Raw genomic sequence first — 72,089 nt, 5'->3', positions numbered from 1 at the left:
AGAGAACTTGCTCAGAGGCCTAACAACAAAGGAGTCTATTCACAGGAATGGTGTACGTTCACATGTGTGTGTGTGTGAGAGAGAGAGAGAGAGAGAGTTCATGTGTGTGCACATGTATATGAGGTATGTGTGTGCATGCATGTGGAGGCCAGAAGTCTCTGCTAGGTGTCTTCCTTGATCACTACCCACCTTACTTTTTTGAGACAGGGTCTCTTACTGAACCTGGACCTCACAAACAAGCTCCAGGAATCTACCTGTCTCTGCCTCTCCTGAGCTAGGATTGCAGGCCCACAACACCACACACAGCTTTTACCTGGGTGCTAAACTTACTTCTTTATGCTTACAAGGCAAGCACCTTGCCTACTAGGCAATAACAAGGCAAGCACTTTTGCTCACATCTCCTCACTCCAGAAGCTACTAAAGAATATGAGTTGACCTGCTTGAATGGCCAAGCTTGTTGCAAAGGACAACCCAAGCTCCGAGCATGAGGGAGAAGTAGTGTTTGCAAGAAGCCCAAATCGCTACCCTCATAGCTACCCACACTTAGCAGCACCAGTAAGAGCCTGAAAGCTGCCTCTTCTTCCACTCCTGAGTCCTCATATCGACAAGAGCAGACAGGGGAGCAGAGGGGAAGCAAAAAATCAGAGTAGAGGCTAAAAGATAAGGAAGTAGAGCGGAACTGTACAGAAATTTGCTTTCACAGGTGAGGGGTAAATGACCCTGAAGGATCTGTTCCCAGTAAGCAGAGATGAGTCCATTGTTAGGCTGTCAGTGACTAGGGGCGTCTGTAAACTTACGAAATGCAGATCATTTTGAGTTTGTTTTTCTGTTTCAATAACAAAGAAAAATATACTTGGGCTTCTCTCTCTCTCTCTCTCTCTCTCTCTCTCTCTCTCTCTCTCTCTCTCTCTCTCTTTCTCGATGTAGCATTAGCTGGCTTCCTCCACAATAAGCCCCCAAATGGAATGAATGCGTTGAGAGGAGGGAGCAGGGAGGACAGCCCAACACCAAAATTAGAACCAAGTCCTGGGAAGCAGCAGAATCCTGGATTCTTCACAAAATCTGTTCTCCAAATCTGGCTCCCAAAGCACTGCTCTTTTGTTAAACTGGCAGCAGTTGCCATTAGGAACCTCAACTGTGGCTCACACTTGTCAATCTAGGACCCCAGCAAATGAATCCATCTTTAAAAGGTATCAGTTGCTCCTTCTATCCAGCAGTGGACATTCTCCTCAGACCTCTCTAGTTTCTCCTTTGCTTCTCCTTTCCCTGTTTGTCACATTTTTACTAGGTTACAATCTAACCAAGGGGGAAACAAGGCCAGGCAAATGTTGCCTTTATTTCACAACTAACAGAAATAGATTAGCTGAGGTCAGCTAGTCTCTTCATTTGGTTTGCTATGATGGGACTCTTGGTGTTCTAAAGGATCTCTAAGTATCAAATCATCTGTCTTGTTCTTCTCTTGATGGGGTACTTGTCAGCACCAGTATCCTTTAGGGAGGTGCTCTCAGGTGAGATAAACTGTTTGCCCTGATCCTGCCCTTTCCATGAATCTTCAATCCAGGGGCATTAGCTGTGAATGAACTTGTTTAGCTCAGCAGATTCAGTACACTCAGCCGACAAGGATGCCGCCAGGAAAGTAATACAGACAAGTATAAAGAAGGAATGAGCAAAAATGCTGGGTAGGCACTTTGTTCATTGACATGAATTGAATTAAGGGACCCAGAGTCAACTATTGATACGTAACTGTTTCTGTCCTGTGACCAGGTAATCCGTTCAATTGAAAAGAATCGCTGAACACCAATGTTTGACTTCCTGCCAAACTAGACAAACATGTTTTAGAGCATGTCAGATCCAATGTATGTCAGGTACCATGATAAGTAGATAATATTTTACTTAATTCATATTTAATCCAAGATAAACTGTCTATTGTCACCCCTTATCAGGAGATTGAAGATTCAGAGAAGTTTAGGAACACAGAGACCTAGAAGTCAAACCTGAATGTTTGCACTGTAGACTCCTGAGTTCTCTCTGTGCCTCCAAATCTCCTCAGACAGAAGCACATACTAAAAGGGCACAAGCTTTACTCCACTGTGTTAAGCAAACCAATGACTGTACTTCTTGTTTTAAGCAAGTCATATTGCTTAGTGAATTTAAGAGAATATTACATTGATTACCAATTCTTAGAGATTTTTGTAGTTCCAGCGTATTTTATGGTGGAAAGTAACTTAAAATAAAAATTGCTGTGTTAAAAAAAAAACTTTTAAGACAAAGATGATTTTGAAGTTACCTGGTAATTTAGATTTTTAAAGACTTAAGCAGAATGATACTGTTGCTAACTGGTGCCCTAGAATTTGCGTATTTGAGGATAAATTAAAGGTGTTCTAATGAAAAAACATGGCCTGAGAATGTAGAAATTGACAAGAAGAAATGTGCTGAGCACATGCAAGCTGAACTTTAAAACTCATTACCATACCGAGCTCTCCAGAGTTGAAATATCATTTAGAGGCAAACAAGCAGCTGAGGGATTCTGGCAGAGGGAAGGGGACAACAGAGATTAAAGAGCATCAGAATGATGCTTTGGGGTCTGTCAGGTGCTAACATATCATCAGGAAAGTTTTTTTTATCAGAAATAAAATACTGTGAATATATCTGGACAGTAAGGCACAAACATTAGATTGACTTGAGAAACAGAACACAGTAAATATTTCTGATATTTTTAGTAGACATCTTTATCAAATGGTATATAATACATATATGCATTACATGATAAATGTATCCTTAATGTATGCTGTATGTACATATAGCCATGTGTGTATACAGACAGTCGTAAACTAGGACTGTATGAAATGCTTCAGCAATTAATGGATCATTTTGTCTCAACAACAAATTTAAGAATTTTAATAAACCATCCTTATTCAAAAGCTAGTTTCCCCATCCATAGGCAATAATCTTGAACAATATCAAAAATAAATATCTATAAAAGCCGTCATTATAATTTATAAAAGGGAAAATACGTAAAATTGACAAAATGTGTTATTTTTTTTATTTTTGAGACAGGATTTCTCTGTGGCTTTCAAGCCTGTCCTGGAACTTGCTCTGTAGACCAGACTGGCCTCGAGCAGAGATCCACCTGTCTCTGCCTCCCAAGTGCTGGGATTAAAGGCGTGCGCCACCACCGCCCAGAAAAAAAAAAAATGTGTTGCTTTTTTGCTAGCTGCTCAGTTTTTAGGAGAAGTAATAATCATTGCATCTTAATTGATCCATACTTCACTTAGTAATTTAGTTATGGGACTGGGAAGACTGCTCAGAGGTTGAAACACTCACCACGCAAGCAGCAAGTGCATAGACCAAAGTTCGGATCCCCTGAATGCCCATAAATGCTGGACGGCTGTGGAGACCCACCTGTAATTCCAGTGTTCTCAGGGCAGAGACAGGGTACCCTCAGAACAAGATGGCTAGCTAGACTAGCTAGCTGTATTGGTGACCTATAGGTTTGAGGGAAAGCCCCTGCTTCAATGTGTAAGGTGGAAAGCAACCCAAGGAGACTCCCAACATCCACAGCAAACTTCCATTTGCATATACTCCTAAATACATAGGCACCTATACACACATATGCAAACATGCACACACACAGACATGTCATACACACACATATATGTGAAAATGATAGTAGTGATTTTCTTATTTCACCTATAGTATTAATTTACCTTTTGAAATTAATTATTCAGATACTCTATATCATTTTAATATACTATGCTTAACACTTTGTAGCTAGATAATAGACAAATAAATTGGCTCCCATCTAACTAGCCAAAATTATTTCTGATGCCCTTTCTTCAAAACAGAACTCTCCAATAGCCTGTTTCTGGAAGGGGAGGCAGCATTCAAGAAAACATATTAGATAAACATAGTGATTTTCAGAAGTTGACCATATTTATTGTGGATGTTGCTATTCTTAGCAATCATTATCTTAATCCTTTCTAACTGTCCGGATCTGTGCTTGTAAGAGACGGCAGTACTTCATCAGAATTTTAAAATCTCATGTGCATCTTTAAAACGGCTTTCAGAACTTTGATGATGGTGAGCTTTAAAACCTTTGTTAGCAATCAGGATGACTGTAGTATTAATTAGAGTTCCATTTCTGAGGTTTAATGCCATTCTAGAGACAGAGAAAAGAAATGACCTAAGTTAGACCCCAGGAATAAAAGAATTCACTCGCCACTTGGTAATATTATTTCGTTAGCCAAATAAGTAAGAGCTGGACAAAAGAACATTTTTGTCTCTTGCCAGAAAGCAGACTCTTTGGCCCACCCACACCCTAATCTAAATCCTGTTAACTGTCTGAGAGTCTTCATTAAGGGTTGGGCAATATACATGCACTAGTTAATGTCACAGCTAAGAGCAAAGCACCCCCATTACAGATTTCTGCACTATCAGTCTCCCAGAGGGTGAATGAGGTGAAGCAGCCCCCAGGAGTTGCAAAGTCATGCAACACCCGCCCTCATATTTCTCCTATTTCTTCTGTTTCCTAAGAAAGAGCGGTAGATATTTTCGTATCTAGTGTCACAGGCCCACAAACCTCTGAATCTTGCATTTGCAATGGGCCATACCTAAGGGACAGTATTGCAAATCAATTAGCTACATTTCATATTTCAAATTAAGTTACCTGATTTTCCAACCTATCTTCTGCCCTCTAAGAATGATACATTCATCTTCTTTGTTACTTGACAGAAATTGGGCTGACTGGGGCTGAAGTCTGTTCTCCAGTTCTAAATAATTAATGCTTAGCAGAAGGGACCTTGCCTGTCTCTGCCCTATATTACACAGGATTTTTGTAGATTTCGTTGTGTTTAACAAACATGACAAGCGCTGTAGGTCTATCTAAATTAGTAATACCTCCTCGGGCTTCTGTGGTGCTTTAGGAAGGGAACAGGGGAATGAAGCTGTGGGGAGAATGACTAGAAAGACACTCTGATCTGTCTTTATGATGCCTTCCTGTTGAAATGCATGCTTCAGCCACCAACAGTTCTGTCTAGGTGTGAAAGGAGCTTAATTCTGCACATCACAGGCTGTCTCAGAAATATCACAGATCTGGGATATAATACAGAGAATTAATATGTAGAAATGGAAAAAATGATACAAATGGTTGCAGAACATCACCAAGACTCTATTATCAAAAACTGTATTCAGTTTTACCAGTGAGGCAGCTGCCTTGGTTAATAAAGGAGGTGAGTAATTCATTAAATGTACAGTCAGTATCTATGGGGAAATTCCCACTATGCAGAAAACTCACTGAGGAAGACAATCATGAAAGACACGGCCCTGTCCGCATAACCTAAGTGGGGAGATTATAAATGCAAGCAATCTCAGTTTCCTTAGTGTATTTTTTGAACGTCATTGAACCAAGAGATCAACCATTCATCAAGTGAATAGTAGAAAACCAGGAAGCTGAATGAACTTGGCCATGCGAAGAGTTTCCTGTTACCATGTTTATCATCTTAGCCAAACAACCTCAGAGGACTCCATTTATAACAGACAGTATGTGACATACAGTAAATACTTCTCTTCTGCTTCCTTAGATTACTGAGAATTCCATAACGAGAGCAAAAAAGGAGCACCACAATATCCTAGCTGTCCTTGGTATTTCCTTTGGCTCAAGCACATATCATTATCAAAAGTAAGCTGTTAGCTTATTAGTGTCTCAGTATCCGGGCTTGATAATGTTACTGAACTATTTGAAAAACACCGAAGTTCTCAGATGCACTTAAGACACTCTCAGTTTACATATTTTTAATGCAAGCATCTGGAATATGCTTTTTAGTTGGCACCTTTGACTCCATCCTTCAGACCAAGGTAGTCCTAGAACCCTTCTAGTAATTGAGTTTCAGCCCATTTACTTAGAAATTAACTTTCCAATGGAATGTCAGGAGTACTTATAGATCATATTATCCTCCCAAACCGCGCCACCGGTGTTATGATGTCATAAAGAAGCACTTACACCCATTAATAACTGCATTATTTCAGCACATTCAGATCATATAGCTCTTACACATTGACATTTAAAGATCGAATTTCTCTTAGGTTTGCCAATTTTGTTCTACTAGGGTCAAGGAGGCGAAGTTCCTAAACTTAGTTCTGAACCTGAGTCCTGCCAGAGGTCAACCAGGGCGACCTCTCCTCAACATGAGAGCATAATAAGGAAACCAGACACATCCACAGTGTGGGAACATCCACACATGTCCACAATGGGATTAGGGTAGCAGTAGAAGTCATGGTAGCTTGGCACTCCACAACAACATGAAATAGTTTAGGGGGGAAAGAGATTTAGACAGCAATTGTTGACTCGGGTAGCAAACAGAAGCTTGTAGGGGTTGTTAGGAAAATATTCTGGTTGTTTGTCTGGTTGTGTGTGTATGTGTGTGTGTGAAGTCATATATGAGTACTGTATTTACATCATTTCCACCCTAAATTTTTCCCTTCCAACTCTTCCCATTATCCTCTAATTCCCTAACTCTCAATTCATGACCTCTTCTTTGTTACATATATGTACACACACACACACACACACGCACACACACCCTACTAGGTTCATTTAGTGTTGCTCATTCGTATATGTGTTTCAGGCTGACAACCTGGATTGGATAATCTATCAAGGAGTGTGTGTCTAGAGAAAGACTGATTCTTCCTCTCTTAGAAGTCATTCATTTTGTGTGGGCCCTAGCACTGGGACCAAGATCTGTCCCTGGCACATGAGCTAAATTTTTGGAACCCATTCCCTATGGTGGGGTGTCTTGCTCATCCTTGATACAGCAGGAAGAAGAGTGGTCTCACCTCAACTTCATATGCCAAGCATTGTCGACTCCCCATAGGGAGGTCTTACCTTTTCTGAGGAGTGGATGGGAGTTGGGTAGAAAGGAGGTTGGTGGAGGAATGGGAGGAGAAGAGGAAAAGGGAGACTGTGGTTGGCAAGTAAAGTAAAAAAAAAAATTAAATTAAAACAAGGGTCATTAATTAATTGCCTGTGGCTGCTCTTCCAGATGTGAATTTTATGAGATTTCCCCCACTCACGTTTTGATGTCACTTGTTTGTTGTCATGGTTTCAGTCTTGTTTAGGTGACTACATTTAAGATTTGTCTTCTCTAATGGAGTCTCACTGAGTATATTTACCACACTCCAGAGTAGATCTCATGCTCAGGAGTAATTGGTCAACACAAAACAAACTCAGTATTTGTATTTGTAGACTTTTTTCTCATAAAACTTATTTTCTTTTTGAAAGAGAGAAAGGAAGGGCATGGAGTTGGTAGGGAGGAGGGGAGAGTGTGGAAAGAGTTGGGAGAGGAAAAAGTCATGGTCAGAAAACATCGTATGAAAAATTGCTTTCATTTAAAAAATATTTTAAGTGTGAAATTTCCTATCATAAAAAGAAGATACTATCTCACCTCACAGACCCTTTTACACCACAACCCTTAAGCAATGTTCCCTGAGATTTAGAGGTTGTATTGCAGGTTTGCCAACTGGGGATGGGAACCCCACAGTTAGATGTTCTCTGTATTTGACATTTATGGACTTTTTTTTTGTAATGGTCTCTACCTGCTGTAAACAGAAGCTTCATGGATGAGGTGGTAAGCTACACTTATTTGTGGATATAAGGATAGACATTTAAAATGCAGTTGAAAATTACTCTGGTTTAAGAAAGTAGCCATAGTAGATTCTCTTCTAGAGCCAATAATCTCAGTAGCTATAGGTAGTTGACTAAATTTATGGTACTGTTCAAGAGTTTCTCCCCTCGTGAGCAGACTTTAAGTCAAATCAGGTGACTGTTGGTCACTCCCAAGATACACATGCCACTTTTGTACTCTTGTGTATGTTTTGACATGCTGTTCATTGCTGTGGTTTTAAGTGTCACAACTAGGCAAGACTATTAGTTACTTTTTTCCCCCTTTGCAATTTTTACAGCACCTTATGATACTAAGAGAGCTTGTCCTCAGGGACAGAGGCTTCTGGATCAGTTTCCTCTTGGTGCCTCCAAGTCCTGTGTCCAAAGCTTATGTGCCTTCAGCAATAGAATCTTACCTTATCAAGGTCTAGGGGGCAACAAGAGCAATGCCAATAGCCTGTATTCTTTTGGGAATCTCATGCTCCCCTATGACAAACAACTTAGTGCAGATTTCCCATGCCTGGCACTAGGGTTTTGTTAGATAATATATGGCTCTTGTGGGGGCATCATCGATACAAGTAGCATAACACTTACATATTACATGTTTTCTAAGTAAATATTAAGTGTTTCCCTATGACTTTTTCAATCAATCTTAGTGTACCTTATCCCTCCTCCTTCCCTCTTCCCAGATAAATCCTGCTCCCTGTTTTTCCCATGTCTCTCTTCAAAGCACTATTGTCCTCCTCTCTAGAGCTCCCCCCTGCTCCCTACCCTATGGTCCCTTTTTACTTTCCTGGTTTCTGCAATTATTCCAGGTTATAAATTCATATTTAAAGACTCCTAGCTCAGATTCACAAATAAGAGAAATCATGAAGCATTTGTCCTTATAATCGGGGTTACCTCACTCTATGTGCTTTCTAATTGCATCAATTTACCTGCCAATTTTATGGTTTTATTTTTCTTTCTATAATGTATATGCTACGTCCCACATTTTCATTACCCATTCATCAGCGGAAGGACATTGAAGTTGCTTCTATTTCCTACCTATTGTGGAGTGAGCAGCAATGATCAGGGCCGACCAAGTATCTGAGGAGTGGGATGACAGGCCCTTTGGGCCGATGTCAAGAAGTGGCATGGCTAGGTTATATGGGAGATCTACTTTTAGCTTCTTGAGAATTCTCCACAGTGATTCCCATGGCGGCTGTACCAGATTGCAATCCCTGCAACCATGCGTGAAGATTCCCCTTTCCTTATGTCCTCACAAGCATTTGTTATCAGTTATTTTCTTTATCTTAACCATCTCATGCTAGTTTTAATTTGCATTTACATGATTGTTAAGGATGTTGGGAAATTTTTAAGATAATTCCTAGCTGTTTTTATTTCTTCTTTTGAGAATTCTCTGTTACGATCCCCAGCCTGTTTGGGGGAGGAGGGGCTTCTTTTCTTGACTTTGCTTTTTTGAGTTCTTTGTATATTTTAGGTATTAATCATCTATCAAATAGATGTGTATGGGAAATATTCTCACATTACTCAATGGGCTTCCTCTTTACTTGGTTAGCTGCTTTGCCATACACAACATTTTTATTTTGTGAAGATCCATTTGTTCATTGTTGGCAGTAATTCCTGTGCGAATGAAGTCCTATTTAGTGAATTTAGTCCTTTCCGATAGTTACAACTTGTAAGGTATGCCTATGTTTTCTAATAGCAGTTTCAGAATCCCAGGTCTTACACTGAGTCCCGGGATTCATCTGGAGTTAATTTTTGTGCAGAATTGTAGAGATGGATCTAATTTCATCCTTCTACATGTGGACATCTAGTTTCTCCAGCCCCCATTTTTGATGATGCTGTTCTTTCACCCAGTGCACATTTTAATTTGCATCTTTGTCAAATACGAGATGGCTGTAATTATGTGTGCTCAGTGTTCGGGTCTTCTGATTTGCTTTCATTGCTCTACATGTCTGTAGAAAGAGATGACCCAAATTAACAGAATCAGAGATGAAAAGGGAAACATTAGAACAGACACTAAAGAACTCAAAATATGATAAGACAGTACTTTAAAAACTTATACTCTGTTAAGTAAAGAAATCTTAAAAAAAATGGACAAGTTCCTATTTCCATCTAAACCAAAAAAGTCTGAATCAAGAGGAGATCAACAATTTAAACAGACCCACAGTAAATAAACAGATTGAAATGGTAGTAAAAGTCAAGTGCAAAAAGCCCAGGGCCAGATGGATGCAGAGCAGAATCCTACCAGAATCTTAAAGATCTTCAGCCAATAAGTCTTCAATTACTTTATAAAATAGAAACTCCTGTTACAAAGCCAGTGTTGTTCTATTGCCAAAACCAAGAAAGAAAGACACAACAGAATAAGAGAAATACAGATCCATATCTGTGATGAACATAGATGTAAAAGTTCTCAGTAAAATACTAACAAACCAAATATAAGTGTATAACAAAATGATAATTCACCAATATCAGGTTGTCTTTATTCCAGGAATTCAGGGAGAGCTCAATATACATGATACAATAAATGTAATAAATTATATAAGTGGACCTAAAGACAAACATCACAGGATCATCCCAATAGACACCAAAAAAGCCTTTGGCAAAATCCAATGTATCTTCATGATAAAAGTCCTAGAGAGCAGAAATGGAGGGTACATCTTCAACATTATAAATATTATATACATGAAGAACCCAAGCCAACACCATCCCCATCAAAATCAGGAATGAGACAGGGCTACCCACTATCTCCATTTCTTCTCAACATAGTACTTGAAGTGCTAGCTAGAGCAATCAGACAAGAGTAAGAAACTAAAGGGATACAAATGGGAAAATAAGTTAAATTATCACTATTTGCAGGTGGTATATTATACATAAGAGACCCTAAAATAAAGCCCACCAGAAAACTAGAAATTATCAATATTTTCAGCAAAGTGACAAGATACAAAATCAAGTCACAAAAGAAATCAGTTGGTTTATGTATAGCAACAACAAACACTCTGGGGAAAAGATCATGGAAACATTCTTATTCACAATAACCTCAAAAAGAATAAAATATTTAGTAATAGACCTAACCAAAGATGTGAAAACTTTCTAACAGTAAAACCTTCAAATCCTTGAAGACAAAGGATTGGGGACGATGCTGGAGGAAGGAAAGACCCCCACCCCACCCCATGCTTATGAATTCGTAGAACTGATATTAAAACAACCATCCTCCCAAATGCAATACACAGAGTCAACGAAATCCCAGGGAAATTCCAAGGGCATTCTTCACAGACATAAAAAAAAAAAAAAACCCTAAGGAAACACAAAAGACCCCAGAGAGTCACAGAATCCTGAAAAAAAAAAAAAAGAGTGATTCTGGAGGAATCAGCAGGTCAGATTTCAAGCTATATTTCAAGACAGAGTATTAAAGTCAGCTAGGTACTCTAGTTCCAAGAGGAGGGAAGAAAACATAAGATTTAAAAACTCATTCAAGAGACAGGCAGACAACATGCTAGACATTCAGAAACCTTAGCCTCGTGTTAGCTTACCACAACTAACGTTTTGTTGTGTTTGTCATATACATTTTGTTTTGTTTTGCAGTACTGAGAATTAATCAAAGTTCTCATAAATTTTAGGCAAGCGCTCTACCATTGAATTATATCCCAGACCGTTATTCAAAGTCTTCTTAAATTTCAAGATAGCATCTCATTAAGTTGCCCAGGCTGGTTTTGAATTTGTGATCTTCTTGCCCACCTTCCCAGAGTGCTGAAATTACAAGAGTTTGATGCCACATCTTGTAGGGATTCCTGATACACTTCATGTACTGCTTGCTGCCCACTGGAAAAATTCCTTGCAGCATTGAACTTGTTAAGTATGGACCATGGTGGTGAAGAAGAAAGAACTACCATGTTTGTTCCAGCATGGGGAGCCTGAAGCGCCTCCAGGAAAAAAATCATCCTATACCTAGAGCCTCTCATGGCACCTAGATACAAGAGGATTCGACTGTGAACCTCAAAGGAGAGTGTGTCCAGGAAAGCATATTTCTACATTAGTGTTACTGATAAATCAGTAAAGGCCAAAGCTTTCAAGAGCAAAAACTTCGTTCAATATGAACCAGTAAGTGACCATAGATGTGGCCAGGGAAATCAGGTGGGCATAGTGGGCAGGCTGAGGGTGAGTCCAGACAGAGCAGCTGAGCCAGAACCTGTGGGCACAGGACAAAGTGGATCATATGTTGTTCTTCTCAGATCATCATCCAGCCAGCCACTTACAGCAATGCAGAAGGAAAGAAGGGAGGCATGCCTAGTTGAGGAGGGGCATCACTTAAGGAACAAGTGAATTTTAAAAGGAAGAAATTTGTGGTGTAAAGCAAGTAACTTATCCAGAAATTAGCAACATTTGGTAATACCCTGACCCAGCCACTCAATTCCAGACCTTAGATATGATTTACTTAATATCTTGAGACCATAGTCACTCTGCCTGTAAACTGAATATGTAGGATAAACTTAAAGACCAAACAGTTCACTTTAGCAAATGTTTTTGAGTGCCTACTACCTGCCAACCACCAACTTTGAAGACATTGATAGTAGTTCTAACTAGGGAATGCATGAATGCTGATTAGACAGGCATGCCTTTGCTTTCTGGTTAATTTGATAACCCTTAAGTATGGGTACTCATACACTATTTGTTAGTTAAAACCAAGAGAAACCTACCCACATTTTGAGAGCCAGCAAAGACAATGGGTCTGCACTACATGCCACCTTTTGCTGCCAGAAATGAGAAAGTCCTAATGTCTGTGACGTTTCCATTACGTCTACATTGTACAGAAAACATGAACAAATGAAGCTGCAGAGCATCTATTGAATGCAAGGTAAGCAATCCACATGCTTTTCACATGTATAATCTCATTTAGCCTTCATAGCATGTGGCTTACATTTTTTTCTTCATCTTATGGGTGAGGAATTGAAGCTGAAAGAGGTAAAAGTAATTTCTCAAAGTTACTTTAATTTCAGGCAGTTTGAATCCAAAAGTCGAACTCTATCTGCCACACTAGAACAGCTTGTTGAAAAGAACATTCTAGTCATTGGTCTGGTTCAAAGCCTCTGGTTTCTGCTACACTATCAGTTATGGATCCTCACTGGGACTCCTCTTGGTTATCCTGTTGTTGCCCTGTGTCATGGAGATCCTGAAGCTTTGGATCTGCGGGACCAACCCCTTCACGTTCTCCAGCAGATCATAGATGGGGTAGATGTTGGGGTGGGCCAGTTCATAACCCTGGTTCTGGGCTTGGGTAGTTGCAGGGCTGGTCAGCCCACCACCACTCCCTTGTCCTCACCACCAGGGTGAGCTTTCCTGCATTACCCTGGCTAGTTCACCCCTTGCAGTGGTGAGCAAGGGGTGGGGCCTGTTCTCCTGCTTGCTTGGCAAGGGGGAGGGAGCATATCTTCCCTACCGGTACCACTACATGGCAGAAAAGGGACAGGTCCAGCTATCCCACACTCACATTCTCAGGGTGGTTCACCTCACCCAGCCAGTAGTGTCAGGTCTACTGTGCTGCCCAGAAGACCTGCAGGGCCCACTTTCCAGAGTGTTTCAGCTGTTAAGAGGGAGGGTCAGCTCGCTCACTCACCACAGGTGGTAGGGGCAAGCAGAAGGGCATCTTTTCCTCACCCTCACCACCATAGGCAGCCAAGTGATGTGTGGCCAGCCATTCCACTCACCCTCAGGCCAGCTCACCTTTTCCTCTGCCAATAGGGTCAGCTCTACTTTGCTGCCCACTTTCCTAATTGCTACAGTTGGTGTGTGTGTGTGGGGGGGGGGGGATCAGCTGTTGCAGATGGTGAAGAGCAAGGGATAATGGGGCCAACAATGAACGAATAGTGGGGACAGCTCTCTCAAGCTAACAACTGTGAGGCTGCTTCACCCACACCTCTCCCAACAGGGTCAGCTTAAGGTACAGGGCCTGCTCTCCCGAGTGCTGATGCTGGTGAGGGGCAGGGGCAGTTCTCCTGCCAGCACTGATAGCCTAGCAGAAACCAGAGACCTTAAACCAGACCACTGACTCTTTGCAATGAACACTTACTTGCAAGTAAAGATATGTGGGTAAAAGGATTTATTGCATGACTCATACTACAGCTTCCATGACAAGATTGATTTTCCCTTGTTTTTTTTTTCTTAAATTTTATTTTATTTGGGGGTAGGGGTATATTGCAAGGGCAGAAGGCACATATGAAGGTATGAAGAAATGAATGGGATGGAGATGCATGATGTGAAAGACACAAAGAACAAATTTGGAAGTTAAAAAATAGCATAATAGATAAATAAGATCAAAGAATGAACTTTTCTTAAAGTTAATCCGAAACAAAAAACCATTTGACAGAAAATCTATTCACATGCATGTTGAGGCTGGCATCCTTCAGGTGAATTTACAAATTCAATATTATAGAGGTGGAAGATCAAGATAATTTATCTTTCATACAGCTTAAAGGTAGGCGTGTGTCAGTTAATTCATTTATAGTTCATTTAAATAACTATGTAAGCAATATATCTCACTGTAAACTGTTTCTTCAATTCTAGCTCTGCCTGCCAAGCTTCGTGATTCAATCATGAGGCATCCTAGAACTTCAGGGGGCTACTAAGGATACAGAAGGAACTTGAGAATGATGAGATGTGGTACAGGGAGGATAAATTCAGCTTTGAACAGGTTCCCAAGGAGAGTGCCAACTTCTCAAGACAGAAATTCTCAAAAGGATGGATGAAATTTGAGTGTTACCTGGGAAGACATCCTTTCAAGCCATTGGATGATGGGAGACCACAGGGATGGGCATAGCAAAGGCAATAGAACTAGGTGGATGGAAGAAGCTATATAGTTCCAGGGGGCCCATCTAGAATAGTAAAGATTTCTTACAGGGAAGGGAGGGTTTAGCTCCTGGGAAGCCTACTAAGTGCTAAAAGCAAAAACAGTGTCTCAAGCAAGGCAGGTAGACTTCAAAATAAGGCTTTAATCTCCATATAAAAACTGGAGTAATAGCAAGCCAAATTCAGCTCTAGAGTAATGCAAGCCATGGTAAGAGTTCAGAACCTCCTGAAGTGTCATAGATAGTGGGGACACCACCGCAGACTCTCTGGGTTTAGTACAACGAGAAAGAGCCAAGATCCACAACCAGGGATGGCAGGAAGGAGGAGATTTTCCAACAGCTTCCTACAACTTTGCTTAGAATGAGCTTTAGAACTGACATGTCCCTAATCTGTAAATTAATATGTTCAGCGCATAGAGCTGCATCTGAGTCTGGTGGAGAAGAACACAGTGTTAAGTGCGTCCACTTTATAACCAAACAAATAACATTAATTGCATTGTATCTCAGGTATTATGAAGTACCCCCAAAGGACTATATTCATGCTTTTGCATTATAACAGTTCATATTCATTAGTTATAGACTTTTATACACTTGTATTAATGCTATTATTGGTGAAAATTAAATTAAATTATTATACTACTATACAGACATCTTCGTGAATTGCTTTGTCAACACCATTGTAAAATCAATGAAAAGGTAATAGCATTGTAAGATTAAATCTGTAGTTTAATAAAAATAGGATTCAGCTTTCACCAGACTAGCAATACAAAGAAAAAATACTCAATCAAATTTACCCTTGACTTTATAATGTTTCAACAGGTCTCAGAAGCGTTTGTAAAAGCTTTTCAATTTCATGTTAACTTATGTTCAATAGTTCACATGAATGTCAACACAATCACATGACTAAAATAATTCCTTTTGGCTCTTGAAACAAAGAGCTAAATTGCAGTGCATCCAGGGCATTACAACAAAGTACTTCACAGGAGACACATGAGGAAACAAATTACAGGAATTCTCTAGAAATGTTTAAGACATCCTTTGTCGAATCCACTTGGAGACAAACCATGGTGACAGCATTATAGTACTGTTTGTAATGTTCCCCTTGCCAGAAAAATGTATGTTCACTGGTGCTCTGGAAGCCACTCCATTGTTTCTTCTCAGTGTTGAGTGTTGAGAAGACTCGCATCTGCAAATGAATAATTGCTACATCCCAGGAGCCCTCACGCCTATCTCATCATTAACTGCCTCTCGTCTATGATTAGAGGTATTACTGTGCTTGCTTTTTCCATAAATTAGCCAGAATCTGAAAAGGCCGTGCAGGTGTTCCTGTGCCTGCTTGTTTTCTCTCACGTGCAGAGGGCCGTGAAGAAAACAGTGGGCTTGCTTAAAGTGCTTGGTTTAACACCGTGGTTCTAACTCTCAGGTTGGCATATTTGCTGACAGGATTTTCGTCTTCCTTGACAGAAATGTTTCTCTAAAAATCACTCTGCTGGGTGAGAACATAGATTACTGGGCCACTCTGGGGAACACTCAAGAGCCATCTCAGCCTCAGTCAGGACCCAGATCTGCATCTATTTCTGTAATAACTTCCTCCGTGCGTGCAGAGTCCTTTGGAAAACAGTCATACAAATTCAGGAGGATCCGTTATAATCTTCACACTGAAGTTAAATCCACTGTCTCCCTCACCGTGGTCTGTCATGTTTGAACTGGTGTTTCATAATCATTTTTCTGCTGCTACTTCAACAGCATAGCAATATAACATGGGGAGTAGAAATATAAAGAAGAATAACACAGACAGCTAGGGCTTGAGGGTGTGAACTTCTCAGTGTGAATCCTGTTTCTGCATTTCCTAGCCGTGTTTTGTCATTATAATACTTGGTATTATTATACAAGGGCCTCTCTCACCCTGTGCTCAGTTTCTCTGCCTGAGAATGCAATGGTAGAGTAGGAATACAGCCCGGCTTGAAGTACAATTGCTAGCTACCAACACCTACTTAGCGCCTGTTCAATGGAACCTTCCTGAGTATTCTTTGAAGGATAATAATGGCTGACAGGGAGTTGAGCAATCTCAAAAAAAAAGGAACTTCTAAGCAGGGATTAGAAGGTTTGATGCATGGGTAGAATAAAGGCAGGAGTGTCCAGCCAGCTAAAGCAAGAGCAAAGGCTCAAGTGTGTGAGTGATGGATGACCTGTCCAGGCCAGCACATGACACAGAGAAGCTGAGAGAATAGGTCAAGAGCAGGTTTCACCATCATGGCAATGGCAAGAACAACTTGATCAAATCTGGGTTTACAAAAATAACTCAGCTACATCCTGGAGAATGAAATACACAAAAGAAACCAAAAATGGGAAGTCTTTTATGAACCCATTAATGCGGCCTGCACCGGACAGTGGCGGTGAAAAGGAAGACGTGAGGGCGGAGTTGACAGGGACTTGGAGGGAGAAGGAGAGGCACTTGCTGACAAACTGGACAGAGAAGCATCTGAAGGAAGTGGGGATGACTCGGTATTTCAGAACTGAGTAAGAAAAACAGGAAAAGAAGCAAGTTGGGGAAGAAAGATAATGAGTCAGGTACTATAAATATTAAGTTTGGGTTTGTCTGTACAGGAAGAAACTCAAGTCCGAAGTACGTTTTTGGTGTTCAGGACAGACCCATTCAGGGTGCTGGGGCCATGGAAAAGTAAGAAAAATGGGCGAGAAAGGTAGAATTTTAAAAAAAAAAAAAAAGGAAAAGAAAACAGAGAATCCTTGCATATATGCACAGTCCAGCTATTTCCAAAAAACTGGGCAGGTACCATTCCAAGTCTTCTACAGTAACAAAACCAGCTCACCACAGTCCCAGCACACCTTATGTGTTCATGGACTCATCCCTAATCTTTCCTTTCCTCTATTAAGCATATATTAGGCATTCACTATGTGCCAAGCACTGGTGAAGATTTAAAAAATACAATGAAAACTCCAAATGCTGCCTTTGGGGTTTCTGTCTTTGTGCACAAGGCAGAAGTCAATAAGCAAACAACCAAATAAACACATTGGACTTGTCAACAGCCTGTCATGGGATAGGAACTGAAGGTCTTGCCATTTCCTAAGGACTTAGCAAGAGATAAGCGTGGCTAGAGGTGAGAGTTCATGAGGTACCACCTCTCCCAGATAATGTTCACTGGGAAACATTGTCTTCAGTGGTGAAACCACTGAGAGATAATCCATAATCTTGTCCATAATCCCCAATAAAATATCACACACACACATACACACACACACACACACACACGAAGGGGGGTCAGAGGTTCATGAAACTAGTAAGGGGACTAGTTGGAAGAGGATCAGTGGGTGGGGGGAGAAGAGAGGGTAATGTAAGTGGATACGATTTTAAAAATATGTTGTGTGCTATATAAAATTAATAATGAAGTATGTTGTATATAACTAATACATGTGAATAAAAACACAAAATATAATTTCAATAAAATTAATGCAAAGGGGGGAAAGCAGATAACAGACTGCAGATGGGAAAGAGAGGTGGGGGATTTATTGAAACTCAGGTAGTAGTAAGAAGGGAAGGCATTTTATGTACTTTTTGCGTGAAGATCTAATGTGATAGAGCAGGCCATGTGAAAACCTAGAGAAAGAGCACTGGAGGCATAGGGAAGAGCCAGGAAGACTCAGAGAGAGAAACTAGCTTGTGTTATGATGAAGAATCAGCATGGCCCTGCCTGGCTTCAGCAGGATGATTGGCTACAGTTTACATTCTGCTATTTCTATACTAGATTTTGCATGCTAACTAAACGCGTTGAAAATTTCCCACAGATTTATAGCCTTTCTTCCGAATTTTAGGCAAGCTGAATTCTCACTAAGGGCAAGATTTCTGTCTAAAGGTCATAAGGCACAATACCTAGTATCTGCCGAAGTGTTCTTTCTCCATTCTTTTATCCATAAACATGGATTAGAAGATTTCCTAATCCTGTGACATTCTCAAATACTTCAAAGCTACTCCCAGATGTTGCTCCCCATCTGGCGGGCAAATGGGGTTTTATTTCTAGTCCCGCTGTGGTCAGTCGGAAGCCAAGGCTATGCGGAGAGCAAACTAGAAAGGCCAAATGCCAAGATTCACTTACGACGTGCAAACCTGATGGCTTTACTTAGATTTGAATACTAAAGACTGAAATACTAACCAATTCTGAACAGGCTCTGAGAAGCTGTTTGCTTTGCCACAGTTCTACACTTAAACATTATAATAATATTACTATTATCCCACAGGGGTGTCATGAGGATTAATGAGACATTATCAAATCACTTTGAGCTACTCCCCTGGGGGTACTTAATAAATGGTATGTGTTCCCCCTGAAGTGCCACTTTTGTCATTGATTTGTTGCAATGGGTTCTGCTGTCCAGCAGGGCTGGAACGCACCCACCAACTCATTTCCCATAGGCGGCCGAGTAGCCGTCCAAAGGCAGTGGTTTTCAGTTAAAATAAATATGACTTGAAAGCGACAGTCAGCAATCAGAAGCAAATAGGCTGCTCTTAGAAATCCAGTATTTATTAAGTGCTCACAGTGAACAGCATGAGGGTTTCCCAGTGTGGTACAATACTGCAAACACTGGATTTGGAAATAATCCAAGATTTGAGGACCAGCTCTGTCACCAACCAGCTCTGCAAGCAGAACAAATTGCTAAATTTCTCAGGGTCTCAAATACAAAATTAGGGCTGTCTGAACAAGTCCATCATCAGAGTCCTCCAGACAAGGCAAACCTATGCGAGAAGTGGAAAAAGTCATTTCTGAAAGCAAGACGCTTCGTAGCCCAGAGAAACTTGTGACCATCCATCAAAGGTCCATCCTCTGCTCTAGTCTCCTTTGCCATTGATTAATATTAATTTCAGCATTAATTCCTGCAAAGGGAAGAATAAATCATCTCCTAAGTCAGACATAGGAGTGCATGAAACATTCGGTCTTTAAAAATAGGGTCTTTGCCTTTCGGTGAGCTATCCTTGCAGCCTGCAATCTTCCTCGTAATTAGGTTTACATAGATGAATATCCGCTCAACTGCCCCCTTAATCACCAGCTAACATGATATACATAAAATGATGCAGTGACCATCACACAACATATTTCTCTGAAGTTGCGTCTTTAAGAGGGATTTATCGGGTTGCTCAGCTTTTTCATCTGATAATACACTTAACTCTGCAGTGCCCAGCAATGGGCAGGTTGTAAAGTTGAAGATGAAGAAATGATAAAGAATCTGGTGTTATACGACCCCGCTCCCACCCCCATCCCCAGTGCTGGCTGTAGAAACCTGCAGGGTGACTGTACTGCCAGCTCTGCCTCCCCTCACTCCTCATCCCAGGAATCACAGTAAGTCCTGGACTCAAACGAAGAAATGCCTGCGTGGAGCAGACAGAAACACAGAGCATCGATTGTTGTGGAATTCAACTCAACAACAAATGTTGAGTTCCCATGATTCCCAAGGTGCTTTGAGGGTTGCTAAGAACAGAAGTTAGGCAAGCCCATGCTATTACAGAGTCTGATGGCTGGGAGAGGGGGTAGAAAAGAATGACCACAAGTCACTTACATCAAATTGAATTGTCCGCTCACTTCAGGGAATGAGAGACGTCTAGACAACAGTTCCTCTTTTGCAAATGGCTGTGATGATTCAACACAGAATTTTGTAACTCTAGCACTTATACTTGGGGAAACTAAAATGTCCGGGACCAGAAATTAGGCTTAAAGCAAGCACAACAATTTGGAGACACCGTTTAAGGAGGATAAATGTTTTCTCTATGCCCAAAACAAGCAAGAGGGGCACAAGCTGCGAAAAGGAAAGCGTTCCCGCATTAGCAGCTAAAACAAGGCACGTGCCCCACCACAAGGGCAGGTGCATTGTGTTAAATAAAATCTAGGTTATCCGGCCTGCTCATGTCTGTCCTGCAGCAGACAAATCATTGAGTTATCTAACCACACAGATGAGGTGTAGCGAATTTTCTTTACCATCCCCCCCCCCTTCTTTTCCCACCGAAAGTAAACTTTAAAAATCAGGCTGCCCTCACTAATCCCAGGCAGAAACTTAGCCCTAATTCTGTCCAGGGTGAACTAGCTATTAAGAAAGTGAGGTCTCTGAATGTCTTTAAGGACCCCTTTTTAAGACTCCCAGAAAGACTTCAGACCCTACATGCCCATTAACTGTTGGGTTTCCTGTCCAAACACAATCGTTTACAGCACCTACACACCAGGTTTTCACAAGCTTCTACCGTCCAAATTCGGGATGCTGGCCCCTGACTCACCTCTTGCCCACGCTAACCACCCTGCCTTCACTCCCTCCTCCCACAACATTCAGGGTCAGGAGGCCTGGCACCTGGTGGCCTTCCTTCTCCTTTGACTGGGACTTCTGCAACCTACACTCCTGGAACTTGCCCTTCCTCCTGCCCAGGCAAAGTGTAAAAGGCCAGGAGGTCTGCATCCGAGGACCAAGGTGTGGTCCTTGAACAGATCTAACAGCCCTGAAACTGGGACTCGGCCACGCGCGGGAATGGAATACACGCTATCCAGAAGCAAGTGGAACCCAGGAATGAGGCCAGGCGGCGGGGATTCTCCAGGGCCAGACTGGCTGGGTAGCGGTTCAGAGGTTTTGGAGGGTCTGGGGAAGGGGATGCAAATTGGAGGAGATCCAGTGACAAAGAACCTCAAGGCTCACGGCCAGGAAGCGGGAAGTGCGCGCGCGCGGTGGGCGGGAAACCCGGGGGCGGTGGCGAGGCGGGCGCGCGCCCCGCGGGGAGGGGTGCGGAGGAGGGTGGAGGCGTCTGGACCGTACAGCCCCGCGCGCCGCGCCTGCCCCAGACAGAGCCTCGCCGCAGCCGCAGCAACAGGCGGCGGGCCGGGCTCGCGGGGCGGAGGCGGCGGTGGGGCGGGGAGCTCCAGGAAGAGCGACTCGGGGCCGGCCGCCGCCTGCAAGGAAGAAGAGCACCGCCGCCTCCCGCGCTCGGCCGCCGCAGCCCTCCACCCGCCACCGCCGCGCCCACCCTGCGCAGGACCCCGCGAGCGGCGGCGCGCGCACCCTGCAGAGCCCCGGCGGCGCCGAGCTGCCGCCAGACATGACCGTGGTGCCCGGGGACCACCTGCTGGAGCCAGAGGCGGCGGGCGGCGGCGGTGGGGACCCGCCTCAGGGAGGCTGTGGCAGCGGCGGCGGCGGTGGCTGCGACCGCTACGAGCCACTGCCGCCCGCGCTGCCCGCCGCGGGCGAGCAGGACTGCTGCGGGGAGCGCGTGGTCATCAACATCTCGGGGCTGCGCTTCGAGACGCAGCTCAAGACCCTCTGCCAGTTCCCCGAGACGCTGCTGGGCGACCCCAAGCGGCGCATGCGGTACTTCGACCCGCTCCGCAATGAGTACTTCTTCGACCGCAACCGACCCAGCTTCGACGCCATCCTCTACTACTACCAGTCGGGGGGCCGCATCCGCCGACCGGTCAATGTGCCCATTGACATCTTCTCCGAGGAGATCCGCTTCTACCAGCTGGGCGAGGAGGCCATGGAGAAGTTCCGTGAGGACGAGGGCTTCCTGCGGGAGGAGGAGCGGCCCCTGCCCCGCAGAGACTTCCAGCGTCAGGTGTGGTTGCTCTTCGAATACCCCGAGAGCTCGGGGCCGGCCCGGGGCATTGCCATCGTGTCGGTGTTGGTCATCCTCATCTCCATTGTCATCTTTTGCTTAGAGACCCTGCCCGAGTTCCGCGATGAGAAAGACTACCCCGCCTCCCCGTCGCAGGACGTGTTCGAGGCCACCAACAACAGCACGTCGGGGACCGCCTCTGGAGCCTCCAGCTTTTCGGACCCCTTCTTCGTGGTGGAAACCCTGTGCATCATCTGGTTCTCCTTTGAGCTGCTGGTGCGGTTCTTCGCTTGCCCCAGTAAAGCCACCTTCTCCAGAAATATCATGAACCTGATAGACATTGTGGCCATCATCCCTTATTTCATCACTCTGGGCACTGAGCTGGCTGAGCGACAGGGTAATGGGCAGCAAGCCATGTCTCTGGCCATCCTGAGGGTCATCCGCCTAGTAAGGGTCTTCCGCATCTTCAAGCTCTCCCGCCACTCTAAGGGGCTGCAGATCCTGGGGCAGACGCTGAAGGCTTCCATGCGAGAGCTGGGGCTGCTCATCTTCTTCCTCTTTATAGGGGTCATTCTCTTCTCCAGTGCCGTCTACTTTGCTGAGGCAGACGACCCTTCTTCGGGTTTTAACAGTATCCCGGATGCCTTCTGGTGGGCAGTGGTAACCATGACAACTGTCGGTTATGGTGATATGCACCCAGTGACCATAGGAGGCAAGATTGTGGGCTCCCTTTGTGCCATCGCAGGTGTCTTGACCATTGCATTGCCAGTTCCTGTGATTGTTTCCAACTTCAATTACTTCTACCACCGGGAGACAGAAGGGGAAGAGCAAGCCCAGTACATGCATGTGGGAAGTTGCCAGCACCTCTCCTCTTCAGCCGAGGAGCTCCGAAAAGCCCGGAGTAACTCCACCCTGAGTAAGTCGGAGTATATGGTGATCGAAGAGGGGGGCATGAACCACAGCGCTTTCCCCCAGACCCCTTTCAAAACGGGCAACTCCACCGCCACTTGCACCACGAACAATAATCCCAACTCATGTGTCAACATTAAAAAGATATTCACCGATGTCTAATATATGATGCAGTTGACAGACTGTGCCCAGTATTGTGTGGACCGTGCCCCCTTGGTCTGTGTATGCCCTTGATTTATACATTTTCAGACCATTCATCAAGGAAAGGCCATGAAAAAGTGGAAAAGCACACTGCATTCTCCCTCTCCCTGTCGCTTCATACTGACACAGGTGCCTGTTCTGCAAGTGGGCTGCATTCTCTCAGCTCTTCTTTCTTAACCTCTCTCCTCGTCTTTTAATTTTGTGACCAACAAACTTACATTAAAGCTTGATTTCTAGTCACCCCCTATGAAAAACCACATCCTGGGAGGAAACGAAACTTAGAGTCGGAGTGTTTAACCTCAAAATCAAAAGATAGGTGTCTCTTTACTGAGCAAAGGAGGCGGAACTTAAATGATGCTCCTTGTTTGGTGAACCGTTCGTTAGTGTTTGTGAACTGTTTGGTTTAATTGCCCAGCCTCTGGATATGTGGACAGAAAGTCTAAGCCGAGCGATGACTTACAAACCCACCATGCCCTTACTTTGTTTCTGACCGGTCTTTCCATTTGAATCTCTCCTCTAAGAATTTAAGGTTCGCAGTAACTTTGAACCAAAAGGGAAATGGCCCAAATGTCCTGATCTGACTATTAACTCTTTAGAGTTTGCAAAGCGTTTTCAGAGTATTAGACACGGATTCCGGTGAAGTTGTGAGTACGTGCCCCAGCCAACATCTACAAACGTCTAGAAACTCGTTTTCAGTGCTGTCAAGAGAAACAACAAAAAATCCTAATGCATGTGAGAGAGAAGCTTCTGCGGTGTCGCAAGAAGATTAAAGTGACAGACACCCCTTCCAGCGGAAGTTACTAATTCGGACCTGACTGATGCAGTTCCCATAGCAACCCATGTTTCCTGGGAAACCCGAAAAAGGTTGTCATGGCATCTTTTGCTCTTTAGCCCCACCCCCCTCAGGCCTTGCCGTTTCCACAGTAACCTTTCCAGATGGTTCCTACTAACATGATTTCATAAGAAAAAAAAAATACTATTTGAACAAATCGCACAAATTAAGTGTAAGATGGTAAAGAGGTGAAATTAATCATAAGATGCTTTTTTAAATTTTATATAAATCATTACTGTTATCCCATATTGGCTGAATCAAAAAGGAAAAGATCATCTTTGAAATGTTACACAATGTAAGCCACAATAAGTCAGAATCTGAATTAGATTTCAGTTTTTTGGTAACAATTTTTAAAGATGCTTCTGCACAGTTCTTTCACCGAGAAATGACAAGCCAAGAAACGAAGTGAAAACAACAATGTAAACATGCCCTGTGCATAAGCAAGTGAAAGTCGGTGTACCCAAAGTCTTACTACAAGATACCTTCAGATTTCCTGTTACAAAAGAAAAAGAAGTCCATCCGGACCCCACAACAGAAGTGTCACCATCACAGCACTTGAAAAGCAAAATTAACCTCCGATATATGAGGGATGCAGGTTTTAAGGAGCGGATTATAGTCAGTGAAAAGGAGGATCGATCAGGAAGTAATCAGACCTTGGAAGAAGACCTACAGATTTCAGGCACATGCTGAGGGGGTGCCAGCAGAAAGGCAGAATCAGGTGAGCACTGTGGCTGTGTGTCTTAAAGTGGTCCCTTTTTGCAGGGAACCAGGCAAACGTCATTCATAGCTAGGATTATATTTGCAAAATAGACAGTTTTCTAATACATGCCAATTGCCTTTTGAGAAGATCATTAATGATATTTTCCCTATGTGTCTGGTTATCCTTTGGTTCCCATTGTTCATTGCAAAAGGATACAGCAATTTTTCTACTGAACAGCTTTCAGCCAAGCTGAACTGGAAATAATTCCATTACTTTGACCAACCCACTTGACTTCTGAACAACTTGTTTCCCCTTTAAAATGAATTAAAAGCAGACCCTACAACTGCTACATTAGAGGTCCAGTTACATAATTACTTAGTATCAGTAATTCTTAAAGTAAATGCTTAAAATTGAGATAGGATTGGTATTGTACTTCAATGTAGTTGTTTTGCTTTATGTGAGTTGTATGAATTATACACTGCTTTTGGGGTTTGGTGGCACGGAAGTAATCTGTCCCTCTAGTGTACATGATAGTACCCTCATTTTTAAAGCTCATGAAATCATTTCAGGTAATCTCTCATAAGCCTACCTAACATATTTGTGCATTTGAGAGACTGGGAAATATTAATGGAGATTCTAAGAGGAAAGATAGAGGAAATATGAAAAAAAGGTAGAGGCACTAATTCCCTGTCTACCTGGTTGCTGTTTGTTCTTTGTGTCTAAACAGAATTTTACCTACTTTCCTTTGCTTGTATGACCTTCTTTGGACAATTCACATTTTGATCTATGAGTTGGTATGACTTGCTAGAGAGGCATTCCTTTTATGGCCCCTTTTGATAATATTAGGCACATTAGAGCAGTCACCTAAAAGACTAACATAAAGGTAACAATTTTTCTCCTATTTAGAAATGTAAACACCTTGCTTATTTTCATAAACATATTATGGTAGCCCATATTTTTTATGCTTCTTAAATAAGAGGAGTTTGAAGGACACCTTTTGTTTTCTTAACCAGAGAAATAGCACAGGTTTTGAGTCATAGCTTTCAGGTGATGTAATTGTTTCCAGTCGCCATATTGGAAACTCCTTAAAGGTTATAGGTTCTGTGTTCTGGTTTGGGGATGCTTGACGTTTCGGGTACTGTGCCTAGCACACAAAGTAGGGCCTTGTGTTTGTCAGGTTAATGCTCTCACCTTACATTAGTATTTTCTGGCTTTTAGTGAAGTGGCTGAAAGAAACTGTTTGCAGTCTTAGAGCAGGGTTTGGCTCCTGCTCCTGCTGAATGACCTTGAGAACATTACATAACTTCTCTATTCCTTACTTCCTTTTTTGTAATATAAAAGTCATAAATAGGACTTCATACATTTTTATATTAAATAATTTAATGACGTGCATCAAATTAAGAGGCTACATGGTCTTATGATCACTACTTATGAACGTTGTATAATTAATACAAAGCTTCGTGAGTAAGAAGCCAGTAATTTCCTTTTCGTCATAACGCAGTTAACATTTAAGCATCGACAATGCCCTGAACATTGTCAGTTCCGTGGTGGCATCAACCTCCTTTGAATGAGGGTGAACACTAGATGACAGATGCTAAAGTGCTTCCCTGTGACTTCAAGCTAGAAAGACACCCAGCCACAGTTAAAAGCCAGGTCATGATGACTCTAAAGCCATGCTAGTTTTGTGGTGTGTCCTGAAAGATAAAATAAATCCCTTAGACCTTTAAGTTTGACTTCAGTCCATGTTACTAATTAGTGTGTAGAAACCTCTTCAGCCACTGAAAATTAGCTTTTTCTTAGTAATGAGACGTGTATAAACAGGAGAATCAAACCTAAGACATTTAAGTCAGATTGAGATTGACTTTCCTTATAACATAATTGAGGTATCTGGATTCAACCTTAGAAACCATTATCAGTAATGTTAGGGATGCCCACAAGGACAATGGTATTTCTCGGGTTCTTATATTAATTTCCTGCTTGCATTATTTTAACTGGCAATATGATAAATAACATTATATCAGTTCTTACACTTTTCATTTCCTGTACTTTGCTTAGGTTTCTGAGGACCCATATCAGAAATTAGTGTAAACATTTGTCTCTTGCAAGAAAGTAAGGGTTGCTTACAACAGGACAGAAAATAGGAGGTTCTCGGGCCACCGAAATTTTTGGCATTAATGGCTCACCTAGCCACTCCACGAGTCATTAGGAGACTGCTTGGAAAATAGTAAGCCCTAACTTTGTCATATATACTGGGTGTAGCCCCTTCTCCAAGGCTCTGAATCTTTTATAACATGAAAATAGATAGTGATTTGAGCTTTAGAGTAGCGTGCTAATGAGTGTACATTTGCCTGTGCCAATTAGCTTTGCCAGCTACAGGCTTCACTGTTGAACTTAGCTGAACATCTTGAGTGTTGAAAGGAGATTTATGTGAGTTATGTGGTTGGATCGGTCCAACTCAATAGCACCTCGGGAGGATGTCTGTGCCCCACAGCCAGTGATCCCGAGCAAACCATAGAGGCTAACAGTTAGTATTTATTTTCCTTGTGTGGTGTTTTAAACTCACATTGTCCCAAAATCAAACATCGACTAACTATGGTGACAAACCAAGGTGTGAAAGAAAGTGTTATTTCTAAACATCTAAACAGAATTTTAGGATTAATCAACTTTTATATACATAGTAGATGATATTTAAAGTTATGGCTTCCATGAAACTTGCTTACAAGTTTGTCATATAACACACCCAGGCAACAGCTTCGTACACAGCATCTAACTACAGCACATAATGACATACACCAGTAGTTCACTCCTTTGAGAACCGTAATTACATTTTCTGCACATTGAAATTTTCAATCCTGCCTACAGCAGTTTCAAGTCCTTTCCACCTCTCAGCTGTGAATAAAAGTAATAACCCCTACCACTAAGAAATGCAAAAAAGCATATGGCCCCCCAATCCGGAGACATGCAGAAACACTGTGAAGCCGAGGTGAGAAGTTCTAGACCTGGGAGAAGCTATTTAGGTAGGGATTACGTCTTAGGATTTTTTTTTTCTTTCTGTTTTGTAATGGGCCTTTTCAACTAAGGAAAATAGAATTACCAGTTTGTAGGATTTCCTATGTTGTGCTGAGGTGTGTGTGTGTGTGTGTGTGTGTGTGTGTGTTATACACCTTCTGTGAAGGTATTTATCTTTGAGGAAAGATAAATTAGGGTAAATTAAAAAAAATGGAAAACTATAAAACGCCAAACCTTACTTACAAATAATTTTAACTTCCTGCCAGAAAATGGTCAGTGTTGTGTGGCGTCTGATACTGGTATTCACTGTGTACTCATTCTCAGCCTGCAAATACAGCCTAATGATTCCAGTTCGTTGGAGATTTACAGCTGTTTGTCTTGGGTTTTAGTGGTGCTGCGCTCCAATTTTCTCTTCCAAACTGCAAAGATAACTTATCCCCAAAAGGCATCTTTGTGACCTCCCTCCCTCTTTTTCCTTCCTTCCTCCCTTTGCCCTCCACCAGATGCGTTTTCCTTGCCCTTCAAAATGTGCACCATCATGTACTTTAGAAAGGAGTCCTGGAAAAGAGGCTCCGTCATCTTCTTGGGAGCCATATTGTTATCATAGCCTAGGTGAAGACTAGGAACAATTCCCTGGAAAATTTCTAGGGCTTGGTCATTAGTAATAGAGCCACTGAATAAACCCCAAATAGTGTTTCTTCATATCTGAAGAGTGAGATGAACAGCTGCTTATTTAGGGTTCGGGTGTTGCATATGATGAGGTCCCACGTTCGTTTGTGGAAGAGGGAAGCACTTTCTCTTCCTGTGAGTTTCCAAGTTGGGACTTTCACAGTACCCAGTCTCTGGGGAATTTATGAGGAGATCCCCATGAGCTTTTCACTAAGAAGGCTATCCTCAAACCGTCATTGTCTCTCACCCAGATTTTTATTGACCCTACTAGTTGATGCCCCAGCTTCTATCCTTTCCCTTAATTGACTCTGTTCTTAGCATGAAACCCTCAGTAATCCTTTCTTCTTTTCGTTGATTTTTTTTTATCGGGTTGCTTTCTTGTTCTTTTTCTCTTTTCTTGTTTGGTTGGTTGGTTGCTCGGGGGCAAGGCTAGCCTGGAACTCATTCCGTAGACCAGGTGCATCTTAAACCCATAGGAGTCTTCCTGTACAGACCTTACAGGGGCCTGCATGGCCCTACCTAATTCTCTAACTCTTCTGGCCTTATTTGCCTTCCTGGCACTTGATCCACAGCGCTCCGCATGCTCTTTTTAAAATGTAGAAGTCATCTCCACCTTGCAGGGTTTGTGCTGGCTGCTCCTTCTGCGTAGTATGCTCGAGCCTTCAAGCAACATCCGTATGACTCAGTCCATCGCCCCCTTGCTGTGTCAGCGTCTCATCACAGCCTTCCCAGCCAGTCTACTTGCCACTGCAGTCCCATTTGTCCCTTTCTCTCTTTAATCTTTCTTCTAGCACAGTATATATTTTGTCTGTTAGATTTATTAATTATTTTCTCTTTCCTTCCTGAGGCCATGACCTGGACTGCTACCTGAAACACATTTGTGTTCAGTGTGTATTTATTGGAGGAACATGTGGGTTTTCGTGCATGGTTTCCATTGATGCGGGGCTCAGACTCCTTATCATGCCCTCCTGGATAAAATATCTGCAGTTTTGTCCATTGGAAAGACTTTGATGTATATAACGTACTTCAGATTTCTGCAAGAAGCTCTACCCGTTTATAAGGATGGAATCTCTTAATCTAAATATGGATATCATCAAGGGTGCTTAGCACTTAGGATGTTTCCCAGAGATCGTGGATCCTACATAGTAGCTAGTAGAGTACTTCTGATAGCTAGTAGTCCTCTTCATACATGTGGAAGAAGACTTATTGACCCGAGTGGTACAGAAAATCCCAACAAACAGATGACTCCCCATGGGAATTAACCTTTCTGGTAAACAAAGATACTGTCATGGTTTTAGATAGCGTTGTGGCAGATGTATTCTCTTTGGCAGGATGTGTGATTCTGCTGATTTAGAGAGAAATGTATTTCTCTATACTTCCTTTGAATTGTCTCCATTCCCAGGCAAATCAGACCAGTGGATGAGCTGGATGTTTCTTCTGCACATCCAGGCAGAATAGTTTTCTTACTAAATGTGTCAACAAATTAAAATCAACATATGTATTTGAGTTTACATATGTAAACCAACAGAAGTTAGAAACTCCATTCAGCAGCTTATCTAATAAGCCTATATGGAACCAAATACTCTATCTGAGAATATCTTGCTAGGTCTTCTTAAAGAAATGACATAAAACAAAAAGTAAAAATAAATACTTTAATGCCTTGTTTTTCATGCTTTTAATTTTTTAAATTGTGTATATATTTGTGCGTGGGTGGGTGTGCCCACAATACAGTTGTGAAGGTCAGAAGACAACTACCTTTCAGGAGTTGTTCTCTCTTTCCACTGTGTGGGTTGCAAGAATCAAACCTGGGTCATCAGGCTTGGTGGCAAGTGCCTTCACCCACTGAATCATCTTGCTGGGTCCCATATGTCAGATTTCAAAGACACTTATTCTCTCTAAATACAAACTGTGGTTTCATTGCTTTATTTCTAGAGTCTGTGAACTTTTTAGCTGCATCCCTTTTACTGATTTGAGAAGAGCAGTTTATTATGCTATGTAAGATTTAGATATTTTACTTACATGTTTCGATCTGTGAATTTTAGATATTCATTAGTAGTAGACTTAAATATTCCTCATGTTACTCAAAGTAGTGTTGATTTAGTTTCGCAAGCTCATGTCCCAATGAATTTCCTGTTTCTTGACAATGCTCATATCTTTCAGATTGCTAAGTTGTGTTTAAACCTTTTGTTGCTTGCCAAGAGTTCATAACTTCCAAAACTTCAACCAGAAAACTGCACTTAATAGAGAAGACACTTCCTAGTCTTCAGGCTTATTTGTTACTGTTTAGCTGCTGGAACTGTAGAAATTACTGGTAATGTGGCCAACACTAAGTGTTTTGTTTTGGGGGTTTTTGTTTGTTTGTTTCTCGTTTTATGGTTTGTTTGTTTTGTTTTTGTTTTTCTGAGACTCTCTGAAACAGTCCTGGCTGTCCTGGAACTCGCTTTGAAAACCAGGCTGGCCTCGAACTCATAGAGATCCACCTGCCTCTTCCTCCCAAGTGCTGGGATTAAAAGCATGTGCCACCACCGCCTGGCCTATTAACTTTTTAATAGATGTCAAAATACAGGCACATCATGAGAACAAAGTTCCCATAAATCTACCTTTTTAGAATGAATCCAACCCTCTCATCAAATACACATTGTTCATTGGACTGAATCTATACTTCTTTCTTTTTGGACTTGATAGAATTATAAGTTGCTTCTTTGCAAATGAATAGCTTTAAACTTTGCCCATTCTTGTCCCCCTTTTGAGCAGGTTTCTTTAATTATAGGTCATCATTTTTTACAATACCTCGTATCTCTTTTATAGAATTTGTTTTGATACTTAATGGCTATTCATTTCTTTTCAACCCACTTCTAATCCACTAACATAAGCATTCTTACACTATCCAGATAGCACCTTTATTTTTATTTCTATAGAATTACAACTTTATCTACATTTATAATCTATTAAGATACTGTATGATTCGTGTGTGTGTGTGTGTGTGTGTGTGTGTGTGGTGTGTGTGTACACATGCATGCATGTATGCGGATGGCTATGTATGTGAGTGCAGGTTTATGTGGGCATGTGGGCACATGTATACAGAGAGCGGAGGTCAATAGTGGGTGTCATTCCTCAGGAGCGGTCCACCTTGTATTTTAAATGGGATCTCTCTCATTTGCCTGGGGCTTACCAAGCAGGCTAGACTGGTTGGCCAATCAGCGCAAGGGTCTCCACCTGCCTCCACCTCCCCCAGGATGAGTTTACAAGCACACACCACCAAGCCCTGCCTTTCTGCATGGGTCCTGATGATCAAACGCTTGTTGTCATCCTTGTGCAGCAAGTTCTTTAGCAACTGAGCCGTCCACCCAGCCTTACACTATTCTTACCAGACATCTCAAAGCCTTCGCAGGAAGTAGTGCACATGAGATTTAAAACAGGAAGCCCAGTCACTTTTACTGAGTTGAAATGGTAGCAAAACAAGTGAAGCTTAACAGAACCATCTCAAGACAAATAGACCAAAGGCTCAGCAAGCAAAGAATAAGGACTTCCATTCTAAATGGACGCCATATCATTCATGTCATTAGTGTTTTCTTCCTAGTGGCAATTAATAATTAAACCTTTGGAGTTTCCATATTTTCATAATAAAAAGTAGGCATATTTTGGATATACTCTTACTTTTTTACTCAAGAAAAATAGTGTAAAGAAAGTGTTGACCATATGACCAAGTGCAATCCATACCACCAAGAAATATGTTTTTGCAGATAATTGCTCAGCCCACAGGGGGCCTACAGTGTGTAGCTTAATGAGTGAGCAAGTCTCCCATTACAAGTGCAGTGAAATCCCAGATCCTCACCTCTGGGTATTTACCCAAGGTTCAGGGACATCTGCTGAAGCCAGGAGTGTATGTGAGGAAGAGTCTTCTCCATGAGCCTGATAGATAATGTTCACACGTTTAACAGCCTCTGTGTATGTCTTTGTGGGTTTCCTTTGTATTATAGAATAAGCAAATGTTTTGATGGCATAGCCCTAATTTAATGTATCCCTTTTGTATCCACTTAGAATACCTGTAATGAGGACCCCAAATGTGTCAAGACACTGCAAGGCGGTTGGGACTTGCCTTTGTAATATAGCAAATGTCTACTGTGTGCCGCAGTCCGTTCTGGATTCTGGATAAAACTGAAAACCATGCTGTCATTATCCTCTTATATTTTTACAAATTACTGTTTGTATTTCTAAGAGTTTTTCTCGTGGGAGAAAAGGGAGGTCACCAAACTATAGCCTTTATTTTCTTTGTTCTTCACAGCCCCTGACAGAGTAGTTTTTGTCTTAATTTTTTAAAATGATAGATAACTGCACATAGTCATGTTTTAAGGATCATTAGATTTGTAATAAAAAGGTGCTAGGCTCTGGCACTCACACGGTGTTCTTCCCTCCCCCTCCCCGCCCTCCTCTCTCCTTTCCTCCCCTCCCTGCCATCCCCTCCCTTCCCTTCCCATCCCTTCCCTTTCCTTGTCTCCTCCTCCCTCTCCTTGTTCCTCACTCCATCCCTCTCCATGTAGTCTATTCACTCCAGAGAGTTCTCATTTTAGCTTACCATAGGAGGAGATACAACCAGAAATCTTTGGAAATCATTGAGAAGATAACACACTTTTCTAAAAGTCACCGTAAACCTGCCTGATGGCCTTGAGGATAAGGATAAATTCTCTTTTCCAAAAGCACACCATCCTTTTAGTTTGGACTCATGGATCATTATTAATTGAAAAATTATAACTAACATAATCTGAAACTTTCTGATTTGCAAATTGGAGCCGTTCAAAATATAGTCTACATTATTCAAAACCTGAAATTTTTTGAACTTTACAGCTAAAAGTAAGAAAACATAAAGTTAAAAGATTCATAAATGGAACTTTTCTTGTAACATCAATTCTGTCATTTCAAATGCTAAATATACTGTGAATTATTGCATCTTCTCTATCCAACAGGTCCCTCAAGAGAGCCCCACATCAGGAACTGCAGAGTGACCCTGACCAGAGGCATGCTCAGTTTTAACTGTGTGGACAAGAGTGGGGTGACAGTAGCATGTTTTCATTTCAGTTACTATTCAGAGATATATCTCTAACAAATGCTTCACATGAAGGAAAGAACTCAGCTAGAGGGTACTCTTCATGTTATGAGTGGTACAAATGGTATCAAACAGGAGAGAAAGAGGAACATTAAAAATAAAAAATATTTAAAAATAAAATGTTAAGGTATCATCTCAACCTGTTGACATTCTGGTGGAGTCAAGACATCCCAAAACTACAATCAGTGTCACAGATAAAAGATAACCTTGTGTGTGTTTCTAACAAGCCAACTATTGTTGGTTTTTTTTTTTTTAAGTATTGAACTGTATTTAATTGTGGAACATGTTCCTAATCGCCTATGTTCTGGGTTAGGTTTAACTTTATCTGTGAGTGTGTGACTATACCAAAGGCTTCCATTGGTAGACCATCCCATTCACACAAATAAGTGAGGTCAACACTGTGCCCAGAGGAGTGGTATTAAAGAAACGTGCCTTGCTTGATGAGACATTCTTTTATTTTTTAATTCAAAATGATAGATTAACAAATTAGATTTTAGGTAGGTTTTCGTTCACCTTAATTTTACAAAAATGTAGTAGTTCTTATTCTGTTTAAGTTGTCTGTGTTAACTAAAATTACAATACTTAGTTATACTTAGGCAGTTATATATCAAGTTCTATTTTATTTTCATGGGATGTTTGGTACGGTGAGACAAAGTACATTCTTTAAGATATATATAATATCTCATCTGATGTTATAACTTTTACTTCAAAGTTATATGTGTAAAATATTCTTTGACTCATTTTCTATTTTTATATTCTTTTAGAAATGGAACTCTTTTTCAATTAAAAAGGGGCAAATTTTTAGTTGGAAAAGAGACTTGGGAGGTCATAAAGACGGTGTCCCATTTGGGAACATTTAACTTCTGTGCCATTATTGTATTTACTGTGACATCTCAGCAGAATGGTAGCTATTTGTATATTATTTCATAAGCCTTATGGAAAGTCAAACTGTGAACATTCAATATGTACACTACTTTATTCACTTTGCATAGTTTATTGTCAAAATATGCCTGAACGAGTGCATAAAAAGTAATGAGTACTTTTAGAAGTTTAATCGTATGATGTCCTAAAAATTCAAATGATGAATTTCATTAATCATAAGAACCTTAGCTAACCGCCACTTACCTAGTCACCCCCAAATAGGTAGACACACAATCCAGGTAACTTTCTTTGAGGCAACGTCTAAAGTGAAGTTTTAATAATCTCCTGGTAATTTCTTCATGGTCAAAACATGGGGACCATATCGCTATCATTTTAATGAAGATAAAGGGATGACCGCTGTCTTCGCTTTGAGTGATGTGAGCCTCCAAGAGAAATGGCCGTGAGCAAAGTGAGAATACAGCCACCACCTTGTCTTTGTTGGTGTTTGCTCATGTTGTAGAGATGCTGGCACAGGCAATAGTGAGCCCTTTGCAGTTATCTGGCTCCTCCTAACTGATGGCCACAGCCCCGTTAGCAGTAAAGCAATCCTGGTGGATGAAAACAAACCAGGGGTTCTTAAACGTTCAGGTGGTGTTTGTGTAAGGATCAGTAGGTGTTGCCAAATTCTGCAAGAAATACCTTCATACAATGACACATCGTTAAACAATGTATTGTATGTAATAGTATATCTCTTTTAGAATTATAGGCTACAGTTCAAATAAAGACAAAATATGGAATTTTGCGCACGCGCGCGCACACACACAGACACCAAAGAAGAGCTCAGAACAGTATCAGATGCATAACATGCCAAAACATTCACATGATGAGTGGTTAAAAATAGCATGCGCTTAGGTAACAGGATACTGGCATTCTTACCCACTGCCTACCTCTGGGACCCCAGGTAAGTTATGACCATTGCTAGACTTTAGTTTCTTGAATTGCAGAGTGCGCATGCCAGGTTCAACAAACTCAAAAGCCCTTTCCCACTACCAAATCCTGTTACACACATCTCTTGAAAAATGCTTTGAAGAGTACTTACACGCTAGGATTTTATATGCATTTCTAAAGAATAAATTGAAATAAGATTTAAGCTTTGAAAGTGCCATGAAATATCTCATTCTTCAAATTGTGAGAAGAGGAAATAGGATTTCTTCTCCTTTAAGATCTTTCACTCATCTATAATAGGATCATGAAAAACGGAGGGGTGGGGCATCCCTCTGCAGAAGGGAAGCAGATTAACGAAACAGCTAACAAGATGGCGCAGGTCTTGGTAACATTAATTGAATGTTGAGGTGATTTGCACAGTGTGCATGAAACGATGGTCCCAGAACTTTACCGCACATTAGGAGACTAAAGGTGGGAAAGGGATGGGAAAAGACTGGAGAACAGAAGTGTTTGCCTTATTCTCTCTTTGTTCTTTTTACACACGGGAGCCCAGATGGGGATCTGCATTGCAATACTGAGTCTACCGAGCACTCATTTGCCCCAGGAAAGTCCGTTCAACTTCTCAGAACTCCAGTTTCTTAATCTATAAAGAGTTTAAATTTGAATTTAGTAATGTGCATATTTCTTTTCATCTTTTAACGTTCTGCAGCATTTCAGGTCCTTAAAATATTTGCATAAATACCTGTATGTGTTGACCCCTCCATCTGTCACTATGATGTCGTGGAGTTTTCAAGAAACTGGATAGATTATGGACTCAGACATGTGTGTTCCTAATACTGCTGTTTGACCTCGACAAGACCTGAAAAACTTAGACCTCATTCTCATTCAGATATGGCTGAATTATTAAAACTTGTCATTTCATCTTTTAATGTTGAATTCATTTCCTAAACAAATGTCTTCTCAAGTTACTCTCCACAACTTGTTGTAATTTAATAATCAAATATATTGGCATACCAGTAAACTATAGCTGACTGTAAGATACAATTTTTGTCACATTTAAAAGTTAATGCCCTCTTGGTCCCAGAAACTATAACTATAATATAAAAGAATATTCACAAATTTTGTGAATTTTTTTAATACAAAGGAGGCCCAATGGAGCCATACTGTAATTCGTTTTGCTCAGGAGTGAGAAAAACATTCAGGGATACCCAAACACTTCTGTTTGGCATTAGTGGACAATTGAGGAAAGAAGGGTTATATCTTTTGCACAACGAAGATGACAGGTGACGTTGCCCATTAAAAATGGGAGTATTTTCTGGTGACTGACTTTAGTATAGGAAGATAGGTTAGAAGAACGCCAGAGTTCAGACACTAGAAAACTTATTGAAATGGCAATGGTCCATTGAATAACGGAAATATTTTGTCATATTGAGATCATTTGTCCAGAAATTTAGTCCTATATCCTTTTCACTCAGAAAGGGGCAGATTCCAGATGCCTCTGTTGTAATAGGAAATGTATATTTTGACTAGTGGAGAAATTAGCTAAAGCATCTAATCTGATCATTTTAGTTTTGTGAATCTGAAGTTTCATCTTAGGTGTAGTTTAGTCTCTTGCATATGTGATAGTGTCCGTGATCTTGAGGAATGATTTCATTAGTTTTGTTTTTAAGTTGTTAAAATGTGCTAAGTGGTGATTCTAGCATACCATGTTAATACTGTATCCTACAACCATTTGTGGACAAACCACAGTGTTCCTCTTCCGGTAAATTGTTTCTGTGGTGTGATTGTTTCATGCTAGGGGTGGGGGGTGGGGTGGTTAAGTACTTAGTTTACTTAAAATGTCAAAGTGTTTTTCTTAAATGCCATAAAATTGTGTGACATTAAACCAAATAGGAATATCCTCTTTTTCAACTGTGAGAGAACTGTATAGACTACTTTGGGGACTACCCCATAAATGCTATCATTTGTGGTTTTTTTAAGCTTATATATTATAAATGTAACATACAATATATACCACATACAAAGGAAAGCAAACAGTGTATGTAGTGTTTCTTGGAGTCTACGTGTGTTCGTTTACATAAATACTTAAGCATTGCAAAGACCATCAACATATTCTATTTCATTTCTAAAGCACTGTCCACATGAATTACTCATAGTATCTAGAGTTTAGAGATAGAACAGTCAAGTGACTTATCATAGACCATGTGCCCATAAGTGACTGTAAACGTCATTCTCTTTGCACTTTTCATCCTGGCATGTGTGTGTTCTCTCTCGCTGCGTTGTATTTCAAACTGAAACTTCAAAAGATGTGTTGAAATTTTAGTGTTGTAGTGAAAAGGAGTCATTGGGATTGTGCTAGACCTTCTCAGATAACTTCCAACCCCTGTCTACGTACTCTAATACCCAAAGATTTTATCAACTAAAACATACGTCCCCACACACAAGTCATACACTCTCAGACCCATTTCGTGCCAGCATGCCAAACAAAATTGCTCTTCATCGATCTCTTTTACTTGCTTTTATTAAAAGCCCATCATAACAGCTAATTTCTGAACAGTTTTTCAAAGCAACTAGAGAAATTGCAGCTGTTCTGACTCAAAGGGGAAAAAAAAACTAGGCCCCAGAGCAATCATTTTCTTAGCTTTTAGTTTGTATATGACTGGAGGAAAAGAGAGAGGGGGTTGGGAGGGTGTGTATATTCTAGAGAAACTATCATTTCCAGTAACTGTGTAGAAATACTGGATTATTAAATCCTACGTAGCAGTTTGTTAACAATAGTCATAGTTCAATTACTGGTAAGCTTTCCACTCATTTAATGATATACTTAAGAATTTTCCCAACTTACATTACAACCCAATGACTTCTCAGTTTGAATATGAAGAACAGCCATGTTTCAACCCATTACCAATACACCATTTTTGTTCTCAAGTATCAGGTAGCCACTAGTACTGCTTACCCTTGTAAATCAATAGTCTGTGATTCATTCTGTACTTCTCTGTGCAATGCAGTGTTAACTGTGAATATTTAAATAAAATGTGTTATTATCCTGGCACTTAATATTTCCTAACATTGACTTCAGTTTTCCCCCATCAAATAGATAAGTCAATCAAGTATTATTTTGTATGAAATGAAGTAATATTTATTCTTAATAACAATGGTATTCTAACTACAATGTCAAATCAAACATGCATTTTATATTTTTATATTCATTTTCTTTTGACATTGAGTTAGGTCAGTTTACCATGTAGTAATGTAAAGTTAAATTTTTATGCCATGTTCTCTGCTTAATTTGGGGCCTTTTCTTAAGTAAATACCTTTAAGTTTTGATTGTGTGATATTTTCTTGTGATGACTTTTTTAATTTGTCATTGGACTGGAAGTGTCTATTGCAAATGTTAAAAAGATAATCCAATAAAACACCTGGAAATGTTCTCTTGCAGTAATAATTCCAAATGACTGTTTCCTCTCTTCACATACCCCCTCTCTCTCTGATCTTCCCTTCCTCCACCTTCCCTCCTTCCACTTTATTTCTTTATTTTGATTTTCCAGAAGAAACATCAAAGCTAAGCTCTTGTCAACAGTCCCAGCATCAGCTGCCTTTGGATCATCTATCACTTGTCCTCCCTTACAGCAAAGGCTTCTAACATTCCCTAGATGTCGTTCCATTGCCCGGTCTTACAGTTCTAGAATCCCAATGAAGTCTCAAAGAAGAAGAATAAAAGATTAACAATAGTGCTGAGCCTTTATATCCTACTCCAGTCCTAGAGTAAATGATGACATTACTTCATTTAAAAATAGTAATCCCGTTCATCTATGTACTGCCCTGTTCAAAACAGTGTGGAGGTATTATGGGCAGTGTGTAGATGACTCTATTTTTATCAGATGGATTATAGAGAGCCAGATATCCCAAAGTTTGTAGATTAGGAAAGTAATTATTAATATCCAGAACAGTGAAATGCTAAGGATATTTTATTTTCACTATGCAGTCTCTCTGTATCTCCAGTGTTTTGTGTTGTTTACATTTTTACAGAATCTAACATCCAGCAAACACCTAGCCATTGCAATCATTTTGTGCCCAGCAATGTTGATCTTCATTCTTTTTCTAACAGCAGCTCCTCCCATGTGTTTGTGCCTTTGGAATGCCAGCAAAGGCGACATCATCAAAACAGGCCTCTAGTTTCCATCTGGAATTTTATTTTATCTAAAACAGACATAAACAAGTGGAGATTCAAACAGCCGTACATGTGTGGTGATTGGCTATAAAGAAGTATCTATTTCTAAGCTTCCATTTTCTATAAGGGGTAACTTTGTTTTAAGCCTTCTGACTGTACAGTTCTAATGGCCAACTCCGTGAGTCACTGTTTGTTTAATTATATAGAACAGAATGTTTAAAGTTGTTTCCAAGGGATTATAGGTAGACTCTGAACTAAGATAATCCATGTGTTTGCTTGTTTGTTTGTTTTTTACTTCAACATTAAAAGTTGGTTCATAAGTGGAGTTGCACACCTCTGTAACTTAGGGCCACTAGAACATCGTCCCATTTTCTGGGCTTAGTTTTTATCAGTCTTTTGCCTTTCTCACCTTTAAGTCTACTACTTAGAGGTTTCACTAGTCACAGCCAAAAGGAGGCTACTTCATTCTGTTTTAAAACTGTCCCTTTTCGTTCACTCTAAATGATACCTGGCTTAAATAATGGAAGAAGACAGTCATGAAAACCACGGAGTCGGGCTAAAACCAGATGGTAATACCCTGCTAAAATTTAAAGCCAGTGAAGTTTGGGGGAGAGGTTTGTTGTTGTTTCCATTTGTTTTAAATGGAGTAAGAGAAAGAGAAAAGTAAATAGTCCAGAGATCTGGTTTCAAAACCCATCCTTAATAAGAAAATGAACACGTGGCAGAGTCTATGCCTGGTCCCATTTGGCATAAGAAATGGCTTTCCATGAAGATGTAAACGGGGGGTTCACAAGCACTCTCAGTAACCTTCAGTGTTACTTGTGTAATGTAAACTCATTATGCTAACCATGGAAACAAGTGGTTCTTTCCACATAAACTGAATCTTCAAATAATCGGAGACTAAATGGCATCTTGGAGATACTGACTGGAATCTAAAAGTTGGACCACAAGGTGATAATTACACTTTTAAGGATTTAGTGTTAAATGTATAGAAGCTTGGGAGCCAGGCAGAAGAAAAGGACTTTTTGTTTGTGGCAGTGGAGATGGGAATAATTGGGAGAGAGAAATAGCATTCATAAATGTGGAAGCAATTTTTGAGGCAGAATTAATTTTGCCTTATAATTCCTGGAAGCAGTTTATAAGGCTGTTAGAATGTTATGTGTTCTACTCTCAAGAAAGTAATGAATTTGTGATTTTAATATGCTTGTCCCTCTGGGCATATTATGCCAGCAAGAATGCTATGCACTGTCAAACTAAGCCATCAGCATTTGCTGTAGCCAAGAAAGAACCTAGCAAACAATCTTCCAAAAATACACTATATGTGGTATACAGTTAGGTCAGGTTGAAGAGTCCTTCTTGGCCCACCTCAGAGTTACTCCACATGTTCAGAATGACTGAGTACATATTAATGGGACCTTATATCTATCCTGTGGTTCAAGTAAACTTCAAATACACACACACACACACACACACACACACACACACACACACACACACAACCCCACAGGCATGTAAGCAAACGGTAAGACTGGAATAAGTAGAGATAGTGATATACTATAATTATTTCCGTCTCCTGGCCACAAATCAGTCATCCCACTGTGTCTGGTTTCTGTCTCCACCTCATCACCGAACATTTCCTCCAGACTCCTTTCCTTGTCATACATCAGCTCTCAACCTCCCCGGATCTCTGTAGAACTGACACTATTGACTGGCACCTCTTTCCTTCTAGGTTTTGGCACTTCATCTCTCTCCATGCCTTCTCGGTCACTTTTTATTTATCTTCCTCTTGTCACCTCTTAAGTGCTGCTGCTCCCCAAGCGTCTGATCCTTTCAGAATCTAGCCCCTGTCTCGATAATCTCCCCCACCACCTTCGTTTTAACCCTTTCCCATAACTACTACCTCTGGCCCGGATCACACACCAACTGCTACTCCCGCCATCTCACCGCACTTCCGGTGTTGGTTGTTCTGGCAGCCAATCACGAGCCCTGCTCACATTTCTTTCATAGATAACCTGGGACAGCCCTAAAACTCACGTCATCCCATTTTTTTCTGTCCACACTTCATTACCTGAGCAACCTAGATCCTTTCTCCTTAGAACTCAGAATAGAGACTTAGGGATAGAAACAAAGAATTCCAAAGTCATTGTGAGTTGTATCAGACCACCATGCCGAGAGAAAAATGAAGGAAACATTAAGCCCAGCACTATTACCTAGGAGAAAGCTGAAAAAATAGCTATTATTTTCCAATGCAAATCTTCCAGTCAGGGGGACACCAAACTGTGCTCACTGCCATCGGGATCTTTGAGATTCTTATAACCTAAAAAGCCATGATGATAATGACCAGCTCCATGAGATTTTCTGTCCCTCATTGATAACTTATTTTTTATCTATCAATCTCCTTACGTGGGATCAATTAACCTCAGGCCTTTCCCTCACTCTTCACAACAATTCACTCTGTGACTTTTGCCACCACCTCCACCTCTGAATTGCTTCTGCATCTGTGATTTCTTGCCCAAGTCTGTATAAGTTGCCTAAATTTTTCATACTATGGACAATGTAAGCTCTTTCTAACCTAAATGTAATGATCTTCCTAGCTAAAGTAGTTCAAAGGCTATTTATCATTTTAGAATAAAGGCCAAAAATTTTCACATCCAAGTCATGGAGCACTCAAATGTGATATGTCATCACATTTACTGATCCTATAGCCCAGAGTTAGTCATATGTCAATGTCCCCACCCACACTGTTAGTCACAGTGAGCTGACAACTAATATCCCAAAATTTCTGACACCTTCTCTAGGAACAGTTGTTAAATGTCCCTCTGATGTGCCCCCAATAAACTGTTGTTGAACTTAACTCAAAATATACCCATCCTCTAATCCTGGCATAGTGGCAAGTTCTGTAGCAGGCGGGTTCAGGTACTATGAGGAAGGAGGGATAGAAAATAAGAGAAGGGATAATGCATGGCGGGTAAATGCAGAAGACTTAAGCACATGAGAGTGGGGAAGGGTTCTAGCTCTCTGCAGCTGGAGCTAAAACTTGTGCAGTTACAAAAACTGCCACACACTTACGTTTTCAACACTATATTGGTAAGGCAAATACAGTCCAAGGAAACTAGATAACTGTCTCAGCAGTTGAAAAACAGAAAAAAACCTTTTGTTTTATTAATTTTAAAAATACTCCATATTTATTTATTATACACATGGCTGAAATCATAAAAGCCTTCATTGCATACAAATTGATACAGTATGGATCAGTAATAAATGTAACAAACATTAAGTATTTTAATAAAACGCATAATATTCATGCTTTTAATTTTAATTATCATAGGACCTGTTCATAATCCACCACGCCTGGCACAGTACTACTTTCTAAAATAATCTTTATTCTTTCTCAAAAAAAGCAAAAATAAATAAATAAATAAGTAGGTAGAGAGATTACAAATAATCTTTAGCTCAGCATGGTGGCACCTGCTCTTAATCCTAGCATTTGAGAAGTAGAGGCCGGGGAGAGGGGGGGATCAAGGTCATCCTCAACTACAAAGGGAGTTTGAGACCAGTCTAGACTACAAAACACTGTCACAAAAAGCATGTGAATAAAAAATAGAATAAATCAATAGATGGTAATCTTTGAGCAGTAGGAAACTTTTTGAAAATGTCTCAAATTATTGCAGTATTTGGATTCAATAGAACTCCAAGCATGTCTCTTTTGGAAATGTTCTCTCTTAATCTTAAAACATGAACAGAACTGAGAAATTGACCCGTACTTTCAAGTCAGTCACACTTAACCTCATGCAGCTCCTGACGAAGGGGAGGTTTGTTATTCCAGAAACTTTCAGGGTCCTTCTTGTAAGCTTTCTGGCTTAGAAACAGAAAATCAGGTGCTATCTCAAGTGGAATTTTAACATCAATATTTAAACATTTCCAGTAGTTTCTAGACTTCATACTTTAATCTCCAATCCTTTGAAGTATTCTGCTCAGATAAGAGCTCTTGTGTTTAAACTGTAAAGGATTCAGCCATTGATTTCTCTATAAAACCTAGTCAAACTGGCTTTCAGTTCAAAATATACACTTGTTCTCTCACTCCTGTGGAATCTACTGGAAATTAGCCTACGTGAGGCTATAAGCACCAAACATAAAACGGCAAATGCTGGCAAGGATGTGAAGAAAATTGGTACACTGACAGTGAGAATGGAAGACCATTTACTGGAGACCTGTACTGAGGCTCCTCAAAACACTGAAACTAGGTCTACCACACAGCCCAGTTAACCCACATCTAGGTGCATATCCAAAGGAAACAAAGTCAGCATATGGAAGAGATGTCTCCTCTCCCATGTTTGCTGCAATACCAGTCACAGGAGTTAAGTTATGCAATCAGCCCAGTGTCCACGGGCAGATAAAAGACAAGGAGAATGGGCTGTGTGTATACACACTGCAATAGAACGGGTGGCCCTAGGGGACCTTAACTGAGACAAACGAGACAGAAAAGGACAAGGACCGTGTGTTCTCTCTCCTACGTGGAAGCTCCACAAAATAGCCAACCTGAATATAGACTCCTGATAAATAGAGGCTGGGAAGATTGGGAGCAGAGTGCACAGGGAGACAGGATCGGGGCATCATATATATGTACCGAAACCCCTCACTTAACGCCATTGCTATGTGCAAATACATACGACTAAAATAAAAAATGACAGAATAAGACTTTAGTTGCTGGTAATTCAAAGCAAACAACTCTACAAATCTGAAAATTGGGGTTTTTCTATCCACATTAATAAAGAATCTAGATTTGGGGAAGAAAATCCTAATCATGAGGACTGCAAACAGATCTCGACATCCTATATATCTCAAATCTTTCAGGTCCGTGAAGTGGGAGCTGGAGAGTCACGGAGAGAGATAGAATTAATTAAACTGCTGCTGGGGATTTGTTTAATGATAAATTGTGAGGTGGCTACTCCAATAGGCTCCCAGAAGTTCAGGAGGGGCAAAGTTCTTCCTAAGGAGAGGCCATGGTATTCTCAGATAAATCTCTTCTTGTCTCTTCCAGTGGGCATCTGGCAACTAAGGAGCCTTTCATCTGGAATCCAGTTATGTGGTTCCAATTCAAACTTCTTTCTGTGTCTCTAAGCTCCGAGTACTTCAGCAAACTTGGCCATCTTCAAATGTACATTCTTATACAATCTGTCACACTCTCCCATCCGCGGCCTGAATTGTTAAATGAACTGGCATCATCAAAGGCATTACTGTCAGCAATTACTCCTTAAGTGGCATCAGCATATCTCAGGCTGTGCGTCTCTATGATAAATGATATTGAACTGGTTTAGAATCTGAGGACAATGACTTTTATGTGCTAGAATAAAATGCTTCCTTGTGCCATAGGGAACAGATTACCTGGCTCGTGATCTAAACTGAAATAGCCTTTCTAATGAAAGGAACACACGTAGAAGTCTTACCACACTCTTTGAGTCACAGTTAACCTAAAGTTCAGAGAGGAAGTCTACTTTATGTTTCCTCTAATTTACCATATTTCTTCACAATTTGCCCATCCCTCCAAGAGAAGCTCACAACTACCAGGACTTTTAAGTCACATGACTCATAATTAGTAGTCACAGACTGATTCATCCTATCAAACAACTAACCCTCCCATCTTATAACCAAGCCTTTTGTTCCACTGGCAATGCAGAAGTGAGCTTACAGCTGTTGTGTATCACCATTATTGTTAGCTGTCAAAAGCATGGCCAGAGTATCATCTGCTGGTTTTCTTTTTAACAAAGCTTTTACTGAAATAAAAGCTTGTCAGAGATCTATCATGGGAAAGCAATACTTTTAGATAGAATTTAAATTCTCAAGTTAATATTTTAACAATCGTGTCTTCATTTGGCTCAGCTTCACTTGCATTTTGGTCCAAGCATCGTGTTTTTTAAATATCCTCACTAAATCAAACACCACCACCCCCCAAAAAGCCTTAGCAACAGTCAGAAAAAAATAGTAATCTTGTTAGATTCTGAGTGTTAAGAACGAAATAGAGTGAGTAGTGGAAGAAAAGCCCTTTCATAATTCAGACATCTCTGAGCTTTGTCCCCTCCACCCCAAGATTTTATATAGCCTCCATGACTTCTCTTGTCAAAACCTCAGAAAAAGAACAGGCTTCTAGCTCCCAATTATCATTCATAATCTCCTTCTCTCCTGGGTGTCTGGATCTGTTCATGTTGGGTAATTCTAGCTTTGCTTCAGAATAGGAAACGAGATTCCCCTCCTCCCAACCCGTGCTGGAGTACACAGATGTCTTTGGGAAGAATTGTCTTCAAAAGGCCACAACTGACCAAAGAGCAGAGAATAGGATACTGACCAGTACTCAGCCCTAAATGGAAGATCTATATCACTCCCCCTTCTCCCAAGGCCCAGGGATCATTGTGGAAGAAGGAACAGAGGATAGTAAGAGCCAAGTCAGTGGATAACTACAAGGACACTGTCTTTTAGACGCAGCAGGTCATGTATATGTGAACTGAACTCACAATGGTTGTGACAGCTCCAGTTAGACCAAACCCCAGTATGGAGAGGACAAGTGGGCACAAAATTTCATTCTTAGCCAAGGACCTCTTGGTAACTAATGACTTCTGGGAGAAGAACAATTAATTTTCTTTAAGAGTGTAGCCCCTGGTAAGTTGACCAAGTTCCATTGGAAGGTTGCACACCCAAGACTATACATACACAGCACAAATTGTATTTTCGGGATTAAAAAAAATAGAACATAACATTAGGTGGGTGTAGAAGTGGGGCTGATCTGGAAGGAATTGGGGGAAGGGAGCTTATAATTAAAATACATTGCACAAAGTTCCGAAATAATAAAAAATGCCTTATAATTTTGATACTCACTAGTACCTGGGGGTCAAAAAATCAGCATTACATATGTGCTTTCTAGACATTGAAAGTCACAGGCTCTATCACAAGTAGAGTTTCAATAAATTCTCCAAAGTGATTATAAGCACATGAAAGGGTAAGAGTCCCCACTAGCAGATTGCCACTGCGAGTCTCGCTTAGCCTTTCCACCTGTGATCTGCTAGGCTGAGAGTCTAAATACAAAGTAGCTTACTCCCTAATAACCTGGCTTACTCTTACATAAATATGTTTTCCTAAAGTCCCAAAATATGGCGATAAAGGAATATTTTCATGACTACACTCTAAGAATTGAAAAGTTGCTGATTCAGTCTATCGGATAGCTAACTCTCTCGTCTTATAGCCTGGGCCTTTAGTTCATCTAGTAATTCAGAAGGGAGCGCAGCCGTTATCCATCATCATTACTGTTAGCTGCTAAAAATCATATCAACAATTTTTTCTATTACAATTGGATTCTACATCTCAATGCAGACTAGATGTCTCTCATTCCATAATCAAATGGCCCCTACCAACTCTTTTTCATCTGACTTATCACTGGAGCTGCAAAGCCTAGCAAAGTCTCAGCATGGATATACTCTTTCTGGATTGGAGTGACCTTCTAAATTAATAATTCTTATTTATCACATGCCTATAGTCAAAGAAAGCACCGTTGTAAGACCTTGCCTGTATTAACTTACTGAAGCCTCAAAGCAACACTAAAATACAGATCCTATCACCACCATTTTCATTTTAGAGATTTAAAAACTGATATTTGGAAAAGGTGAATGATCCTTTTCAAGTCGTGAGGCAGTAACTGAGCTGGAATATAAAAATCATGAAGTTATGTCACCACCAAGCACTTATGATACAGCACTCTGCTTTTCGCAACAATCCTGAAAGGCACTTGGAAGACAGATCAGTCCGTAGGATGCTCGCTGCACAAGTGTGGGGACATGGGTTCTGCATCCATCACCCACATAAAACCAGGAACAGAAACATCCACCTATATTCAAAGTAATGAGGAATCCCTGGGACTTACTGGCCAGCCAACCTAGTCAAATTGGCAAGTACCAGGTACAGTGAGAGACAAAGTCTCAAAAAGTAATATAGAGGGTGATTGAGGAAGACAACTGACATAAATCCCCAGCTTCCATACATATGCACACACACACACACACACACACACACACACACACACACTTACACAGTCCTACTAGGGAGGTATTGTAGACAGAGAACAGAAGGAGACGGAGTCTATAAGCAATGATGCTTGTGTTCTGCCCTTGTTTTATGCTGTCTTCTGTCTACATTCAGTGTTGCAAATCTCCCAGATATTCCTAATGCGCTGGATGTGACATCGCAATGAAACACAGTTAGAACTCAGGAGCTTAGTTTCCTCCATCAGTGTAATAAAGCTAAAAACACCACATTTCCCGTCTCTCCCTCCAACCACATGCACCAGGGTTATTTTAGTATAACCAGTATGGCGTACTTTACAAGACTTGACTTTCAGCCCTGACGATATATGTGTATGTATCTTCATACATACAGGTCACGTTCTGTGCGTGTGTTTAAATGATGCCTGGAAGCGCAAATGTCTACTGAAGTGATTGTTAGGAGGGCTTCCTCATTCCCCAGCTAGAAGCCACGTTTGAATCATTAGTATTCTGGTCAGAGAAGATACCTCCCTTGCGGAGCTGTGATGGAAGGGACTGCAGCTTTGTGCACTAAAAATAGTGATTTTTATTAAAATGTAGAAAAGCTGTTGAGAAATGGAAAAGAGGTAGGGGGGGTAAAAGGGTTGCCATGACAACTAAACCATTACCTCAGCTTTCGAAGAGTGGGGACGACTAAGTAAGAAATAGTAAATAAAGGGAAAAAAAATCGAGAAAGCCTAAATGACATGTGATCACAAGTGAAATGAGACAGAGTAGAGAGGGTAATTTTCTTCCTTCTTTCTTTCTGATTTTCTTCCCTTCTTTCTTTCTTTTTTGAGAATAATTTCAAGTGAGTAATGAGCTGGGAAACAAAGGATGGTTTCATGAAGGATGCCCCTCCTCATGAAGCAAGGTACCTCTTGGCCATCGTCTTCATAGCTCAGCCACAGCACTATCCTTAACAAATGATGTGTGTGTAGACAAGCAACAATTTCTTCTAAGAGGCCGGAATGCTCCTAGCATCCTCCTAAAAACAACTACTCCTCCACCCTGCATATCCTTTTAGATATTAATTCCAGAAACGCTATTCTCCACCCCCACTCCCGCCTACTCCTTACTCCTGGGTTGGCTCCAGAAGATCAGAAAAAGTAGTATTGACCAGAACTCTACCCACTCATAAGGCATAGATTAATTCACATGTTTTAAATACCCGAAGATATCATTAAGGACTAGCACAAAGGGATAATCTTTATTCATCATTCACAGGCTATCATGCTCTTACACATTATCTCATTCACACTGCAGAGCCATCTCAGCGGTGTGGAATGACTTCACTTTGCCATGAAACCCGAGGAGCCAGCTTAGACAGAATAACCTAATTGCTGTCGCCTGTATGCAAAAATTCCCCCATCTTTCCTGGGGAATGGATTCAGTGCTGATCATTTGCACAGTTCTCAGCTAGTCTCAGTCACATTTTGTGACAGTTTCAACAATTCTATCTGTTCATTAATTAGCACTTCACAGAAACAGAGAGAGAGAGATTGTGTGTGTGTGTGTGTGTGTGTGTGTGTGTGTTTGTGTGTGTGTGTGTGTGTGTGTGTGTGTGTGTGTGTGTGTGTTTTAGAGAGAGGGGACGACAGACTCATGTAAATTCACATAAGCAATTCTACATTACTTATTTTTTTTGTCCGGGGGAAATAAAGGTTAATCCAAAGTCATTTTAAGGACTTTGTAATGCACTTTTAAATACCCTGGATTGTGACAGAGACTATAGCAGGTGTTTAGTATAATTTCCCTCCATACTCTGAAAGTGATAATAAAGAAAGTTCAGGGTGAAGGGCAAGCACCAAAATCAGGCTCCAAATAACCCTCCCATCACCATGCTGGAGTAGAGCCATGGTGCACACATCTGGGGTACCACCAAACAAACCTTATGTGCTAGATAGTGTTAAAGAAAACAAACAAATGAAAACTCACTTGGGCATAGCAAGGGCTCCTCGAACTAGAAAGCAATGAAGGATGAAAGGAAAGAGCTGGGGTGAGAGGATACGTATGTGATTGTGATCATCAGCTTCCAGACTGCTTTTCCTAAAAGGTTCATCTGCCTGGGGTAAATAAAGAATGAGTGAAAAAGAAGAACAGCAGCCTGAACAAAATGCATGATAGAATTTAGTTCTCATGTGTGAATACAAAGGAAAAATGAGGCCCTTGGGAAAGGACAGACGTGCGTGTGTGGGTGGGGAGGGGAGAAGATGATGTAAAACTGGAGAAAAGGCAGCAGTTCTGATTGCCAGAAATGGGTGAATGATACCGCTGCATAATGAACTTAAACACTGGAAAGTCCAACTTGTGACGTCATAGTTTCTATTTGTGAATACAATTGTCTTTTGTTAGCAAGAGGGCCAAACCTTCACCAGACTCTGATACTTAGGAGTGAGTGCTTTGGTGAGACCTTCGGAGCACAATTGCAATTAAACAAGATGATGAAGGTGACTGAAGTACTAGCCTAAGGGGACTCTGCCTTTATAGAAAGAAGAGCCCTAGCTAGGATGCTCTGTCTTGTCCTGTGGTACTCTGTGCCTTCATGGGGTTGTATAGAGAGCCCCACCAGCAAGAGGGTTCTCACCAGAGGCAGTTGCTCAATCTTGAACTTCCCAGATTTCAGAACTATGAGTGGAGCAAACCTTTTATATGTCATCAAGTCTCTCGTATTGTTTTATAACAACAAATGAAAAGTATTCAATTTATGGAGCACATACATGCATCTGTACACAAGCACACATAAAAGAGATACAACACAACACAAATGCCATGAAAAGTGTTACTACTGGTGTTATGGGGGGGCTCTGCAATAGAAGAGTCAGTCCCTCACAGGAAGCCTTGCGGTTACGGATGGCCTAGCCAAGCAACTGGACGTCAGTGTACTGCTTTCATATGACCATTTTTCATGACCTCTGCCTACCTAACATTTTCAATGTATTACATACTGAATAATTGCTTCCCCTGAGCCTTGTGGTACAGGCTTGTAGTTCTAGCTATTTGGAAGTTAAGGCAGGAGTATCACAAGCCCAAGGTCTGTCTAGTTTATGAATAAACCCAAGGTGAACCTGGACAACCGATTGAAACCCTATATCAAAATTTAAAAACAAATTACAAAGAGGATTGGAGGCTCAGCTCATGGGTAGAAAACTTGCCTAGCAGTTTCCCCCAAAACAATTCTTTTAATTTATTTTATTTATTCAAGTGTGTGAGTGTTTTGATTACATACATATCTGCACACCATGTGTGTGCCTGGTACCTGTGAAAGCCAAAAGAGGCTCCCCTGGGGCTGGGGTTGCATGTGCTTGTGAGCAACCTGTGGTGTTGGGAATCAAATCCGGGTCCTCTGAAAAAGAAGCCGGTCATAACTACAGAGTCATTTCTCCAGCCCTGCATTAAAATATTTAAATGACTTCTATGTAGCTCAAATCTAGGAAATTCTGTATTGTGGCATCAACGCTTTCTTAGTGGTTGTGTATCCGCGTGTCCTCCCATGCTCTCCACTCCTGCTGCCGACATCTTTTTTTTTTTTAATTTCCTAGCTTCTGGCAACCAGCCAACCTCTTTATCTAGTTCCAAATTTAATTCAAGCAAAGACGAAAGACAACCCAAGTAATCTTAGTAGCTCATCTCTCCCATTAATTCCTCAAACCTCTTATAGTTCCACACAATCCTTTGAGCTATCTCTTCCCTCCACTACCAAACTCTTACTCTGCCCTCCCTAAAATCCCATGCAGGGGTCACAGTGGCTGCCAGAAACCTTTCACTGACTTTTACCTACTTGGCCGTATTTGAGTTTTGGCTTCTATGCCCTTGGACTCATGTCTTGTTGATAATTATCACCTTCCATTTTCCTCCAGATCCTCTTTGCTTGGTCTTCCCTTCAATGCCCATCACTAAGTTTCACCCTTTGGTTCTCTTCTACGATTTCTCCCCATGTCATGACATGTATTTTCATTTTTTGACTCTTTGGGGATGTCACACATTTTCATTCTTAGTCTACCTCTTATCGCCTCCTCTATTTTTAAAAGCTTGCCAGTCACTGCCTCTAGGAATAATCACTAACATTTAACAAGCAAGCTGTCCAAGCAGAGTATTTTTCTTCTTCTTCTCTCTCTCTCTCTAGCAGCCCTGTCCTCTCATGCCCTTTCTAGCAGATGCTACTATAGACTTGAACTATGCTGTCATCTTTGATTCCTCCATTTTCCTCACCCACTATATTCTATTACTTTTAAAATACAAAATGATTCTGCTTCCTATACCTCTTATTACTGCCTTGTCCAGAAAATCGTCACTGGCCTCCAGTTGCCTATTAATAAAAAGCCTGCCTTTGCATGCCACTCACTCGGTAGCTCAGCCCTATCAACACACAAGTCTGCTCCAACCATGCTAGACTCCACTTCAGTCTCAGACACAAACTTCCCTGCCTTCCCACTCGGATGCAGACTAGCCCAATACTTCCTTCTCCAACACACTAGAGAGCTTTCCTCGCAGCCGTATGCATAATGGCATAACTTGATTTGAAATAGCCACCAAAGGCCCATACGTTTAAGACTCAGTTGCTAGTTTGTGGCACTACATAAAGTTGGTGAAATCCTTTAGGATCTAGCATGAGGAAGGGAGGTCATTATGCGTCCCCCTCTCTTTTAAGTCCCACCCATGTGTTGGGCTCTGTTAGAAGCACGACCACGTCTTAAACTCCTTAAGTCTCTCATCTACCCTCTGAACAGCTGTGCTCCTTTGTTACAGATGAAGAAAATGATGCAGGGAGAAGTCCTGTGGCATTAATGAGTTTGAACAGCTAGTGCGGGAGAGCTGTTTGCATTCGTTTCCTACACCCATGCACCACCACCATGCTACAAGAAGACTCAAGTCTTCTTGTTCAACAGGAAGAGATTCCACATGTAGGTTTTGGTGATCCAAACCTCAAAATTTAAAGGCTGGGTTGGTTTTTACACATTTGGCCAGGTATGTACAGATGTGTACTTCCTTGTTTTTGCACAAGGGAGCATAGCGGGGGTCATTCTGCTATTTAGCTTGTGTTTGAAGGTTTGCTGTTATTTCCCAACCCAAACTTCCCGAGTGAAGACAGTGCTCTCCACTTTATTCCCCCAGTGATGCCTAAACCAGAGTTATGCCGCAGCAAGCGAGCCACACATTTTTGAATGAACTAGAGTTTCGTGTTTAAGTCAGTACTCCAATCAGGCCTTTGACAGTATCTCTGTCTGCTTCTGCTCTTCCTGGCCTCCTGACACATATCCACACCCTCTCAAAGCAGCACTTCAGCAGAAAATATAAGCAAATCAAATCTGAATGTCAAAACGGGATTTTACATAGTGATTAATTTGGGATAACAAGGAGTAGAGCAAATAAATATGTCAGCGAGGTCATGCTATAAAATATGGGCAACCCTCCCTGAGCTAGTCTTTAATGTCAGTGGTCTGAACAGTTCTTCAGCTACTCAGATCCAGCCAAGAGCCATAAGACATGGCTGGATGCTAACACAGTAGCTACAGAGGTACAATAGGAAAGCCATGAGGCCAGGTGCCCAGAGAGGAGAGCCTGCAAAATGTCTCTGAAAAAGGCAATAAAACTCAAGCACAGACACAAAGCCTGAGCCCTGCCATCTCACAAGCTAGGCTGCCAGTTGGGACTTTGCCTAGTGGATGCATAGAAAGGGGAGCTCCAGACCAGTACTGGCTTCCATTGGCTCCATGTGCTTCAGGTCAGCTACATGGCAGGCACATGTAGCTAGGTGCGACTTCTTACGGACAGATGTTCTCTGGATATCGTGATAGTTAGGGGTCAGGTTTGCTTTTTCCCATCAGCTTAGCAGTTGCGCCCGAATCTACTGATATTTTAACTACCATCAGCAGTCCTGTGGCCTGGCGGTCAGTGTCCTGCTTCTGAAGTCACAGCCTGGTTGGACAGCACCAGCTCTGCTGCTGCCACTAATGTAGCTTTTAATCTAAGTCTCTGCTGTTCTACTTACCAACAAAGACTTGGAAGTCAGATGCCAGGGTGAAAACCTGCCTGCTCAAAGAGGCTAAGAAGCAGCCAGCTAACCTTCCCTTTTGGTCAGAGACCCAGCAAGAGAGCATCTCTCCAGCCATCCCAAAGCAAAAAGACTGAGAAACTCCAAATCCCTCCCTGTGCATCTCTCTGTTCCTCTTTCTGGCTTCTCTGTCCTCTCTAAGGCTAACTCCTGTCAACTAGTTGCTGGCTCCACCACCCGGTCTAAGGTTGATTCTATTAGCACTGTCTCAGGTTCCATGGTACGGCCAAATATCCTGCAACATTCAGGACAGCAGTTACTGGAAAGAAAGGGGGAATGAGTTATACAAGAGTGGAGCTGCAGAGAGGGGAAAAGATTCAGAGCACAATTACTACAGCATAAGCAACTCACCTCACTTTAGCCACCTGTCCCGAGTACACATCTCATTATAGCACCATCGTCAACTCCCAGCACCTCCTCGGCTATCTGCCTCTCTGCGGTCGCCAGACCTGATGATCCTGCCCGTTCTCGCCCTGGCTTAGGCTGAGTATCTGGTAGGCAAGGGCTTGCACTGCTATGCTCACAATTCTGCTTCCTCTCTTCAAACAGCTCCTTGAAAGTAAGGATGTATCTGTTCTTGGCTCAGCATCCTAAACACATAAAGCATATTCTGCTCCTAGAGCCAAGAATTACACCAAGGCTTAAGACCCAGAATCATATCACTTATGCCATGTGACTCCAGCAGAAAGCTTCTTGGTTCCAGTGGGACCCAGTCACCAAAATCTCTCTTATCAGTGTGTGTAAAGGGCGTTCATGCTACCCAGGCTGCTCCCAGGAGCAGACCCAAGGCCAGGGCATCCTGAAATACTGGAATACTCCATCACAGACCGAGGTATTAGTGAGGATTTAACATCCCTCCAGACTGTTCATCCTGGAAGGATGACTGCTGAGCACATGCCAGTTGCAAAGAGCAGGCTGTCAGTAAATAGAACAGAGCCCTGACACAGAAAAGCCAGAAACAAAGGATGCTCCCACCCCCATCACTGAGTGCTTGGAAGTCCCCCACCTCCCTGTGAGCATTCCACGGGTTCCCAAGTCTTTCTTTCTAAGTCTTCTTCCAGGTCAAGTATAATTTGATTGAGCATCAGAGAGCAGCCCTACACCAGGACCATTGGCATGGTCATTTAGAAGGATCCAAGGAGAACTCCTACATGGTCCATGTATTTCACAGACTCCTGGTGGAGTCTATTTCTCCTTCACGGTCCAGGTTTTCAGCCACGTTCTCTTGGGTTCTGACACTTGGTAATAATGCTAGCAAATCTTTATCAGACAAAGCTCCACCCTGCTGGTCAGCTCTATAGCAGCCAAGAGCCAATGAGCTCTTGCCAGGTGGCCCTGCCAGAGCTACACCTTCCTGTAAAGTGTTTTACTACCCAAGGTTCACATTGTTATCCCACACCTGACTAAGGAAGCTGGCTCCCTTATTTAATAGTTTTTAACTGTAATCCCAGAACTCACACTCTAAAGTTTTGCCTAGAACAGGATGGAAAACCACAATATTTCCTGGGGCTAGACATTTAGACCTCCCTGATATTGAACAAGTGTAAAATAAATATGTAGGGAGGCAGTACCTATGGTGAACAGGGGTAGAGGAAGCAGCTACCACCCAGCTCTCCTTTATTAGTATATATCATTGAAAAGTTTTTGCACCCTGAGAAGCCTCTCTGCTGATGCAACATTCCAAATCAGATCAAATCAAATGAAGTTAGAAAAAGTCCAGCTTTAATGGATAAAAACACTCACAGGTGGTTTTCCAGACCCCAGAGAGGAGACGGGAAAAAAAGACCAGAAAACCAAGTGTCTGGTTTTTTTTTGGGGGGGGAGAGCAGTTTAAATACCCTTTGGGACTGATCTTGAGCATCTCTGGGCACAAGGTCATCATTTGGAAGACTTTTGAGATGTAGCAGGGTTTGGAGAGAGATTGTGGAGGGAGCTTGGATGGAGCTTCCACTGAATATTCCAGACCCTCTGGATATATAGATGCCAGGGGCTTGGGCTGAAGCTTTCACCAGAACATCCCAGACTCTTTGGGTATATGAATGCCAGGGCCTGGGATGAAGCTGCCAGCAGAACAAACATTATGAAGCTTAGTTGATCAGATTTTTGTGTGTTTTTCTAAGAAAGTCTGGAAATATGTGTGTTTATACAAAATCTCTCAATTTCTATAAGAAATGAATGCAGTTTTTCAAAATCACTCCGGAAGCCTACACTGAAAGTCTCCTTTAAGCACATCTGTGAGCCAGATTGCCAGTAGTTACCCATTGTGGCTCCGCTCTAGAGACCAGGATCCCACCTGGTGAACTGCTGCACAATAAACCAATCAGAGAGGCTTATTGCTAATCAATCACAATTTTTCTCCCTAAGATTTCCACCTGCTGGCTTCAGTTCTGCCATTTGCGGCTTCAGGGCTTCTAACACTATCTTCCTCCTCTCTTCTCTAGACTTTGCTGCTCTGGCCCCACGATTCCAGGCATGCTCCAACACACTCCAGCCTGATCACATGTCTGCCAAGATACCCTATCATTCACACCTGGTCTGTGCAGATGAAAAGGGAGTCCCAGGCCACAGGGACTCATCCAACATTAAAACCAAAGTCACTGGGCTTCGCTAGCAGCTAGGGATTTATCTCAGGCTAGATGAAGGCCTTTAGTGCCCTCTCTACTCCACCCACACAGAGGCAGCTTAGCCTCGGCAAAGATCATCCCTTGTGAAAAGTAACACAGCATCCCTTCCCACCATGGCCCTGGAAAGCTGTCCTGGTCCCTTGAATCCTTGCAGGGACTGCCCTGGGGTCATCTTTTAACATCTGTGGTGTGCAGGCCTCACTGGCTAAACATTCCCTCAGAGAAGATAATATATGGTCCAAGAATCTGATGTTCTGAGTTATGAAACAAGTTCCATTCTCTTCTGGTGTCTCTTTCCTAATATTTGGAGGATGTTTGCCATGGGTCCAAGGGTCCCATTTCCTGAGGCTAAAACTTTCAGTGATCATAAAGTACTATGTGCAGACTCTAAACATGGCTGTAGCTCGCTGGGAGGGCCAGAAGCGAACTGAAAACACCATGTGCAGGCTAGAAGCATGGTGGCAGTCACCTGTGGTCCAGATGTGAGGGTGAAACTCCACAGGGTCAGGGGAGCAATTCCAACTGCTCGACCCTAAATCTTTACCCTCCACAGCCACAAGCTCCACTCTTGGCTGAAAGTTCCTTCTCTCAACTTCCTTTGTGAAATAGGGAACTGAAAATGTGACAAGCTTCTATAGAAACTGAGAAGGCCTAAGTGGGACTATCTTCTCTTCACCCTGCCCCGTAGCTCCTGGGGCTGATGTTGAGCCCAGCAGCTGAGTTTTCCCCCTTGAGCAGTGAGTCACAGATGTGGCTTCTCTGGCACAGGTTCTCAGAAAGTCCCAGCTGGGAAGGCCTCTTGGTGGCCGAGTGATCAGTCCCAGCTGCCACGCCTGAGACAGGGCCCCCAGATGGTGCTGGGTGACGAAGAACAGGTCCAGGCTTGGCTGCAGGACCTATCTGTCCACTCATTAGACTCAGGATGTGATTCATCATCAAAGGTCCTGGGAAAAGCTGAGCCTATCAAAGCCACTTTAGTAAAGCAGAATTTGGGAGAACATTGCTACGACTACCAAAGAGCACCCAGCAATCACCGCGTGCAGTACAGGGGCATCCTGGGGTGTTGTGTACCCACCAAGTACTTAGGCAGCGAAACTGGCAAGGCTACGCAGAAGATAAGCCACTCACCAGAGATGTCCTGCATTCAACATGTAAAGATGAGTAACAAGCTTTAGAGACAAGCCAGATTTTCAGTGAACCAACACATTGTGCAGAGTCAGGGTAGATGCTAACACAGTGCTAGGAAGCAGATTCCTCATCCCAAACCAAATCAAATCTCATACAAAAGCACAGCCTTTGTGTGCACCCAAGGCTAGATCCTCACGTCAACGCCACAGTGGACTCAGAAGACACCCCCAGTATTCCCTGCAACTCCCTGCGTAGCAGTCTTCCACCAAATTATGGAGACTTTGTCTTCCGTGGTTAGAAGTCAACACTCTGCTTCAACCGCCGTTACTCACAGTGGAAGATGGGGCTGGTAGAACTTGGTATGCATTCCCTGAGGGCATGTGGTGAAAATGGGTTTTCTTGGTAATCTTGTCGAGTAAGCTTTCTATGAACTGTACCGTCTATGCAAATGGGCTGTTGCTGAGAGCTGGAAGAGAAAGAGTACATGCGTCCGACTCATTCCGTTCTGACATGGCCACTTCCTGAATACCGGTCCTCAGTCAAGTCACTCCAACTCCGCTGGCCAAAGGCTGACCTGGATCAAGCGGTGTCCTGAGGCATCTCCTGCTCAGCTTCAGCGTTCAGATCACAGCAAGGCCTCCTCTCAGCGCTGCTCACTCATTCCTCAAGCTCAGCATAGCAAGGCTTCAGGGAGGGTAGAGAACGAGGATTCTAGCCCGAGAAGTCTTCTATGGTCGGAGTTCCGCCAGTCTAAGTCACTTCCTACGTGGGCTCAGCATTGCTTCTGCCGCTCTGACAGCATCGTCATCCACAGGAAAGGCTGGAGTGCCATCAGAGGGGACTTCTTTGGGTTGTTGAAGCTGAGACATGGGAAAGGAAGATGAGCTAGAGAGGAGGGGAGGCCCTTAGAAACACTCCAGGGCCTCACACCTGCAACAAGTTTGGCTTGCCCCCCACCCCTCTTTTTCCACCTTAAGGTACCCTCTGTCCCTCTGCTGTTCTCTCTTCTTGACCCACCTCCTTCACCTGAACCTTTACATACCTGACTGTGTTCCCCACATTCCTCGCTTTAAGGAAACCTCACTCTTCCACAGGCTTCACAAGCTGCGAGCCCTTTCAAATGGCTCTCCCCAAAGCCACTGCCTTCCAAAGAAATCACACACCTCCTAGGACAGCTTCTTTCCTCCACTTATATATCTGTCCCCTTCTGTCTCCATTTTAACCTCTTGGCATCTGCCCCACAGACTTCTCCTAGAATCCAGATATCATCTTGGTGGCCAGGTGCCAGGGTGCGATCAACTCAACACTTTTGACCTTCTCCATCCCAGGTGCTCACAGACTGATCTCCTGTCCTAGACTTTTATAAGATCCAGACGTATCACTCCTTGGAAATTCTACAATCAACTTTCACCCCAGGCTTTAGGTTTTCCTACTTCTCATACCCCACATACTTGATTGCTGGCGTCTTGCTGGTACTGTCCTCACACAGAACACCCTCATTTCCCAGCCTACCCGTCTCTACCTGTTTCCATTCCTGCCAATAGACAATTTAGAGTCTTTGGTCATTGCTTTAAGTGTTTTTCTGCTAATTGTCTAATTCATATAACCCTTTGCTATAGTTACTCCAGCAAAGCACCATCTGAGTGGATACATCCCTCTCTCTGATCTTCCTCCTTACCTTGCTCATCCTTTCTTTCCCTTTGACATCTCTTCTTCTCTTCATGGCCCTGATATGCTCGTATGTCTTTATCTTCTACTTATTCCTAGGCCTTAATTAATTTCATGCCACAGAGGTCTTGTCTGTACTGACTTCCAGATCTCCCTGCAGATCCAGCCTAGGCCTGTTCTGAGCTATAGGCAGAAATATCAAAACACCCCTGAATTTTCCAATTATCTATCCCACCAACTCTGTAGTCAGAGACTGCTCATTCATTTCCTGGCCACCCAGACCCAAATAATCACACAGAAACCATATTAATTGCCGCATTGCTTGGCCAATGACTCAGGCGTATTTCTAACTAGCTCTTACATCTTGAATTAACGCATTTCTATTGATCTTTGTATCACCACGAGGCTATGGCCTACTGGTAAAGATTCTGGGTGTCTTTCTCCTTCAGCAGCTACATGGTATCACCTGACTTTACCTACTCTTTAATATATATATATATGCTCTAATTTCCCGCCAAGCTTTACTCTGCTAAGCCATTGGCCCAAACATAAAGGCAATACATATACAGAAGAATATCCTACATCACAACTCCAAGGCTCCATCAGTCTATAAGAATTGTAAAGCTTAGAGACTCTGTCTCTGTACTATCTCTTCTCAACTAATAACTTGATCTCTGCTGTTGAGAAATATTTCTTTATACTGTGTGAAGATATGTCACTGTGGTTAATTTAATAAATAGCTGAATGATCAATAGCTATGCAAGAGAGACAGGTGGGATTTCCAGGGGAAGAGCAGAAGAAAGGGATGAACCTAGGCATGCATGTGACACTAGGGAGACACTGATGAGGTTGGACACACAGCACAGAGTAGAGGTAACCAAGGCATATGGCAGAATGTAGGTTTAAAAACACAAGTTAAGTTATAAGAGTCAGTTGGGGGAAAACCTAACCTAAAGCCAAGCCTTTATAATTACAATAAGTCTCTGGGCCATTGAGGACTGGCAGTCCAAGCATAGCCTGACAAGAAAGCTTGTTACACTCTGCCTGAACCTCTACAATAATCTTTCCACCGCCAGTATTAACCCTTTCCCCACCAGAATGTTACAATCTAGGAGCCTTAACCAGGTTTGCTTTCTCTGCCAGTTAAAGAATTCAAGTGCAAGAAAAATCTTGAGTGCAGCAATCTAGTAGCATGAGAAATCTCCGACATTGCCTACTTTATCAGCCAGAAGGAAAGCCTTATTGGAAATGAACAGGACACACTCAGCGAGGCACACAGAAAGAAAAGCTCTTTGCAGAGCTGAAACAGAACTCAGACCCTGAAATCAGGCCTTCCTGGTAAGCTGAGAGTGGAGGCATCTTCAAAGGGTCTTGTTCCCCTAAGTTTAAGGTTGGTCATTTTGAAAAACACAGAGAAGCTGATAGATGAGCCAACAACTTTGGGTAAATGTTTCCTGGGCCCAACCTTGAAGTTGTCAGACTGGTAAACCTTTTAGGTGTGCCCTTCTGACAGGAGAAAAAGCACACCAGACCATTGCCTCAGGTCCGGAGGATAAAGAAGAAGCCAGAAGTTGGCCATCTTTGTTATCTATCTGTGGTCCCCTTTCCCTATCTGTTTGCCTATCAGGAATCTGTAACAACTCCTAATCTCTCACCACCAGAACCACATGCCCTCCAGCAGCTGAATTATCTTCCTTAGTAAGAAAAGGCAACCTTGATTGCCACTTGCTTAAACTCTTTAAAGTTTCCGTACCAGCAAAGTCAAGTCCAAATAACCTTAGGAGACCCTTCCATGTTGACCCTGAAGATCTGTCTCCCCCTTACTCTCCATACCCCTCTCTTCATCCTTTGTCAATTTTGCTCCAGTTGTGGTGAATTCCCTCACTGAAGTTCCTACACGTTTTCACAGCGCTGGTTGTTCTACCAACTCTACCTAACTTCCTATCTCCTCCCAGCCATTCAGCTCTCCTCTCCTAGGCTGGCTCCAGAACCCTTCGACAGACACCTCTCCTCTTTCACATGGCCTTACTGAAGTCTGCACTTCTCCTGAGCCATACTGATTATTTACTGGCTCGTCTCACCCATCAAGCTGAAGACTGGCACTTGGTCATATCTTTGTTTGAGTTCCCAGTGGCCACAGGCCAAGTAAGCAGTGTTCAGTACATATGTAGTGAATGGAGGGAGGGAGGGAAAAAGAAAGGAACTGTTTTTCCAGTAAGTATCAAAAGTGCATTCCTGCCACCATACACAGAGAGATTTCCAGACCATGCATTTTCAAATTAATAAAGCTCCAATTTCTCTGGGGCATTTGGCTTTGATAGTGCCCTTCACCATTTCCTGATCATCAGGAAACCTCAGAGACAGGGGATATAGCGTTGTCCTCAAGCATGTCACCTCTCCTCCCTCCCCCTGTCACTTCCACACTGGCTTCTTTCTCCTTCAAGCCCATCAGAAGTCAGTAAGGATATGATGAATGCAGGGAATGGTCAGGGAGTTAGAAAGAACCAAAAATAAAAATCTATTATTTCCCTCCCAGGCTTGTATGGCAGGAAACCCCCGAAGATTTCTGATAAAGCATTGTACAGGTCCCCTGAAATCTGAAACTGAGCTGTAAGCTCTTACCAAGAAAGACAGCATTGGGGGAGGAAGGAGAGTGAGCCTCCATCCGGAGTCAAACTATAAACCTTCCAGTTGGGTTTCTCCTTATGGAAATGAGGGAAGAGGAAGACAGTGGATGATTGTGGATACGTGAACTCGTCATGAGCCAAGTCAGAAGAGGAGGCAAATCCCTGCCACTTTGGGGGGGGGGGCGTGAAAGAATAAAGATTCAAGCCATTAGACAAGAAAACCCTAAACTTCCACAGAAACAAATTGGCACTCCAATGTGGTTGACTATATCCACATAAAACCTGAGAAAGCTTGAAAATGAACTCTAGACACACACAAAATAAAACAAAGTTTAGCCGCACTTTTTTTCAGCTGGCAGGATGCTGCAGCTCCTTTAAGAGAGGTCATCCTGATTCAGTGGAAGTAGAAAAAAAAAAGCCACAGGTTTCAAACAGCGGTTTCCTAGGTCATGCTGCCAGCACGAACTCTGGTTTTATCAGGAGTCCTAATACTTGAATGGAGTTTGGGCCCAGGTACTTGTGTGCCCACTCGAGTTGGAAGCAAAGTAGCTGAGACCATGCCTATGGCTCAGCACTCCGGACCTGGGCAGGCAGTGGAATCAGGTCTACTAGGCATGCACAAACAGGAGAGCATGGTGAATTCCTGCCGTCATACACAGAGATATTTCCAGACCATGCATTGCGCTGCATGGCAGATCTAGCTATTGTTCAGATAAAAAGGGTTTATGTGCTGCACGCTCCTTCTCAGAGTTAAAGTGGTGAGCACAGCTCCTACCTAGAAGTCCCAGAGCTGGCGATAATGGTACCTCCACCATTTTGAAAAGCAGAGAGAAGCACAGCCAGCACCCAGAGCTGCTGCGACAAAGCGTCTTGCCATTTTAAAAGCTCTCTAGGACAGGAAAAGATTACAGATTCAGACATAAAAGAAAAATAGTATAGAGAGTTATAAAAAAAAGTAAATGGTTTATAAAAAATTCTTTAAAGAGACAGTACAGACAGTCATAGATTAAAGGAGTAAAGATAATAAAATAAATATTAAAAAGTAATAGAGTAAGAAAAGTTGTGTAAAGATAGAATATACAAAGAGAGTCTGGATTATGTATATTGTTGTGTTTTCTTTGGATTTTTTTTACTGTGAAGGACCTATTTACCAACATATATACTTTAAAAGTATTTGTCTTCAAAACAGAGATCTAAGAATATGTTGCTTTGGAAAAGAGGTTCTTCTTTTGTTTCCACAAAGGACGAGAACCTGTGGAATTTTTTCAGACTAATGCAGTTTGATGGCCTAAGACCTCCCCCTCCGAAAAGTTGCCTTGAACACTCCTCAGAAAATTACTTCACCCAATAAACAGTGGGAAGCAGTTTGGTGAAAACTACACCCATATTCCCAAATATTGCTTTTAAATATTTGTTTATATTTAAAGGGAATTTGCTATAGAGACTTTCATTGGTATGGATCTTGTTCTATTGATACAAATTTAAAGTCAATTTTGTTATCTGTACATTTCTGCTCCTGATTAAGGTATTGTGTTTGTCGGTTCATTTAAAATTTCCATTGTGTAAATGTAATGTATAATTACAAAATATAGGTTAATAGAGAGTCATCTATAATAGTCAAGCTTGTAGTCATGCTAGTTAGCTTTTTCTAGATGTATAATTTAGTTAGATAAGTATTCTTTAAATATTTCAGAGACCTTCAGAATATAACATTTAATTGTTTTAATAACTTATGACTTTTCATGAGACACATCTGCTCCTGGCAGCATCAATTACTTCAAGAGGATGATGGACATCAAAGAGGTTCCTTATGGAGTTGGTTAGCCATTTAGGCAAGAAACTGCTCTTGCCTGGACTGTTTGATGTTATGCTGTGTGACCTGAACATGCAGGGCCCACAGAAAAATGACTGCTGAACTTGCCTAAAGGTGAGGCAGTCCTTCAGGGTCCCTGCTTCATGAAAGAGTCTGCCAGACATTATGCATGATACAGAAGAAAATGACTGACAAAGTGCCAATATAAGCATACCTGCCTTTGAAATTTTCTGCTTTATGGAAAAGTCAGCTAGTTACTATGGGCCTGTAAGCCGAAGATGGATGCAGAAGAATGTCTCTGACAATTCTTGAGTTCTGGAAGTAGCTTACAATGCACTTCCTGTTTTCTTAGGTAATATTATATCCTTCTGGATCTTTGATGGAGTTGAAAAATTTATAGTTATAATTTTCCTTAGATATGATAAAAGATGAAGTAGATATAAATATTATAACTGTAATTCTTGCTTAATATCTGTTTTGTTGTATGTAATTTTTCTATGTTAAAGTTAAAACCTTCCTTATTTACACAGAAAAGGGGAGGTGATGTGGGATTCCCCTCTGTATGCTGTGAATACCATTGGTTAATAAAGATACTGTCTTGAGCCCATGATGGGGTAGAATAGAGCTAGGTGGGGGGAAAAAAACTGAATGCTGGGAGAAAGGAGGCAGACCAGGAAGAAACCATGGAGTGGCCACCAGAGACAAATATGCTGAAACCTTACCAGTAGGCCATGAGCCTCGTGGTAAAATATAAAATAATGGAGATGGGTTAATTCTAGATATAAGAGCTAGCAATATGCCTAAGTAATTGGCCAAGAAGTGATTTAATTAATATAGTTTCTGTGTGGTTATTTTGGGAGTCTGGACAGCCAGGAAACGAACTAGAGGATGGTGCCTGGGAACACACTAGCAGCCTCCTACTACAGGGTGTCTCTAAGAGAATGGTAGTGAAAAAAAAAACCACCCCAGATGCTCTGGAGAAAATGCTGAATGAGGACCCTCCAGGGCTACAGTGACCCCAGGGTAGGCTTTGACCAGTAGTTGGAAATGGAAAGGAAGATGCCTATCTCAAAGCATTATTAACAAGGCCTGAAGGGCAAGTACTAAGACCACTTTTCCCCCTGAACTTTTCAGAGATCCTGGAGAAAGCTCTGGTCTGTCGGTCAGTGGGGTCTATGTTGCCATCTGGTGGTTGATTGGAATATGAGTCTTAATGGCCTGGCTTACCAGGCCTGGCTGCCTGCTATGTAGCCAAGTAGTGGTGTGGTGGATGCTGGAGTTCCCTGTGATTTGGGGTAAGGGTGGACAGGAAGTTAATGGTGTCTCTTGAATTCTCCAACTTTTACCTTTTCTAAAAAATTACAACTTCTGATTGTCTCTTTTCCCCCAAGGCGTTGCAGAAAAAAAAAAAAAACAGATCAGAGCAGGAACTTCTTGTGTCTTTTCCCTCCCTCATAACGCTAAATGTTAAAATGCTACCTGCCTGCCATACACTGGATGCTGACATATTTCACTGAAACTTTTCTTCATCGCAATCTTGAAACAAAGATGATGCTTCTAACAGAAGGAACTTAAAACCATGAGGCATCATCAAGACTCTTGGTAAATACTTATCAATATTACAATATGTTTTGCTGTGCTAGGCACTAGAACACAAAGATGGATTCCCCTAGGCATTTACCCTGTTTGAACAAAAGCTTGGAAGAGAAAAGAGCTATTTTTCAAGTAATAGTGTGCAAACTAATTTCATTGTAATAAATATCCTAGCAGGAAAAAATAAAATACATTGTACTTGGAGAAGCTAACTGCCCAGCCTGCAGCGTTATCTAAGCACACACTTCCCCCAGCATGACTTGTCGACTCCTGAACTATGTGAATAGAAAAAATAGAATCTTTCTCTTTTCTTCTTCACCTTTGATTTTTCTACTTTTAATTCCATTTTTGTGGGGTATATTTTCTGTTCTTTCCTTCTACCTAGCTCCTTCGCCATTGCTGCACCTTTCTGTCATCACCATCGTTCATTGAATTAATCATAAATCAATGAGGGCTTCACAGTGTTGTATAGCAATTTCCGCTCAGCAGGACCTGCAGACATTAAAGGGAACGTCGTTAAGACATTGGATATAAAGGGAAAGCGAAACAGTGGAATATTTTAGGACAGGATGTTTACGAGGAGGTGGAACAATGGGATATTCTAAGGGGAGCTGAAACATTTCATCCTGCAGGGATACATGTTAAGACAGGAAGTAAATAACTCAAAATGGCTTTAGGAAGTCCCTGAAGCTGACCAGATGCACCAGACTCTTCTCTGAAGTAAAGAGTCATTCTCAAAAACCAGAGATCAACAAAGAGCCTGAAAGGATCAGAAACCAACCAAACTGTCTTAACGGAAACAAAAGACCAGCTCAGCTGCCTGGAAGAGGTTCAGATGGGCTGAGGTACCTGGAAAGCACACTCACTCTCCAAGCTGCTGAGCTGCCTGTGACTGCTCAGTGGCCTCCAGTTTTCCAGCTGTTGTGAGCTACCTCTCGTGCTGGAGTTTGGTGACTCAGATGTCTTTGAGTCATTTCTGCTCAAGTAGGTAACCTCTCACCCATATTCCAGTAAGTAACACCAGTAAAACTCATTGATTCTACAAGCTAGATTTTGGTGGTGAAAGGAGTCCAGCCAGCTCTGGCGTGGTGAGCACAGCTTTGACCGGCCTTCTTCTCTCCCATTCCCTCTGCCTGTTAGATTACATTCCTGAAGGTAGCCACCAAGGCCTATTCCCTTATTTATCCAGTCTCTCCTCCTGAAGCTGACTACAAAGGTCCAGTTATCGAAGTATTGAAGTCCAGTAATCAAAAGTTCCCCTTTGCTCACCTAATTAACATGATCAGTTAAAATTAAACACCTCATTCTGACACAGGATTTCCCTCTATAGCTTTATAAACTGTCATTTGCCTATGTGACATGTCTGTCTCCCCTCTACCCAGAGACAGCTCTTTGTCCCTCTGGGGCAAATATCTCTGCCTCTTTTCCCTTATTCCCTTCCCTTTCTACCTCATCTTCTATCTCCTGTGTTTGTCTTTTATCCCTACCCTCTGTTCCTCTAGGGCTAATACATCTCCTTTGTGCTGAGAACATGGCCTTGGGTGTCCTGAGCTGATAGTTTCCCTTCAAATCATATCTGCACTTTCTATCACAGGTTCCCTATCTGGGGTGAATAGATACGTGTGTGTGTGTGTGTGTGTGTGTGTGTGTGTGTGTGTGTGTGTGTATGTGTGCATATCTGTGTGTGTGTCTGTGTGTATCTGTGTGTGTCTGTATGTGTGTGTGTGTGTATCTGTATGTGTTGTTTCTCCCCAGGAAAAGATTGTCACACAATGCATAGACACATCAAAATCACCAACATGTCACTAATCCACTGTGAGTCAGACACTGACTTTGCTTGTGGTCCAAGCCTTTGAGGTGCTCATTGTTTAGCATGGCAGAAAATGATTGCAATACTGAAAAAGCTCACAGAAGAAGGAGAAAGGGGTTGTGCTGGAGAGAAGATGCTCACCCGAGCCTACTTCTCAGGGGCATCAACAGACATTAAAGGAAATGAACACATTCCAGCCCTCATACCAGATGCTTCATCCTTACAGATGTTTTATAGTTAAAACTCCACTTACATCATGGTGGAGACTTATGAATACCTAATAACCATGCGATTGAGGGAACCTAACTTAATTTCAATAATAAAAATGCATTTCCAAGTCAATGGGTTCTCAAAATTGACTGAACCACTAGGGATCTTGTGTCTTGAAGACCTTGGGACCATTAGAGGTCCTTAGAAATCTCTGGTAGAGAATCACACAGGGTCTTGAGGTCACCAGGGATTTCTTGGGATTATGAGGGACTTCTGATTATCATCAATGTCAAGTTCTCATTCCTAGACATTCTAGATTAATTAATATGAAAGGTGCCCTCAGCACTCAGAATTTTAAAAGACACTTAAGAAACCAAACTGCAGGTATGTCTGAAAACCTTGAAGATCCTTGTGTTCTGCCCAGGAGATGGATTGAATCTAATTATAGTTTTAAGAGAGCACATCAAATCCTGCCATCAAGGACTTGTTCTGACTTCCAAGAACAAGCCCATGATTCCCAGGAGGACTAACTCTGTTGAAGTCCTAGGTGGTCCACAGCATGATGAGTTTACATCAGTTTATTCAATGAACAATCATTTAGCACTGACTTTGTGCCTGCCTTAAACACAAGGAGTCAGGCTGGGCTCCCGGGGATGTGCCTGGAAGAGAGGGATCTACCGTGTGCGTGGTTGTGGGAATTGCTGCCCCGAGTTACATTTCCCTGCCCCCACTTGAGGTGCTTATCTGCAAAGAAAACATAATAACTTCCCTCTGCTCCTGGAGTTGGAGAAGGAAGTTTGAGTGCACGTGACTCACGTGATCATTCCTCGATTCCTACTGGGGACAGGTGAAGGCTGAGTGCCGGTGATCAGTCCTGACCCCTCCTGGGGTCAGGTGACAGTCCCTCCTGGGGTCAGGTGACAGTCCCTTCGCAGCCCACTCCTCTTTTGGTGCCATGGTATAAAAGCTAGCCCCAGCAGAAAAATAAACGAGCTGCAACTGTTCCACCTCAACCTCGTGCTCTGAGAATTCATTCAACCTGGACACCCTCCGCCCTCGTGGTTCCAGACTGTGCAGGCGCGGTACAGGGTTGGGAGATAGGACGCCGAAGAGCAGGGCCTGGTGGAAGCTCTGAAGCATGGCATCTAATACAACCTCTTGTAAGCCATTGTCTTTTGTCCAGTTCACTACAAACAGATCTCAGTCAACAAATGTTTATGGCGCCCCTGTTCTGCCAGGCACCAGGGAAGCAGACAAGGCTCCCATCAGGCAACAGTGAGATGGGGAGGATGGGTTTCTGCTCTCAAGGAGTTCATAGTCCAAGGGTGGGGGGTAGTCTCCAGCAGAAAATACGTCCTGAGGGGAAACCAGAAACCAGTAAGATGGCGTGTGACCAATCCCTCGAACACCTCAGAGACTTCTTCACTGCAACCTGCAATGACTGGAATTGGCGAGGTGAGTATGGAAAGGGGGATGACTTTTCCTTCTCTCTCCACTGTAGACTCCTTTCTGCTGCTCCTTCTTTTGCAAAGTCCAAACTGGGAGCAAATCCCAAATCCCAAGATGCACAGGCTAGACCAGAATAGGGGCACTGCTTATGGTCTTTCAGTGACTCAGACACAGTACTTGTCCCCGTCAGACTGGCTAAGACCCTCTGGAATTAGCAGGGACCCTTTAATCTCATGTCAATCATCCATTCCTTACTGAATTTTTAAACTATATATATATATATATATATATATATATATATATATATATATAAAAGAGGAAGCTGCATTGCCGGAGAATACTTCCTCTAAAAGTAAACATTTCCCTAATCACTACATGACTTTCAGCCTCTTTCCCCATGGCTTGCCCTTGCTGTCTCACTTCCTGCCCATATCATAGGAGCTTTTGTTCCTCTTGCTTCCTCCTCAGTGCGATCCTGGCAAGATTGGCTTTTATGATTAAATTGGCCTTTAGTTGTCTCTTGTTTGATGTTAGATTTCTTCTCTGTTTTGCTTTTTTTTTTTCTAATATTCCTTCCACACTTCTTTTCTCCAGAGTTAGTCCAGCAACACATAGTTGTTGAGCATATTAAGAACCAAATCCAGTGAAGGTTACAGAGACCCCCAGAGCTGACCCTGGCTCCAGAAAGCATATGATCTAGCTGTCAAAATAGAGACAAATCGAGACAGATGAAGATACTATGGCTTTGGTTGACATGATGTTGGTGACCCAAGAGGCTTAGGTAATTGGGCCTTCCCATTTCAAGGGAAGGAGACTTGAGTACAGGGCATGGGTAGGGTCTGGTAACACCTGGACTTTGTGGCCAGGCAATGACTGAACACTAACACTTACTATGTGTTTTTCCTTCCTGTAGCTTCTTGATCCTGAGCAACCTCATGGTGGAGCCATGATTATTATTCCCACATCAGACGATTAGGTGAAGGCTTCTGCAGGTGAGAAGACACTCCAAGGCCACAGAACCAGGAAGGAGCTGAGTTGGAACTCTAGGCCAAACCTCTCTGACTCCAAACATCAAGATCATCACACTGTACCATCTCGGAGCTACCTCTGCTGGCCTCGGTTTCTTGTGTGTGTGACTTTCCTGTCACAGAGCTGGAGGGGAGATTAGATGCAAAGCAACAGACATTTCATGAAGTACCTAACACAGTAAGCTGTGATATTACCATCATCATTATCACCATACTCTTCATTAGAAACCACAAAAGAGAAGCAGAAAGAAGGTCTTGACATTTATTGCGTAAGGAGTAAAAGGCGAATGTTCCATGCAGGGAGACAGAAAGGTCAAAGACACACATGGATTTCTCCACACAGTAGTCTGGCCCAACTGTTGCCTAAGGCCTAGGTGGTTGAGACTTTTATATACTGGGAAACTACCCTTAGGAGTCTGTACTTGACCCTATGAACTATGACAAGGACATTTCTCTGGTTGGGGAGTGATGAATCACATGCATATACATTCGTATGTGCTTCTAAACATCTATTCACCGTAAGTTTTCTATTTTTGTTTTGAATAGTAATATTTTATACAGATTAAAATAAAAAACAGAATTCATTGAGATGTTTCATTCACACCCTGACCTTTCCACCCCACTCCATAGTCCCTGGAGGCAACCATGAGGTTTATTCCAGTGTGTACATTTATGCAGATATGATCAGACATATATGTATATTTTCATTCTCCTGATTTGTTTGCTATAAAAGTAACATACTAAATATATTGTCTTTGTGTTCCTTTTGTTTATCATATATCTAGAACTTTTTTCTACATAAAACAACAAAAATACTCTTAGTTCTTTTAAATTTTATTTTATTGTGTGCTTATTTATTCTGTGTATGTACACATACACACATATATGAACGTGCACATACCATGGCACAGGTGTGGAAGCCAGAGGGCAACTTTTTCTTTTCGTAAAAGAAAGCAAAGGTTTTTTTTCATTTTTACATACCAATCCCAGTTTCCACTCCCTCTACCTTTCCCCACCCTCATCCTCCATCCACTCCTCAGAGAGGGTAAGACACGTTGCTTTGAGAAAGGTTCAAGGCCCTTCCTACTATGTCTAGGCTGAGCAAGGTATCCCTCCAAAAGAGAATTGGTTCCCTAAAAGCCAGTACAAGCAGTAGGGATAAATCCTGGTGCCACTGCCAGTTGCCCCTCAGCTTGCCCCATCCATACAACTGTCACCCAATTCAGAGGGACTAGCTTGGTCCTATGCTGGTTCCTTCCTTGTTCGACTGAAGTTAGTGAGCTTCCATTAGCTCAGGCAAACTGTTTCAGTGGGTGTCCCCATCATGGTCTTGACCTCTTTGCTCATATTCTCACTTATCCTACTCTTCAGCTGGACATTGGGAGCTCAGCCCAGTGCTCCACTGCAGGTCTCCGCCTCTGTTTCCATCAGTTCCTGGATGAAGGTTCTATGGTGACATTTAAGATAGTCATCATTCTGACTACAGGGAAGGTCAGTTTGGGTACCCTCTCCAGTTGTTTAAAAGTTGTTCTTCACCATCTACCTGGTTGAAACAAGAGTCTCTCTTCTAATTGCCTAATTCTGCTGAGCTGCATACCTAAGGCTAGCTGGCCTTCCAACATTCAGGCCAGAATTTCCCCCAAGTTCCTCCTGCCTCTGCCTCCCATCCTGCCACAGGGAACGCTGAGATTAGATGCACTTTTACGTCGGTTCTGGGAATTGAACTCAGGTCATCAGGCTTTGTGCAGCTGGTCTTTCACTCACTGAGCATGCCCAGCACTTAATTCCTTCGTATAGATACAATTCAACAAACTATAGTTTACCAACTGCTCCGTGATGGGCACCAGGGCTGTGTTCAGTCTTCCTGTTACATATCATTGGACCATGAGGGCCTTGGGCAGATTTGTCACTTTGCTATACTAAGCTGAATTCATAGGATAGATTTCTAAAAACAAAAACAAAAGCAAAGAAACGGAGTTGTTGAGTTGAAAGGTAAATACAACTGTAGTCTTGAAAACCACTGGCAAATTTCCCTCCAAGGAAAATAAATCAGTTAAGCAGTTAAATTCTCCTTAGCGGTAGTAAGAATTAGTGCTGGTTTCCTGCTTGGTTTGAGCTCCCTTTTCATATAATCTACATGAACTTAACCTGTGGTGTGTGCCTCTTCCTTGGACAGCACCGCTACTACCAATGTCATCGTTCAGTCTCTTCAGGGTTTATTACTTGCTCTTGTTGTTGGTTTAGGGTTCTTCTTCTGAAAGACCTGGGTAAATCCAGATCCCCCTAGCAGGGAAAATATAGAGCCAAAAATCTAAGCAGGGAGGGAAGAATCAGAAATCTAGGATTAGCCAGTTTAGTTTCAGGAACTAGCTAAAGATAGAGTTTGTTATTCCTTTGCGGTGCCTTTAAGGACTAACCACACCCACTCCTAGTCACTTCTGACCTCCTCGCCGCCATCTTAACATCCCCCCTCCCCCCCCCCTCTCTTGGTGTATACACACGTGTCTCTGTCTCTCCCTAT

The 72,089-nt window shown here is 42.0% G+C and overlaps 1 protein-coding gene across 2 annotated transcripts; it reads left to right on the top strand.

Moving 5' to 3' along the window:
* Positions 1-21,395: 21,395 nt before the first annotated feature.
* Kcna3 (potassium voltage-gated channel subfamily A member 3) lies at positions 21,396-38,756 on the top strand. 2 transcript variants are annotated; one of them, XM_048443408.3, is made up of 2 exons: positions 21,396-24,756; positions 33,381-38,756. In XM_048443408.3, exon 1 carries the CDS (start codon positions 21,584-21,586, stop codon positions 23,165-23,167), a length of 1,584 nt encoding a protein of 527 aa, XP_048299365.2. In that variant the 5' UTR covers positions 21,396-21,583; the 3' UTR covers positions 23,168-24,756; positions 33,381-38,756. The 2 variants fall into 2 exon arrangements, with proteins under 2 accessions (XP_048299365.2, XP_085533981.1); XM_085677855.2 differs by lacking the exon at positions 33,381-38,756 and adding an exon at positions 29,264-30,081 and having other exon boundaries at positions 21,451-24,756.
* Positions 38,757-72,089: the final 33,333 nt, after the last annotated feature.

Source organism: Myodes glareolus, chromosome 17, assembly GCF_982192425.1.
Source record: "Myodes glareolus chromosome 17, mMyoGla1.1, whole genome shotgun sequence".
NCBI classification, from domain to species: Eukaryota; Metazoa; Chordata; class Mammalia; order Rodentia; family Cricetidae; genus Myodes; species Myodes glareolus.
The sequence above is the reverse complement of the archived record's forward strand: the minus strand, read 5'-3'. Positions and strand labels throughout refer to the sequence as shown.

What these genes read in the sequence shown, in the direction of transcription:
- Kcna3 (XM_048443408.3), top strand. Translation starts at nt 21,584, where the DNA reads ATGACCGTGGTGCCCGGGGACCACCTGCTGGAGCCAGAGGCGGCGGGC.